Source organism: Eucyclogobius newberryi, unplaced genomic scaffold (genome assembly GCF_026437365.1).
Source record: "Eucyclogobius newberryi isolate DKJ021-1_F unplaced genomic scaffold, fEucNew1.0.hap1 SCAF_8, whole genome shotgun sequence".
In the NCBI taxonomy this organism is placed as follows: Eukaryota; Metazoa; Chordata; class Actinopteri; order Gobiiformes; family Gobiidae; genus Eucyclogobius; species Eucyclogobius newberryi.
Genome location: NW_027316500.1, coordinates 19445937 through 19518025, shown reverse-complemented (window position 1 = coordinate 19518025; position 72089 = coordinate 19445937).

Here is a 72089-nt window from a genome sequence, read left to right as displayed (position 1 = left end):
ATCTACAGAAATATTGACAGGAGCATAATCACGTAGGTCTATTCTGCCCATATCTGCTTCAGCAGTGATTTTAGATCTGTCTTTATTGAGAACAAAAAAGTAGTCTATTCTGGAATAAGTGGATTAGAAAATAGGGTATACTGACGTGCCCTAGGGTTCATTTCCCTATGTCAATCAATCCAATAGTTCAATAAGATACAGAAGTTCTCATTTATCGTTCCTCCAGCGCGTCCTGAGCTTGACACGTCCAATGCAGGCTGAATGTGAAGATTCCAATCGACGCCACAGATTGGGTTCCCAGAGTGGTTCACAATCAGGTCCATGACATCAGCATAAAAAGAAATGTCCCTCCCTGGTGGAGCATACACATTTAAAAGAGTGAAAACCTTTCCATTAAGATTTTCCTTAACCAGTACATATCTGCCGTCTTTATCCTTCATTCAAAACTCTGTTCAAAATCTATTCGGGTTGAAATCAAAATTCCAACTCTCCTTCTATGTTTGCCTTTGTATGGTGAATAATATTCAGTGTCATTCAAATGTGTCTCTTGTAAATATACAATGTCTATTCTTTCTTTTTTCATTTTTGTTTACATTTTTGTTTGTTTGATTGAGTTCAGTATGGCAAGGTAAGTTTATTTGTAGAGCACATTTCATACACAAGGCAATTCAAAGTGCTTCACACAGCAGGAAAGAAAATCATTCAAATCACAAAGAAATGACAGAAACAGAAATACAATAAAATTAACTAAATTAAAAATTACTTTTACACGTCTAACGTGTTTTGGAGTCCAACTCCCTTTTAAATCAATCCAACTGATTGTCTAAACTAATGAAATCACAAACAAAAGAGAAGAGTGCAAAGGAAAAATCCTTTCAGTCATATGCGCAGCTAAACAAAACTGTTTTAGCTTAGATTTGAACATTGTCAGAGTAGAAGCCTGTCTCACATCTTCAGGAAGATTTTAGCTTCATGAAACTGAAACGCAGATTCACCATGTTTAGTCCTGACTCTGGCACCAGCAGGAGGCCGGTCCATGTTTAGTCCTGACTCTGGCACCAGCATGAGGCCGATCCATGTTTAGTCCTGACTCTGGCACCAGCAGGAGGCCGGTCCATGTTTAGTCCTGACTCTGGCACCAGCAGGAGGCCGGTCCCTGTTTAGTCCTGACTCTGGCACCAGCAGGAGGCCGGTCCATGTTTAGTCCTGACTCTGGCACCAGCAGGAGGCCGGTCCCTGAGGTCCTCAGAGTACGAGATGGTTCATATGGCACTAACATATCCAAGATGTACTTTGGTGCTAGGCCATGGAGAGACTTGTACACAAGCAGAGCTGCTTTAAAGTCTATTCTCTGAGCCACAGGAGCCAGTGCAGAGACCTGAGAACGTGATGGTACTTCCTGGTTCTAGTCAGGACTCGAGCAGCAGCGTTCTGGATGTACTGCAGCTGTTTTACAGCTCGTTTGGAGAGACCAGTGAGCAGGCCGTTACAGTCTAATCTACTGGAGACAAACGCATGGATAAGTCTCTCTAAATCTGGTTTAGACACTCTATTTTTGATTTTGGCAATGTGTTTTAGATGGTAAAAAGCTGCTGATGTTATTGATTTGATGTGGCTGTTAAAGTTCAAGTCTGAGTCCATTATTGCCCCCAGATTTCTAACTTGGTTTGTAGGTTTTAGAGCGAGACTCTGGAGGTGACGCTAACACTTTCTCTTTGTTTCTGTGGCCAAAGACAGTGATTTCAGTCTTGTCTGAGTTCAGCTGGAGAATGTTGTTTTGCATCCATAAACTGATCTGTTGGATGCAGTGACAGAGGGAATCCACTGGTCCATATTCACCTGACAGTGAAACATAGATCGGAGTGTCGTCTGCATAATTGTGATAGGACACATTTTCACTGCGTATCAACTGACCTAACGGCAGCATGTAGAGGTTGAACAGAAGGGGAACCAGGACCCAATATGCCATTCCCGTTGATGGATTTTACTTGTGACACTCCTGATGCCATTGGGTTGATCGTACCATTGATTCATCTTGAACGTTTTTAATCTCTCTGGTCGAAGACAACATACACAAGAACCATAGGAACACAAAACCACTGAATGGGCAAAAAAGAAAACAAAAGGTTCATGCAGGAAACGGGCATTGAAACCAAAACCTGAATAAAAAAAGCTCGTGAAGGGGAGGGAAGTCCAATCCTAATGAAGGCCCCGGCCAAATCCTTGGAAAGAACTGGATATTTAACCTCCTTAGCTCACCACATCCCCCGCTGTACATCTGCATGTATTCTCCAATTGTCCACAAATCCAATCTCCCCCATTTGGCACAACGATGAGTTGATGTATTTTGTCGCAGAGTTTATGTACTAAAGCAGACAGCCAACATGGGGCATGAAGTCTGATATTAAAAACAAATAAATCATACCACTATAATCAGTCTCTTCAAATGAACAGAAATATATCACCTTGAACCATGAACACTTGTTTTTTACCTTCAAAAGTGAACAGAAGTGTCGCGGGGAAAGAGAACCCATGTCTCAGTTTTCTCTTCCTGAGCTTCTCACAGATGTGGTGGAACTTGCTGTTGTTGACGAACCTCGTATGAAATTTCGGGAGCAAAGAAGACGCGCTTGCCTTTGTACTGGACCTGCTCTAAGAGACTCCATGGCACGCTGCCTCTTTAGCTTCGTTAGCTTGTGATGCGGGCTGTTTTCCAATGGGACCTTGGGCCGTCAGCTTTGCTTTGGTCCTGTAGTGTTACCGGATTTGTGTTTTCCTTATTTACTCATCTTTTTGGGATTAGGTGGGTCAAATGATGATTTTAAATCTATGTTTTGCAGCAGCTGGGTAAGGTATGTCTACTCAAACGCCGCCATAACCGGAATTCCCACTCTTGCTGTTTTTAGAAAAGATTAAAACAAGTAAAGTGAAAACAAACAGAGCTCAACAGCTTGCCATGGTTCTGAAAATAAATTTCTCATTAACTTTTGCCATATGGTTTTATAGAAATTTAGGCACGATGGAGACTTATCGCATGGTTGATTAGCCTTGAACAAGCTTTAAAAAAAAAATGTTTTTCTGGAATCCTATGTGAGAAATGGATAGAAAATGAACTTCCAGAGGAAAAAAGAAAAAAAGAAAGAAAAGAAATGCATGCGGATTAAATTCTGTATGAGCTGGATGTGAGGAGTCTGTTGTACACTTAACGTGAAGCGGGTGCAGTTCGGGTCCCGCAAGACCTGCACAGTGTTTAAAATCAATGCGTGCAGTTACACTGATCTCCGAGCACTGCGGGTGCGAGTCAGGAGAAGATGTATTTCTGTGGGAGGAATCCGCAAGGAGTCCATTTTTCCTAGACACCGCAGCATTCTGGAGTGGTTTTCAGGTCAGTAGACAAGTTTTATTGGTCAAATGTGTACCGCAGTATTTACACAGTCTACAAGTGACCCACCACATGTTGAGCATAAATCCAGCGTTACGGTTATGGTCGCAGAGAATCCTTGGTGGTGAAAAATAAATAAATAAAAATAACAGATAGGCATGAGAAACAGTGTGGATTTCTGCAGTACCAATCATCAATTCCATAAATTCAATACATTTGAGGTAAAAGAAGCTATAGATTATTTTTCTGAAAGATGTGTGAATATTCTGCATTTGAGAGACAAATTAAGACGACAAGAGCAGAACATGCTGGATCACTGTTACACAACAGTCAACGCCTTCCGCGCCGTGGCCCGAGCCGCGCTGGGCTCGTTCTCCCCACCTCAAGTCCTTCACCTCCCCCCTGCTGGACCCCCTGCAGTTCCCATACAGAGCCAAAAGCTCTGTGGACAACACCATCAACCTGGCACTCCACTTCATCCTGCAGCATCTGGACTCCCCGGAAACCTACACCAGGATCCTGTTTGTGGACTTCAGCTCTGCATTCAACTCCATCCTCCCTGCTCTGCTCCAGGACCAGCTCTCCCAGCTCAAGGTGCCTGACTCCACCTGCAGGTGGATCACTGACTTCACCTCCCCTCACTATCACAGACTCCCCCCATCACCATCGTAGACTCTCTCCGCTTTCTCGGCACCACCATCACCCGGGACCTCAAGTGGGAGCTCACCATCAGCTCCCTCATCAAGGCCCGCCAGAGGATGAACTTCTTGCAGCAGCTGTGGAAAGCCAATCTGACAGTGGAGATGATCTTTGGCCGTGTAGAACTCCTACCTTTGAGTCCATCCTCACCTCCTCCATCACCGTGTGGTACGCTGGAGCCACAGCCAGGGGCAAACAGAGACTACAGCGCATTGTGTGCTCTGCTGAGAAGGCTACAGACTTCCATCCCTGCAGGACCTGTACGACTCCAGGGCTCTGGGACGTGCAGGTGGGATTAGAGCCGACTCTTCTCACCCTGGACTATGTCCTCCCCTCAGGCAGGAGGCTAAGGTCCATCCGGACCAGAACCTCCCGCCACCTAGCCTCCCGCCACAAGAACAGTTTCTCTCCCTCTGCCGCTGGCCTAATGAACACTTCTGCACTGATCACTTTCTGCACTACATAGGTAAATCTGTACAACTGGAAATTTGTGTACATATTCAGCCTATTTTTTTTTTGTATTCTTATATTATTTATCTGATATCTTATTGTTATGACTTGTTCATTGCTTTATTGTTTTGTGTTGCATCGATCACTAAGACAAGTTCCTATGTATGTGAATGTTGTTAATTGACAATGGCAATAAACCTATTCTGATCCTGATTCTGAGACTCACCGTGGGAAGCTGCATTTTACCCCGGCCCCTAAACCTCCCGGGCAGAGGAGTATGAAAAAGCAGATCACTACCTCCTCTGGGTCCACTGCACGAAAGTGAGTTTCCACTGCTGCACCCACCACTACCACCACCTCCACCTGCTGCTCCAGCTCCATCCCGAGGCTCTGTGACTGCCCCTGTTGTACAACTCAGACAAAATCCCTCAGAACTCATTCTTGGATCTTCTATGGTGAGAGACGTGCATGTGGGAAAGGGCTACACCTTGTCATTCAGGTGCCCCCGTGCAGGACATTAACAACTCCGCCCCACGTATCCTGTGTGATCATCCGACTGTGTCTATTGTTCATGTAGGCCCAAACAATTTAAAGCTACAGCAGTCTGAGAAACGTTTATATCGCTGATCACCACTGTTCAAAGTAAAGTTCAGCCGCCTCAGATAGTTGCATATGTTGCTTAAATCCAGGGCCGGCCCAGCCTATAAGCGAACTAAGCAGCCGCGTAGGGCCCCGAGGCGTTAAAACGGCCCCCAATCTGGCAACCCGTCTTATGCGAAGTGCAAGCGCAGCGTGCGCCACTAGTGTAGTAGCGCTGCTGGCGCGGCAGCGCACACAGCGGTAACATATAAGGCACAAACCGCATTTATTTGTAATGACAATCTGGCAACCAAGACACCAAACCTGCGCTGATTGGTCAACTTCATTGTGCGCGAGCAGAACGAGAGCAAAACATAAACACAACAGAACGTGGTCATCATGTCCAGAGGAATATATCTCCTGGTGCCGAAAAACGAAAGAAGAAACTTCTTGACGATGTAAAGAAACTGCAGACTCTCCAGGTATTGAACTTCTCTTACAAAGAGACGGTTAATGCTGCTGTTTGAAACAACACGATTCTGTCACGTTAGTTCGCTCAGGCTGGAGGCGACGTGAGCTCTGCCCCGCGCACAATAATATGTGTCTGAATGAAAGATAATAAACTTAACATTTACACCAGCCCGGTAGTGTTAGCTGCAGGTGAGGCCGGTGAGGGGCTTCTATGGCCCGGGTCACTAAGAGGCGGAGATCCGGTCCGGACGAGCGCCGTCTCGTCCAGAACCTCTGATGTGAGACTTTGGAGTGAACAGTGTGCGGCCCCTGTCCCGGGCCCCTGTCCCGGGCCCCTGTGCAGCCTCAGTCAGAGATGAGCGGTTTGAGTTTGCGTCCCTCTCTCTCACATCACCATGTGTGAGATCAATCGTGACTCGTGATGTCTGTTTTACTTTGACTTCTTAAAGTGCAATAAGAGGAACGTAAAGGTTTATGCACGTAAGGTCCATCAGCCAATCACATCGCAGCATTGTTTCATGCAGGAGTCCAGTGTGTGATGTTCTGATCAGAACAAACATTTATATTGTAATTCACTTTTAATAGAGCAATAAAACATTTCAATTTATTTAAAAAGCATCATTAGACTATTTGTTATAAATTATAATAAATTGATAGTGAAACATAATCAGACACATTAAAATTACATCTGTTATAGAATAATACTATATATTTTTATATAAAAGTGGCAAAGTTGCAGAAACGCAATCGCTTCACAATAGCGAGGTTTGGACCTTCACTTCTCGTTCTGTTCATTCTCTGGGAATAACATGTTTGTACTGTGTAGCTTTATGAGTGTTATCAAGCAATGCTTATGCCATTTGTTTAATTTAATATAACTTGTTTTGTCACTTTGGCAAGAAGGAACAGTTGGGAGCTGTAAAAGATAAATTAGTAAGGATAACTATTAATTTTACATTTTCAGTTAAAATGAATCAATTTGACCATAATTATTTTTCATAGCCATTATTGTATTGAGTAATTAAGTACCATAATGTATTAATAACTGGCTTTAATCATTTTCTCCTGGCACAGTTTCATCACATCATCATTTTATAGCATCACAACCTTAACATTTTACTCTTACTTTAGCCGGCTGGACCACATTAAAATGCACCAGAATACACGAAAAAGGTCTGAAAATCTCTGGCCCCCAGACCCCCCTGTTTATTAATTTAAACTAATGTGCTAATGTGGCTGTAGACCCTTAACGCCCACAAATACACCCAAAAACATCTGGGACGTGTGTTATTTGTACAGGGAGTAGAGGTGATGTCAGCGGAATACCAAGTTGCATTGTGGGATTTAAGTTATCAATATTTGAGCTTGTGAGGTGTTGAGAATAAACTAACTGGCAAACAGATGCCCTGGAGTTTTGGTGCTTTGTTTGCGTTGAAGAAAGTTCCCATATGTGAATTGTTCACTGACAATGGCAATAAAACTGATTCTGATGACGTGGTGAGGGGCCCCCAAATATGTTTTTGCTTAGGGCCCCCTAAAGGCTTGGGCCGGCCCTGCTTAAATCCCACATGTGGAATATCTAGATCACAATCTAGATATTCTGTGTTTATGTGTTTTGTATTCAACAGGGTAGTCATTAAAAAGAGTTTCTCTCATTGTACTTTTTCCTGTCTATTTGGTGCATTCAGTAGTCGCGCTCTCACATCACCACATGCACAGTCTCTTTGTTGTAGCACACCTACACATGAGGGTTTGCTTCTCACAGACAGAGCTTCAGTCTGTCTTTACAGCACAGTTTCTGCAGACTACACTATATGACTGTGCTGTTGGCAGACTGCTCCAACTTTAGAGAAGAGCACAGAAAACATGTAATTCCTGAACTTGAAGGGTTGTACGTGTCACTGTGCAGAACAAGAAAACAAAACTTTATACAGAACCATACTTAGAATATTCTATTTCCTTCTGTGGGATGATTTTACCTTCATGGAAATCTTGAGCAGCATGTACATATGTTGAACATGTAGTTGTAATAGCTGTCGATCTGAAATGAGTGCAGTTGTCCGGTTGGAATTGTTGTATTGTAAACTGTCATTGTTTTTATTTTCTTTAAAAGCAAATTGATGATAAGGTATCAGTGGTTTTAGCAGTTAAACGGTGAGTTATTACTTTGTTTTGTTTGTATGTTTACAGTGACATTGATGCGTCCTCTTGTTGTGACGTGTGGGCTGTTTCTCCAGCGCTGGTCAGCTCAGATTTTCCAGCAGACTGCATGATGTGTGAAAAGCGTCTCAGTGGTGTGTGTGTACAGATAATGTGTGAAAATGTAGTGTTTTCTTTGGCCGAGGGCCCCTGCTGATTGGGGCACACACTGCTGTCCCTCAGCGGGGCCCCGATCTCTTCATTCATTATCTTCTCCTTCATGGTGACTGCGTCACTCACACTCAACATATCTACATATCACTGAGGACTAAGTCTTCTTCCTCTTGACTTTGACTTGTTTTAAAAATTACACATTTGTCACAACAATACAAAACAAATAAAAAGTACCAACAACTCATACATGATATGATTACATATTTTAATCATATTTAAAATACAATCATTCAGCTTGTATCTAATTATACAGAGGATAAAAGTGGCTTGAATTCATATTGCGCTTGACTAGATTCTCAAAGTGTTATGGTATTTTAATGTATTTATTATTTGTTTATTTGGGACAGTGCGCATTAATCAACATTTCTGTAAATGTGCCAGTATGGCTTTAGTGTTACAGCCCTGTGACCAGCTGGGTTAGATGTTACATTATCATTGCATTGAAAATAATTTTGGCAACTTCTTGGTTTGGACTGTGGCTAATATACTGTACCTAAAGTTTGCTAAATTTAGCTTTACAGTTTGTTCCTTAAAAGCAAGATTAGAATTTAGAATAATTCCTGAATATCCATTTTGAGTCACTATATTGATCTTGTCACCTACCAGGTATACATGAGGATTTGGTGAATTTGAGGTTTGTCTGTTTTTAACATTTAAATACAGACAGGAATTAAAAAGCCATTTAGAAATATGTACCATAATTTCAGAGAAGTGTTTTTGCTGCTTCTTCCTTCTTTTTCCCTATGTATGTCGACAACAGTGTCATCTGCGTTCATTTGTATATCACATTCAGAACACACAGACAGCAAGTTATTGATGTACAGGCTGAATAAGAGAGGCCCCATGAGTGAGCCTTGGGGCACACCAGCATTATATGCCAGATGGGATGACAGCATATTTTTTACTCTGACTGCTTGTGTTCAGTGTTCTAAATATGATTGCATCCAGTTTACAGCATTGTGTGAAAAGTTGAATAGAGACAAGAATTTGAGATTAGAACTTTTTTAAGACCAGGAAAACAGCACCAACTACACCCCCTTTGTCCAGTTTAGAGTTAACACATTCAAGAAAGAAACAGGGGTGCATGGGGTGTAGTCCGTATGGCCAGTTGGTCTGCTACACACCTCAGCAATTTTTGACACCACCGGCAAAATGCTGGTTTGTGACTTTGATCGCATTCCCAAACTTAAAGATGATGTCTGACTTCCACATCTTACGGCAAAAAGATGGTCTAAAGATGGATTTATCATTTTAGTGATGGGACCTGTAAGTGTCTCATTGTGTGACTTTAACAATATTGAGTCCAGCCCAAATGTGTCCTTAGATTTGGAGTTTTTTTAAGTGAGCTTATTATTTTGTTTACTGTTGGTTGGGGGACTTGATTTAAAGTTATGAATTAATGGCACAACATTTAATGATTCTATGCGTGGACTATGTGTTAACACGTCAACAGACTCAACAAAATGTTTATTAAAAGCAGATGCAATTTGTAATGGGTCTTCTGTTAAACATGCTTACTTAGTTGGAGTTTGCTATTTGCCGATTTATGATCTATTCCTGTTTTTTTAACTGAAAAATGACTTTACAATTACTTTTTCCTTCTATAAGTTTCTCTTATTTCTTTTACTACTCTATTTCTGAGAGGTGTAAACCTTTGTTTGTCATTTGTGTATTTGGATTTTATTGCTAATTTTAAGGCAAAATCTTTCTCTTTCATTGATTTTAATATGTCTTTGTTAATCCACGGAAGGACACATCTTTTACAGTGCCTTGGTTGTATTTATATTTGAAAATTGTTCATTATTAATTGTATTCTAGAGATAAATATTTGACAATCAACATCTGTTCCAGAGAGTAATTCACGCCAGTTGATTTAATTAATTGTAGTATTAAAATTCGATAGTTCAGTTTTGGGGAATTTAATATACCCACCATTAGTTTCAGTTCGGATGTGTCCTCCTTTTGGGAGCTTTCTGGAAACAGGTGTTAGATTGTGATCAGATAACCCGGTGATCATGTTGTACGATTTAAGAATTCGCTTGTTTATTCGCTAGTTTATTACCAAACATCGATTCAATTTGGATCTGGGTCGTAGAGATTATCCATGTTGTTACCAACCTAAATAAGATCATATTTGTCATTATGGACTTGAGGTGCTTTCTAGTGTTCTTGTCTTCATAATGGATATTGAAGTCACCCATCAGGAGTATTTCTTTATTGAAGTTACATCAAGTTGTTCACAGAAGGCAGTTTTTGAGGGTTTTGATGTACTGAATAATCCCTGGAGGGTGAATTACATTTCAGATGACAGTTCAATGCTCAGGCCAATACATTCCATATCTGAAGACCACTGAATTTGGGTACAGTGTATGGTGTTATTCTCATAGAATAAAAGCCCATGTCTCTGATAGACATAGGAAGTCCAAGTGTTTTATTTGGTCACTTTTGAGAGTGACACTGGGAATGTTTAGATGGCCTCCCAGTACACCCTTAGGTTTAGCCAAGGTGTTCCACAGATATTGTGCACTGTTCACTGTAAAATGGGTAAAATGTCTGTAAAATGGGTAGTCAGTTTAACTCGCTAATGACAGGATTTAATGTTGCTCTTCTAGCTTCCATGACCTGTTCAGTTTTATTGTGGAAACTCCAGCAAGATGTAGTTCTGATAGATTTCCCATACTCTGTTGCTATTGTGTTGTTTAACTCTCTGGTAGACTATTGTTTTCTTTTTTCTACATTATGAATTTATGAATGCCCTTTTTGCTATATTTTCTACAATTATTTTCCATTGTTGTATGTTGCACCTTAACGCCAAAGCTAGTTCCTAGTTTGTGAATTCTGTTCACAGACAATGGCAATAAACTCCTTTCTGATTCTGTTACTTCTGTAGCCAAAGCTGCTCTGATTAACCATGGTTTCCAATCTTCACCAACAGCTTCTGAGACGACAACAAATCACTGATTCTATGTAGAAAGTATCATAATCTCCAAAAATCCAAGCCTTTAATGACAAGGGTGGCAGCTTCACAAAAAACAGTATGCTATACAGAGTCATGGAAGCTGATCATTTATGATCTGATGATGGAGATGGATTCATGACTTTAATCTAGAGCAGCTAACAGCATGACTCCTCCAGTGCAGGGTGAGTCAGTTCACAGAACAGCATAAGGCCATAACCAGAAGCACATACAAGTTGAGAACAGCTGAGGAGGAGCCACACTCACTGTCATTTCTGTTATAATTTGCCAAATGCATAATTCATTGGGTGAAAGTTATCCAATCACTCAGCCAATTCCAGCTGCATGCCGGGGAAGATTGGAGGATTAAAATTTCATATGAGAACAGAACTGTGTCAGTCCTCAAGAACGGAAACACTACTAAAAGAACAAAAGGGTCATAACACCTCAAAGTTATGTACATTAGAGCGAAAATGCAGAAAAAGCCAAACTTTTTTAAATCTGGAAACTTAAAACACAACGCAATGGCACTGAACAAAAACTCAATCAATAGTTAATTCCATATAAGCGTTTTTTTAAGGGGCTTTCACACCTCCACTATGTAAAGGCTGGATCATAGATCCAAGCAGTGTTCAGCTGAGCGCTGGGATTCTGATGCAGACCTGTGGCCTCATTTATAAAAGAGGGCGTGAAATTGTGCTTGAAAGAGTGTGAACCGGAAATAAAAAAATTCAGGGCAGAAAAAGAGGCAATTTATTCAAACCTGTGCAGCACACCTCTCTTCCAAATTGGCGAAGCAATTCCTCATGAGTTTCCGGCCTGAGCCCGCTCTGAGACCATATATGGCTATGCAAATCACCATATTAACATATTTAGCATATTCATAAGAGTGAGACGTGTTGCTGCAGATGGACGTGATAAGGCGCTAAAAGAGGAAATTCTCCGAGATGGAGGCTAGTCCACGAGTCTAGAAACGTTCACAAGGCGCTGCTTATCTGAGGGCGTGGCATGTAGCGGCTTATTAAAAACAATAAACAAACCTCTATCAGTAATCTGTCATTATATGAGCCCGATTGTGCCGAATGTGCGTGTATCAGACTGTAGTCTACACTCTGTAGTAATCCCCTCAATCTAAGGCCTCAATCGTAATAATGTAACAGTAAACTGTTAGACTGAACAAAAGCCCTCAGGGACACTTAATTAAGTCCTTGTTTGACATGAGATGTTAGACCAAGAGCGTGCACCTTCAGAGACCCGTACGTCAGGTAAGTGAGCGGGGAGAGGCTCAGAGAAGGATCTGTGACACTGAGGAGGGCATCTGAACAGAGGAGCAATGATGGAAAACTTTTAAATACGATTACGTGACTGATCTGCATCAAGTGAGTGCGTGATGGTGCACGTGTATGCATCTGTACGTGAAGTGTCTGTCGCCCATTTGACTGTCGTAAAGCACATTTTACTGTTTTTTTTCTGAATGTATATAATATGCATGCATTATGCATATATATATATATATATATATATATATATATATATATATATACACACATATATATATATATATATATATATATATATATATGTATGTATGTATATATATATATATATATATATATATATTATTAGTAAATATTCTTCTCCGCTAGTGTCCAGCTGGATAAAGCTCCTCCATTTAGAATACACTAAACAGGATAGAGAATCTGACCAACATTCGAATTTACAATTTGCTTTGATGGTTGGGCTCAATAGACAGCTTACTTTAAATGTATACCATTGAAACACAGAAAGGAGAAAACCATGTATTGCCCAATTACCCTCACTGTGGAGACAAAAAAAATGAACTGTGTAGCAATATTTCAAAACACAGTAGTCCTTCAGCCTCGTTCACGTTCCTTCAGCCTCGTGTACATTCTTTTAACATGTTCCTTCTGTGGTTGGAGCAGTCCCTTTGGGTGATAATTAGCTCACAACAAGAGCTTGTATTCCAGTCTCTGGGGACAATTAGCGAGCACCACTTAGTAATTTGTCATGTTTGTAACACAGTAGCACAACACAAAGCACCCACTTTGGAATCTGTGAGTTATGGGACTGCCACGGCGCCCCCCCCAGCACGCTTTACTGTAGTTACACATGCAGCGCAGCAAAGGGAGGGGCTCATTCATTTACATCACTGACAGTCAGTCAAATAACAACATGGGTCCAATTATATCAATACAGTGTTACAGACATGGAACAGCACATCCTTTTAAAACACGAGGTGACGTCCACCTCTAGAGCACCGATACTTTCATCACTGACATTGAGAGACAAAAGAAATACAACCTACAAATATTGTATCATTCATTTATAACATAGAATAAATCACTTCAGATATATGCTGCTAGTTTCACCATAAAACACCAGAATTATGCTTAAAGGTTGAATGGACGATTTTTTTGGCCCAAATCTGAGTCTTATTTCCTCGTGTCGTGGACTGCCAATTTGTCCTGCCGCGTATCAATCATAGAACGCACCTACCGCTCACCTGCAGCCTCGTGCGGTTTGTCCCCATGAGAGCAGCACTTTCCACGCGTCTAAGCGCATTGATCTATCATAATATAGTTCCCTCAGTGTACGGGACAAAATGAAGACGGAGAAAGACAGTTCGAGCTGACTCAGAAGAAGAGGGAAATCTACGGGAGACGAGAGATGTGATGCGATCCGTCGCGCTAATAAACAAACGCACGTGTGTGTTGTATCAGTAACTTCCGCCTGAGTTCTCAAATCGCCTTTAATTATCAAATAATTATGCTAATGACATGTCAAAACCGGTCTGACAGATACCAGACACTTCAGAAACGTTAGCTTGCCACGCCCATATTTGGAATTGTATCAAAAATCTAAAGAATTACCTCTAATTGCGCATAGGTGTAGTTCATTTTAACACATTTTCAAGCCTTTGAAAATGTAGAAAAAATAAAGTACGAGGTCCTTGTTTACTGCTTAATATTTGCGATTTTCCAGCCACCCGATACAATCCCTCGCTGGGATGATTCGGATCCTTCTTGGCCGATGGTGCCAAGATGGTTGTTAAATGCTTGGCCACATTGTATGTGATTATGATGGCACTTGGATCATCATGTAGAAAACACACATATGTGGACAAAGTGAAGCATCTCCAAATGGACCCAGATGACCTCATGGTTTCATATGATGTCTCTTTTCACCTGCATCCTGACCTTTGAGCAGTGTTGTGCCTGAACGCGTTCATTGAATGAAAGTTCATGAACGCGTTCATAATTTTGGTGAACGTGAACTGAACGAACGGTTTTACTGCTGACGAACGATAATATGAACGTGTTCATTCTGGTGTCTGTGAACAGCAAAAATTTGTTCTTTTTATTTTCGTTCAATAAAGTGTCAGATTTCACTGTTAAGTTGCCCAAAAATGTCTTGCCAGCCCTCTGTCTGGCAAGTGTGAGCGCTCCAGAGTTGTAGTGGCCCATAGATCGCGCAGACAGAGATTTTAAGTGTCGCACCGCACTGCCCATGCGCATCAAAACAAAAAGCAGCATGGACGCGACAGCAGCGTGTAGTCAACAGAGCAGCAACGATTCACCCTGGTACGACCAGTTACGTGAGTTTTATGCTAAGGTCGGTGAGGATGGAACAATCTAAAATTTCTGTGCAAACTTTGCCCAGCAAGTTTTCCCTCATGTTTTTGAGAATATACTGTGGGGCTGAAAGCTGCTGCTGCTGCTACTAGTAGTAGTAGTAGTAGTAGTAGTAGTAGTAGTAGTAGTAGTAGTAGTAGTAGTTAGTAGTAGCTAGTGTGGACTGAGTGGACAGCAACACATGAGGGAAGTCTGTCCCTTCAATGTGAATGTAAATCCTGGTTGTGTAAGGATTCAAAATTGGATATGAAGATGAAATCTGACACATATTTTCAGCATTAAACTAATAAAATAATTGCTGCCTGTGGTTGTATTTGGGCTGTGGAATAATTTAGAACAATTATTACATAATATTGAAAAAAAGAACTGAACTAGTTAATTTTTTGGAGCTGTGAACTTAGTTCAAAATTTTAAATTATGAACTATGAACTGAACTAGTTGAATTTTAAAATGTATGAACTATGAACTAAACTAGTTCATGTAGAAAGTGAACTTTCCCAACACTGCCTTTGAGGCAATAGCAGCGGTTAGGACCAGACTGCAGGAAGACACCACCTTACAGGACAGGACCAAACTGACACCTGAACATGTCTGCAAACTACTAGACATCTGTCTTAACACCATATACTTTCCGGGGAAAATTTTACAGCCAGATACACGGCTGCGCCATGGGTGTCTCTCCCATAGTAGCTAACTTTGTACATGGAGCACTTTGAGAAGAAGGCACTGGCCTCCTTTTCAGGCATTGCCCCAAAACTTTGGTATCGCTACGTGGATGATACATTTGTTACAATCAAGAAACAGGAGCTAAGCCTTCTCAGAGCACATCAATGCTGTGGACCCACATATCAGGTTTACAAGAGAAGACTCTAAGGAGAACCGTTTGGCCTTTCTCAATTGTTCCACGATCAGAGGAGAGGACGGAAAAGTCCAAAAAGAAGTATAGAAACCTACACACACAGACCAGTATGTGCCCTTTGACTCTAACCACACAATGTGATCATTTAAGGTGTTTGTACATTTCATCTGTAGCAAGTTGGGCACTTTTTTTTTTGTAAAAAAAAATGCGTCACATGGGGTATGAAAATGTCTGGTTTGGTCAAATATAATAGAACATTGCCTAAAATATATTGGGCCAATGGTTACAAGTACAAAAAAGGTTGGGTCTGTGGGTGAGTCAGGTGACCATTGATTTTAATTCTTGATGTTGGAGCATCGTAAACAGCCTCATTTACAATTTGATTACATTTTATTTAGTAATTTTAAATTTCTTTCGCGCTTTAAATAAATAAGGCCAGTGAACTCAGCGTCCAAACTAATGATTACAACTTTGTTCTGCTGATTTTGTATATTGTTCATTATGTGTTTGCATATGGTTTATGTTATCTTGCGTTTGTCGTCTATTCATATTTGGACATAACTATATCTGGACAAACTAGGGCTTTATGCCACTTTGTCTCTTAATTGCACCTTGTATTTCCAACAAACTTTTAACTTTGTTATTTTATTATAACATGCATAATATTGTCCAAAAAAGTGTTTATTTCATCTTCTTTATCTCCTGCGATTTTGGAAACAAGTTTTATGTATAAGGATTCAAATGATGATTGAACTTGGTCTTGTTTGGATAAGATTGCATTACTCTGCCTGTCTCGTGCTTTTTGGTTTGTAAGTTTCATAGTTAATCATTTAGAAAATTTAGATACACTGTCATAATATCTTTATTTGATAAAGAGCATTTTCTTTCTTTCTTGTGAGGTCAGATCATACATTTATCTGTAGCACATTTGAGGATTCCCCTTCTTTGCCTTTTTTCACCGAGCACACACGTGTCCAGCCGTGCATAACGGTGTAGGGCTGAGCTGCACCGGACTCATGCAGTTCTGGTGCCACACGGTTACGCACAAGAAGTCCATGCACACATCTGACTGTAAACATTCCATCACCGAGGGCTCTGAGGCCTGGCACTGAGACTGAGCAGTAATGCGGGTCATCGCTGCAATCTGGGGTGTGCTTTGGAATCATCCTCTCCTGGGGCTATGCTGCTGCCTGCCCTCGTTTATGGATCACAAGTCGAGTATTCTGTGCTCAGCATCTCCAGGTTTTGGACCTGGCTTAGTCTTGGTTTAGTCTGGGTTTAGTTTGGTAAACCTGGAGATGAAGACGAGCTGTCAAACACAAATAAAGGTGAATTTAAAAAAGATACAACACTACGAAGCTGCATTGCAATATTTTATTTATTTGGAAATAAAAAACGGAAAATCCAACAATGTTATTGCTTCTTTCATTGCCTGTATATGACTGTGGAATTCAAAAGCACCACCTGTGTGGGAGATGCTTGCAGTCATGTCTCATACATGACTGCAAGCATCTCCCACACAGGTGGTGCTTTTGAATTCCACAGTTATCAGTTATTGGATTAAACACTGTCACCTTGTACAGGCACCATCCCACTCCAGCCTACAGCGGCCAAGTACAGCCTCTTCACACCAGCGTTAAAGGTGGTATGGCCGATTTTTTTCAGCAATTTTTTTTATCATATTTCCTCGTGGCGTGGATAAATCATTAGTCCTGCCACGTATCAATCATAAAACGCACCTATCGCTCACCTGCAGCCGCGTCAGGCTCGTGCCCACGTTTCCGCGTGCCTAAGCGCATGGATCTATCATTATATAGTTCCCTCAGTGTACGGGGCAAAATGAAGACGGAGAAAGACAGTTCGAGCTGACGCAGAAGTGGACAGAAATCTACGGGAGACGAGCGATGTGATGCGATCCGTTGCGCTAATAAACAAACGCACGTGTGTGTTGTATCGGTCCACACGGGGGAGTGCGCATGCGCACTTCCGCCTGCGTTCTCAAATAGCCGAAAATTGTCCATACCGCCTTTAAGGTCGGGAAGGTAGCAAAATGAAATTTGATTCATTTTTGACGTTCTATATGTCTTAAATGTGTTTCTTTTTATCCTTTGATTGACTCATAATTTTCTGGTGCCATTAGGTTGATTGTATTGATTTTCTAATGTTATAAAACTCTCTGGTTGAACACATAAACACACATTATGTGGTTGACAGAGCAGTGTTTTGGATGAAGCGGGGCTCGATGGCCTGCCATGAACATCGGCGATGCTGACGCAAAGCAGCACAGAAAAGCACAGAGCAGCGCAGAGCGTTGTGTTGCTCCGCGGATGCGTAGTCTAAGAGCTGCAGTACATCCAGAACGCTGCTGCTCGAGTCCTGACTAGAACCAGGAAGTACAATCACATTAGTCCTGTTCTCAGGTCTCTGCACTGGCTCCTGTGGCTCAGAGAATAGACTTTAAAGCAGCTCTGCTTGTGTACAAGTCTCTCCATGGCCTAGCACCAAAGTACATCTCAGACATGTTAGTGCCATATGAACCATCTCGGACTCTGAGGACCTCAGGGACCGGCCTCCTGCTGGTGCCAGAGTCAGGACTAAACATGGGCAGGCCTCCTGCTGGTGCCAGAGTCAGGACTAAACATGAACTAGGACCGGCCTCCTGCTGGTGCCAGAGTCAGGACTAAACATGAACTAGGACCGGCCTCCTGCTGGTGCCAGAGTCAGGACTAAACATGGACCAGCCTCCTGCTGGTGCCAGAGTCAGGACTAAACATGGACCGGCCTCCTGCTGGTGCCTGAGTCAGGACTAAACAAGGACCGGCCTCCTGCTGGTGCCAGAGTCAGGACTAAACATGGACCAGCCTCCTGCTGGTGCCAGAGTCAGGACTAAACATGGACCGGCCTCCTGCTGGTGCCAGAGTCAGGACTAAACATGGACCGGCCTCCTGCTGGTGCCAGAGTCAGGACTAAACATGGACCGGCCTCCTGCTGGTGCCAGAGTCAGGACTAAACAGGGACCGGCCTCCTGCTGGTGCCAGAGTCAGGACTAAACAGGGACCGGCCTCCTGCTGGTGCCAGAGTCAAAACTAAACATGAAGCGCCATTTTAACGACCGTCAACACAACCTCTGTACACTCCGCATTTGCGGCATTGAACATGTTCCTCCGCCCCTAAGAGGAGGGGACCATGACTTACTTTTAAAACAAGTTCAATCTCAAGGTTTTCCTGTAAATGATTCACAGTACACATGCAGTTTTGAATATCACTCACAAGGTTTTCCCATTGACCTGTTTGTTTTATTCAACACATTTATGTATACTTTTATTCATCATTTCTGTACTGCATTTATCATTATTTCTCACGTTTGTGTTATTCATCATGAGTGTCAATATTAGTTTTTCGTGTTTGGATATTGTTTATGTGTATTTTTGTGTTAGTTTTGACATGTCTCTAAAAACATTTGTTATTGACCACTCCCATTTTTTGAGGCCACTCCTATTAAAACCTCTGTCTCATCCTCAGTTACCCATTTGCCTGACGAAGGCCTAGACGCCGAAACGTTGCCTCTTCACCATTAAACGTTTATTTTGCAAGTTTGACAGTGTGCGGGATTTCTTTCCCTTTACAGTTCAGCGTCAGTACGCACCTGGCACAGAACCTGATGTGCGGAGCACCGTCTTGATTTCCAGTTTTATGCAGCTAAAATCTGGAATAGTCTTCCTGAAGATGTGAGACAGGCTTTTACTCTGACAATGTTCAAATCTAAGCTAAAAACAGATTTGTTTAGCTGTGTATATGACTGAAAGGATTTGCTTTGCACTCTTCCCTTTGCTTTTGTGATTTCTGTCATGTCTTTGAGATTTTAATGCATTTTTTCCTGTTTGAATTGCCTTTTATATGAATTGTGCTCTACAAATGAACTTGCCTTGCCTAGTGTGGAGATTTTTTTTATAAAATAAATAAATACACTGATGTGGTTCATGGACAGTACAACAATGAATGTGCTTTTGACAGTAGGCGCTTGATCTGCAGATCGACAGTTAGACTGGCTCTTTTAATGCACAGTACTGATTAGCATTCCTCTCCCTCGTCTGCCTCGGATGTGAGAAAATGTCAGACAGACAGCTACAGCTAAAATGCCAGGATTATATCGATGTCAAATGGAAAATTGAATCAAAAGTTTTTTGTTATTTTCAAGCCTCAAGATGAGTGGGGGATCCACAGAAAATGTGGACTGCCAAAGTGACACAGTTGAATGGAAACACCACTGGACCAGTCTGGCAGCATAATCTGAATTTATGTTTATCTATATTTATTTTATTTAATATGGGACGGTGAACATGAATGAAAAATGTTAATGTGTCAGAGTTAGCCATGCAGGCTAATTTGACAGAAAACACTCACACATAAAATGCACACGGTACACACACAACATAAATTGAAAAGAGAGAGCTGACAATAGACAAATCATCATCACAATCTCCCCATCTGTAAGAGATGTTAAAAATAAAACCCAAAGGTTATTTCACGTTATGTTCACATGTCCAAGATCCACTGTTTAAAACTTCTACTAAAGCTTTGAAATGATGTCATGTTCCTCAGTTTTGTAGAGACCAGATTCCAAGTCTGTGGCACGGACTGAAAAAGGAAACTGTCCAAATTAAGTTTTCTAAAAGCTTTTGCAGTCTCCTCTGCTTGACACAAGTATTTGTATTTAAGTTTAATTGTATGAAGTCTTTAATGGGGGTGGGGCCAGACTATGAAAGATTTTGTAGACCAGCATTATGTCTGAATAGATAATTAGGTTATCCCAATTTAAGAAATTATATTTGTTCAAAATGTTACAATGATGATATGAATTAGATTTGTATTTGTCCTGTGTTTTCATGGTCTGCTTGTAGAGACTTCCTATGGGCAGCAGTGTGGTCTTGTTTTCCTGGATCCAACTCAGACAGTTGACAATAAACATTGACAATATCAAAGGCTTTTCTTAGGTTAAGGTTGATGGCCCCAACCACACTGGAGGAAGGCCATGGAGGGCACAACCAAGTTATCAATAGAACAACTTAGAATCAAGAAGTAAGGTTTCTTATTGAAGCACAGAAGTCAACACAGACAAAATGTAAACCTACATTTTTGCTTTTTAAACATATTCCGGCATGTGCACTACAGAACAGCACTGTACAGGGACAGACATGATTGAGAGGACTAGTTTAAGGCTGAGCTGCCCTGGCCTTAGCCTGTGTCTCTAGTCTTTGTGCTCGGGGCCACTTGCTCATGTGGCTGGATTAGCCCAGTGTACATTCATCTGTCCTGGATAACCATCATCATGGAGCTATTTGAGCAGCTCAGAGCACTTGAAGATCATATCTCTGTGCAGAGCCTATAGAATCTAGTGGCCCTCATAGCACTGCAGCACTCGCCTCAATCTGATCACACAACTTTAAATTCCATCCACAGCGCGCCTTCATGCTTCTCCGCACCCGTGACTTATGGTATGTTTGGAAATGCATTATTTATCCGCGGAGTTCTGCACAAAGTTCATTCTCAATTTGGTATCCCAATATTGCATTTGTATTGGCACAGAAAACTAATATTGTCGTCCTCTTTGGAGTGTTCCATCACTCTGAAGGCGGGAGCCACAGAGACAGCCTCATGTTTGAAACTAAGAAAAAGATGTCTATGGCACTAGGATTTACAGATTTTTACTCTGACATTGTCTCATTATGTCAAGCAATTATCAATCATAATGAAAAAGGATTTATTTAAAATATTTTGATGAATACGTTTTCTAATTCCTGAAAAATATAATACATTTAAACAAATGTATTTAACCCCAAAAAAGACTAACATAATAAAATAACCACATAAAGTTAGGCCTAAACGTCTGCATTTCACATAATCTTCTTGATATCACCAAACAAGCAGTGCATAGTTTGAGAGGAGAGCTTCAGATGTTACAACACTGCCCACCTGGGTCTGGATGGTCATAGTGGAGAAAGAAGTTAGAAATTGTGTTGGGCAGAAGAAATGGACAGACAAATGGGCAGAGCGTGGACATGGCCATTGAGGTTTGGAGACTACATTTGTGACTCGCCAGCCTAAAATCCGCCTCGACGAAACGGAAAAAAGGACAAATTAAGGTTTTTTTTCACGAATGTGTGATTTTTGTTTCATTGTGCAAGTTGGAGTCATGAAGTAACCACTCTCACTGCAGCAGCAGGCTGTGTTATTGTAGTCAGCCAATGGGCTGCGAGCAGATGGCTACTTATGCAGGGCAGGCACGCCCTGGTTGTTTGCAGCGTGAAGCATTGAAGATGGACATATCGAGGCAAACAGACGTACTTCAGAGATTGACTTTTACAAAAAAGCCCCAAACAAAGCGAAAGTCTGCCAGGACCACCTATATCATCGGAGGGAATGAAGTCTTTAAGCTTTGAATCTACACTTTCAGAATCTGTGAATAACTCAAAATGTCTCTGGGAGACTTGTTCCTGGTTTATCCACAGCTGGTAACATTTGTGCAATGGAGAGATCACAAATGGATTTCTTTACTGTGTTGTCAGGTCTGGCCAGGTTCAGATCCAGGGTGATCCAGATGAGAGAGATGTGATCATGTCCTGAAAGAAGCAAGGAAGAAAGATAATGTGGCTCGGCAGGTAGAAGACTAAAGACATTAACGCATGAAGCCCTATCAGGTAGGCTTATTCTGTCAATAAACGTAAACATTTAATTTATTTAGGGTAAACCCGGTTCTTTGTGTGGACGAGTCTGGCCTGGACATGCTGGGAATGATTTGGGTCCAGGCTGGGTTATGAGCTGGGTATGATGCAAGTTGAACGCAGTGGCTGGAGGAAAAGCCTGCCTTACATTGGAAGAGTTATGCATTTGATAATAGTAGATGGCCGGATTTGTTAAGAGCGATTTGCGCTGGTATTGTGTTCTGTGGCCAAGAGACGAGTTACAGTGACCTGTGCATGAAGTGAGAGACAGAGACTGGACTTGGGAGAGCTCCATAATGTGAGCTAATGTGAGCTCCATAATGTGAGCTAAACGTGAGCTCCATGATGTGAGCTAATAGCAACAGCAGGGCGTGAAGCCCTGATTTGCCAGCAAGTTTTAAGATTTTAAAAATTACCAATGCTTCTCCTCATTGGCCCCCCAGAAATTGATGTATAATTTCGAATGCAATTGAATGCACAACATGGTTATATATTTTGTCATTCATCTGTTATTGTTTTACCCATTGCTTGCATTTATTTTGTGTTTAATCACGCTTTCAGTGTTTGTGTTGAGGTTGCCTGTAAAATGACCTTGCATTTATAACAGTAACATGTGGTCTTGGTCATACCTGGTCCATACTCCTTTATTGTGATTGTACAATACAGTATTAAGATGCTCCTTCTCATTTTAAATGTTATACTTTGTTAAGAGACTTACTGATAGCTTTGCTTTAAGCTAATGAGGAGCCACATACATCACATTGCAGGCCAATGTCAAATCTTTATTTTTCAAAGTCAAACATATTGCTACCCTTCAACTGCAGCACTTAGTCATAAAGGACATTTTGGAGCGCCCACACAAAGTGGTGCCAATTCCCTGAGCTGGTTCTGCTGGGGGTAAGTAACAAAAAAAAAAATCACCTGCTCGCCATGAGCAAAACCTGGCCCGTTACAGAATTACTGCCGTTACAGCGAGACGTTTGTTCAAGGTGAGTTTTAGAACACAGAAATCATTGTCCTAGAGGGTTTCTAAAGGGATTTAGAGTCAAGGAGAATGGGAGTCTAAGTGAAAGCGCCAGATTTTCACATCAGCGAGGTGGGGGAGGGGTGTGGAGAGATGGGTGGGGGCTTTCAAATGTCAAGTCCGCAGAGATTAACAGGCCGTAGAACAGGAACTTTCTGCCACAGACTCCTCTCCCAGCTCTACTCGGGCCCTTTTTCTAATTGGTTGAAAACCGCACTGTTCTGGAATCTTAATAAAAAGTCCAAGATTTGGGCACAATTTTCCAAAAGTACATCAACACTTTACTCTTTTTACTTTACAAAGACATTTCAAACATACTGCAATCTGAACAAGTTATAAGTGTCAAGTGTCTTAAGGAAAACACATTATGTTTTGTATGCCATCTATGACACCAGAGGATCATTGATTGACTAAAATAACTTATTGAGAGAAACAAGTTTATACACTTCCAGTTAAAACCTGCAGTGCTGATTTCCCTCCGGTCCCTTTACGGTACAACACCATAAACGTCATCGCCTCAAAGTTCGGTGCTGCAACACCATGCTGATGGCCCCGCATATGGAGAGCCACAGTTCACAACAGGTTCAGGAACATTACTTTTGGTTCATATGTGCCCACATGGCTATGCAATGCTGCTGATTCCTGCGTATATCACAAATCAAGAAAAAAAGAGCACAAAGGAAGAAAAGAGCAGTGGGAATGTACTCGGGGTTCGGTGAAAACTGGGATTCCTGAAGCCTCAATGTCTTGATACTAGAATTACGTTCACTCAAATATGCATTTATCATTCTAAATATAACTTCAAGTTATTACATGAGAAGGGAAAACTGTTCTAATGGTCAAAAGCGTTTTATGTCCTCTTTAATTGACTATTTAAATCCATGGTTGAGCACGGCCAAGCATGGCCAAGGTGACCCCTGGAAGCCCACTTAAGAAGCAGGACTCACAAGATTCTGCAGCAGAAGTTAAAGCAGGTTGGAAACCCACACCACATGGAAAATGTTTTACAGAAAGATTACGTTTAAACGGTGTCTCAGCAGCCATGCCTCCCTACTGTTTCCTCATTCCCCTCATTCCACTCCTAGCACACTTTTGTCTCCTAAGCTTATGCACTTTCTCCTACGCACTTCCTTGTTGAAGTCCTTAGCTTGGAGCTGCACATATTTGAATATCCGTACAGTGAATGAGCCAGAGGGAAGTGCAAGGGGTGTGTGTACGTGGGGGGGGACAAAGCGCTCATTGTTATGCATGAAAAGTCTGGCGCTGAAGCCGCAGAGTGGAAATCAGAGTGTGAGATGGAGGGACACCAGTGGATTATCCAGACATAAATACACTTAACACTGAGAGAGAAGAAGGTAGCTTGAGCCATTTTGTGTGGACACATTAGTCAATAGGTGAACAGGTTGCAATCCAGTAAAGTGCTTACAATGCATACTGTAATAGACAAGGTTATTAATACTGTACAATAATAATACTGGCCTACATTTATATGTACGCCAGGAAAACTGGATAACTGGCTTGGTCTAAATTAATCCGATTTTTCAAAGCATGCACACCCAAGAACTATGAATAAGGTGTCTTGACTAGAAGCAAACTAGGAGCGGCATTCAACTGCAGGCGGTAAGAAACAAGTATTAAACTTGTGTTTGGATGTGTCCACCAGGGTCTAGCATTCAAAGGAAAGAAAATATTACCGAAACGTCCATGCATTTAGATGAGTTGAAGAGAGCAAATAACATGTGAGTAACAAGTTCCTAGCATGTCTGAAAATAAAATTCTCAATGTATAGATAATAATGAGTTCTTGTTTATCTATAGTTACTAAAAGTGCTGTTTTTATTAGCTATTCTAGCTACAAAGTACAATAGGCTCCTCCCCTTAAAAAGAGATGCTACATCTCAGTGGGACTTTTGCCTGACCAGCCGTTCCCAACACGTTATGACAGACTACTTTACAAAACTGTGAGGGTTTGGGATCCAAACCAGTCGCTCCAATTTCCAAAGGGAGTGATTGACAGGCATTGTCGGGAAACTCTGTTTCTATCCCTTATGTGTCTGGCCTGTCGGAAAAACTGCAGAGAATTTTTAGACAACACGAAGTCCCTGTTTATTTTAAACCAGGAAACACTTTAAGACAAAAACTGGTTCACCCAAAGGACAAGTTGCCGACTCAAAAACAGAGCAATGTAGTTTATTCGATCCAATGCAGTGAAGAAAGCTGTAAAGAACGGTACATAGGTGAGACGAAAGAGCCTCTACACAAGAGGCTTTATCAGCACAGAAGAAATACAAGTTCAGGACCTCAGAGTGCCGTGCATCTCCATCTTGAAGCCTCTAATCACTCGTTTGAAGACGGTGAGGTGAAGGTTTTAAGCAGGGAGAAAAGATGGTTTGAAAGAGGAGTCAAGGAAGCTATTTTTGTTAAAAAAGAAAGACCTTCTTTAAACAGAAATGGAGGGCTAAGGTTTAATCTTCCTGTTATTTATAATGGGTTACTGAACCCCTGGAAAGGTAGAGGACCAGGACCAGGACATTTAGATGCTAATCAGGTACTCAGGGTGGTTGAGCCAGGGTCTCACAAAGACAAAGAGGATTCTAATAGGCCATTAAAATTCTGAATAGGCTCGGTAGATACAAGGGGGGAGTTTCTGTTGAAACAAACAACTCCTTCTACTTTAGGAAGGTTCCTCCCAATGGGTGGGTCTTACCACAGAACAGTATTAATATCGGAGTTCTCGATCTAAATTCTTTTATTGACAATGACTCTTGGATGAGAGTCGAAACGTCTATTTTTTCAAACTGAGTCCAGATGACTACAACTGAAGCTTTTTCTACTATGGAACACGCCTGGACGAATGAGGGATTACACCGACATAGCTTAACCATGTCACATTTGTTGGTTAGAAATTCATTGTGCAACTGGTTCATGAAGGTAATCTAAAAAAACAATCATATGCTGAGATATATGGATAATAACTGACGAGAGCAAAGCACCAGTAAGAATCTGTCTCTGTAGCAGTAACATTAACCGTACAATAAGCTCAACACACTCTGCCCTCATATAATCAGAGCAATTAGTTTATTATTCATAACTGCACATTGAAGGCATAAAGAGAACAACTCCCGTGTCAGGGCGTGTGTTCTGTTCTCTCATTCACAGCTCTCTCCACGTCTCACATTTTCTATTCCATTTGCAGTTTTCTATTTTAGTCTTTTATGGAACATTCACAAAGGTTTTGTCAACCTTCCTCATATATGTGCATAGCTCCAGCTCAGAACCTGAGCTGATATTGTGTCCCAATCAAGCAGACAAAGGTGATTCAGTATTCCATATAATTATGTGTTATTGGCTCTTTAGACTCAATATAAGACAGAGCTGAATTATCTTTATTACTGACAAGGTAATTGCTCACTTCATTCTTCCCCGGACACTGGAGTACTATATATACATTGTGTTGTATGTATTGAATAGATGTTCCTTTGTTTAATCTTGATATACTTGACTTCTTTCAGACACTACCAAAAAGCAGAGAGCAAAGCCTTGTGTGTCCCCTTAGTTAGAGGGAGCTCAACTGCAGCAGTCAGGAGCATCTGTGCAATGTTGTGTCCTTTGTTACTGAAACTATATAAACTGTCCTTTAGTCCTTAAACACACACAAACCCACACATAATGTTGTTAGGGCTGCAAGCGTTATTTGGAATAATTGTAACTAGCGGACTTAGTTGTGTGTGCGTGGCCTCAGCAGGACTGTGGGGCCATGCTCCCAGATGGAGTCTGGGAGGTCCCAAGGAGCCTGCACAGATGGGACCATGGCTTTGAAGTGAACTCTCATAAGAACCTCTGCCATTCACCTCTGTAACCTTGGAAACACTAATGTGAATCTCTCAACTTTAGTGCACAACAGTTTTTGTAGGTGTATGTTTCTCTTTGTTTAGTCTTACACATTACGGTAAAGCAAGACACATTTGTTGCCAGATGCACCTTTATTTTGGAGCCTATGTGAACTTTAGGTAGATGATTGCTGGCTTCTCTGGACAGTTACCGACAGAACAAGGCCATTTTGGGAAATGATTGGACTGCAGGGAGACTTAAAGGTGAGAGAAAACTCAGGAGGTAGAGCGTATCGGCCATAACCAGAGGGTTCGTCCTAACTGCTGGTGTGTCCTTGTGCAAGACATTAGGTCCTATTGCCTCCGGTGTCTGTAGCACTGTATTACGGTATCAAGTTTCGGGAGGACAACAATATCCATTATAATGATGAATTGTCATTCTGGTTTATTTTTTCTGTATTGTCTGTATTAAAATCAAAGGTTCTGTGGTGTCAGAGAAAATGTTCAATGGAACAAATGTGTTAAAGGTAAAATGTGTTTTATTACTGACTTTCAAAACAGCACATTAATGATAATTTGTCAACATTAGTTTATGTCTACATTTTAACTATATAACCTCAAAACGGTTTGGGCTCAATTTCCATATTTTGTACCACGGGTTTAATATTCTGTCTACATAATATGTATTTACTTACTTACATAATTACAGTTTAATATCCAAGGCAAGATAAACGTATTTACTATTATACATAATATTTGTCATAGTAGGGTATTGTTCCTCAGATGGTGCAGGTCATAGATAAAGTTATGCACAGTGTAGCTGCTAGACATCTCTCATACATTTGTAATATTCAGTTTAAAAACATCCCTTGGTGTAAGATTAAAAGTAGCAAAAGGTATTAAATATGTAATTATTTGTTAAATTCGCTAAGAGGGGGAACCTTTTATTTGGTTCCTTTAATGTTGCTTGTGGGAAAGTTTTTATTGTACACAGTAATTGGAAGAGCCACATGTCGTGGCATCTGACGACTTAAAGGAATAATGGAGAATTTTTTGGCGCCAAATCTGAGTCTCATTTCCTCGTGGCGTTGACAGCCGAGTAGTTCATTCACATGTCAATCATAGGACGCACCTACTGCACAGCTGCAGCCGCGTTGGCTCATCCCCAGGAGAGCAGCACATTTCCCTAGCGGCGCATGCGTGGTTGATATGGCGGTGTGTGTTTAGCGAGTTCCTTCATTGTACAGTACAAAATGAGCTGGCTCTGAAGAGACGGGAATTTGCGGAGACAAGAGATGCGATGTGATCCGTCACGCTAATAAACAAAGGCACGTGTAGCAGTGGGGCTGTTCTGTGCTCCCGCATGGGGGTGAGTGTGCGCATGAGCACTTTTCAGAAAGGGGCAAACAGTCGCTTGAGTTCTCAAATTGGCGAAAAATCCTCTATTATTCCTTTAAGAGTTTATTTCCCTTGAGTGAATGAGGCCAATGAGGTCATTTTCGTTGTTTTGTCATGTTTAAAAGACTTATTAATTTAATTTTGTATCTTTTTAGGTCTGACAGCATTTGTCGACAATTGTGAGGCATAGTTTGTAAGACATGTTAAAGACTTGAGGGGAGTAACACACAGAGAAATCTCACAGACTAGAGGTGTCCTTGGTTTGGCTTTGCAGGCGAGCAAACATTCCCCAGTCCTGGTGTTACTACCTGGCCAGTGTAACAACGCGCTGACCCAAGATCGACTGCACACTCCATTTGTGTCCTCCATGATGATCCATTTCCCCAGCCTTATCCCAGGGACTCGACACGGCCCATAAATCCTGCTTAAAGTTGGCCTTCTCTTTTCGGAAGCAGACAGGACCATGATGGAGGCCCCCACTGCTCACAGCCCATCTCCAGGGCACTGTGCCTTTCTTGTCCATTCACAGGCCCTCATTCATCTGTCTGTGGTGTGCCAACAACTGCATAAAAGTAGACGTATCTTTGCCAAACAATTGTTATTCTATTTTTTTTTTAAATCTAATTAATGAGGGGTCAAAACCCTAAATCAGGGGTTAAATCTTTTCCCCCAAGGGCCAAATTTGTTAAATAACAAAACATGTATGTGTAAATAAATGAAGAAAAAAAAAAAAAAAAAATATATATATATATATATATATATATATATATATATATATATATATATATATATATATATATATGATCGGATGGTGACTAAGAGAGGTAGTCCACACAGAGGGGATCTCACTCCCAGAAGGAACGATAGCAGACGTGGAGGACAGTTACAAGTACCTGGGAGCCCCACAGCTCCAGGTAACAAGGAGAGCGGCTGCGGCCAAATACCTACGAGTGAGGCAAGTCCTCAGAAGCAGCTCAATGGCAAGAACAAGTCCCGGGCAATAAACAGCCAGTGATCCGATGCCCTGCAGGAATAATCAGTTGGCCAAAGGAGGAGATACATCATGGGAGGACAAGCTCTTACATGGGATGTACCACCGGAACATAACTGAAATGGCTGATATAACAAAATCCTACCAATGGCTAGAAAGAACTAGTCTGAAGGACAAGCACAGAGGCCCTGATCATGGCAGCACAGGAGCAGGCCCTGAACACCAGATCAATAGAGGCCCTCAAGCTCCCAAGCCTCTGGCAGAGGACCTGGCCTTGAAGGGGGATAAATAGAGACCACCCGCGGAGGTTGAGAAAGAGTTTTTAAAAAATACATATATATTCGCCTTTCCTAGTTTGCGTCTAGTCAAGACACCTTATTCATAGTTCCTGGGTTTCCTTGCATTGAAAAATCTGTTTGATTTAGGGTTAGGGGTTGAGACCAAGCCAATTATCCAGTTTTCCTGGCGTACCGTGAAAAGTGTAATGAATAATAATTAAGATGAGTGCATTTAACATAACTCAAACACAGCTAATGTAAGCATGGCCGTACCAACTTGTCAATACCCGAATGTTGTCAGATCTCGGAAACTAAGGGATCATCTCAAAATGGGTTGAAGCTGAAAAGACTTCTCTCTCTGGACCCCCTCCCCCCAAAAGACTTTGTCTGGCTTCACATAAAATGTTACGCTTTATTAAAACAATAGTAGCTTGATAGACCTGCTCACCTCTAGTGAACATCCCTGAACTTCCTTTGGTAAGTTTATATTTAGAAGTTATGAACTCTCCAAATAATGTCACCTGTTGCGCATGTTTGTTTACTCAATCCACATGGTCACGGGCCTTAGGGGCCCTAAGGCACATCCCATTCAACCCAAACTGTGAGATGACCACATTGAGATAGTCTCAAGAGGATGAGAGAGTGAGAAACTAATGTTTCTTGTCAAAACCTGTAATTGCCAATTGCGTAAGTTTAGACCTTAGACGTGTCAGAATGACAGAAGCAGAACACGCGCTTTCGTCTCAGTGAGAATCTCACGTCTTCTGTGATTGGCCGAAACCTCATGCGGGTTTGTTTTGGTCCTTCTTCCGGGCAGTGCGTAGCACGTTACTAGAGCCAAATCTCTTGATCATTTGCTGCGCCGTGTCTTACCGCAAAAAAGCTTTTCCAATTTTTCTGCACCAGCCGCGTTGGCGGACTCCCCGCACGCGCCGTGAGCACAGCGCTCGCCGTGCTCCGCGCACGCACTCACCGCCTAATGTTGGCCTAATGCTCGTTGCTGATAAGAGTTTTTTAGCATTTCAAAACCATTACTGCCACAACGATGTATTGAAGCTTCAAAGCAAGCAGACGAAAAATATTACGTCTTTTCAGCTTCAACCCATTTTGAGATGGTCCCTAAGTAGCGATGGGCCTGGTTAGTACTGGGATGGGAAACGGCTGGAATGGCAGGTGCCACATGGGGTATTAGTGCATATAGTCATTACGTCCTTGGGCAAGACACTTGTCTCCAGTGTCCATATACGCTGCTATATGAATGAGAGTGTATTTGTGAGAGTTAAAGGCGGTACGGACGATTTTTCGGTGATTTGAGAACGCAGGCGGAAGTGCGCATGCGCACTCCCCCGTGTGGACCGATACAACACACACGTGCGTTTGTTTATTAGCGCAACGGGTCGCATCGCATCTCTCGTCTCCCGTAGATTTCTGTCCACTTCTGCGTCAGCTCGAACTGTCTTTCTCCGTCTTCATTTTGCCCCGTACACTGAGGGAACTATATTATGATAGATCCATGCGCTTAGGCACGCGGAAACGTGGGGACGAGCCTGACGCAGCTGCAGGTGAGCGATAGGTGCGTTTTATGATTAATACGTGGCAGGACAAATGATTTATCCACGCCACGAGGAAATATGATACAAAATTTGCTGAAAAAAATCGTCCATAGCACCTTTAATGCGGGACAATGGATCAAAATCCGCCCATGGCTACAATCTCCTTTTTTACTACATGAGTATCACGTTCATTAACATGCACTGTTTAGATCTGTAAAACAAGGCTATGTTATTGAGATTATAGTGGTAGAATTATTTAAATCTGTAAATTCAGGAGGAGGCCTGAAGGCCAAGAAAAAATGTGGGCAATAGTTTGGACACCTCTGCCCTAAATAAAAGAAAGTGCAAAGAAAATGTGGTTTAACCTTCACCCCCTCACTCACAGGTGAGGCAGGCATTCCATATCATTAAAAGAGTTCAGATTGCATGTGATCGTGCCAGCAGAAGTGCCATGGTGCTCCGGATACTTTCTGTTAAATTGAATTTTTGACAGATGCCGGAACCCAAGCCTTTTCCCCCAGTAATGATTCATTACCGCATGAGCATGTGGTCTCGTGAGAGCGTGATCCAAACCTGTGAGAGCAAGGTCACCGCAGAGCTCTGATCTTCATGTGAGTAAGACCACCGCTCCAACACAGCAGCCACAGCTGCGTCAGGCACAGTGTGAGCACGGCAACAGAGGGCTGGACCTATCATTGTTTCATATAAAATAGTCTCTGCTCTTAGTTTTGTGTTTTCATCCCGGTCATTATGAATTTGGATGGAATAAAAATGAAGAGAGACCTTCAAATTGTCACATAGAGTTTGTGCTCACAGACGTAAAAAAGGTTGTCCATGTCCATGCTGTACCTGCTCACTTCCTGTTAAGCCCTGGGAACATGGAGGTTTGCTCACACTCCTGAACACAATCACGCGGGTGGGACCTGATTGTGTCTGGTTACATAACAGGCCCCAATGCCTGGGCCAATGAGAATCACTGTCATTACTCAGCCTTCCAATAGAGCCCTTTCCATGTTTAGATTAGATCCGTGTTGTGCTGCTCCAGTGACAGTGTCTGAGGCGGTAGCACACATGCTCCATGTGCTGTCGGTCGCAGTGTTGTGAGTTCAAATCCCGGCTCTGACAGTTTACTGCATGGCCTCCTTTCTCTCTCATCCCCATTTCACGCTAAGCTGTCCTGTCTCATAAAGCCTTTGGTCCCAAAAACTTTAAAAATAAATAAAAAAAACAATAAGTTAATAAACAAGTTTTCGCATGCCTGTCGGTTTTCCCTGTGTCTCTCCCTCTGTGTTCTGCCTCCGCCTCTTCTCTCTCAGAGCAGCAGTGATCACCCTGTACAGAGCTGTCCAGGGTCTTACACTGACCCATAGGAATATCTATCTTCCAGTGGTCCGATTTTGAATTTCCCATTTCAAAACAAAAATCCAATGGCCAGCAGATATATGTCATGCTCTGTTTAGATTTGTTTCTGGGAATGTGCGTCTGTTTACAAAGCAGGGCATCCCCACACACAAGCGTTATTATGCCCTCATGCTGGGCTGGGACAGATGCACACAAAGAGAGTGCATGTTGATGTGGGAATGTGCATGGACTCTTGATCTGGACACGTCTGAGCAGCTGAGCCAAGGCACATCTCCATTAAACCAGCGCTTTTACAAACGCCCCGAGACACAATTGGGTCACACTTGTATCTGCTCAGGTTTGGATCAGGTCAAACAATTTGCACTTAGAATACATCACCTCCCGTGGTTTATTCTATCAGAGGTGTCTCTGTCTCTATGATGTTTGCTTCTGCAACTCATCACACAAGCACATTTCATGTTCTTGTGCCTGATTTGTTACTGTGTGTATGGTTTACTTTACACCTGAGGTTCTGAGCTGTGCAGATGTGGAGTGACTGAGAAGAAAGGTGAAGCTGCTGATGTGACACTGCTCATGGGCACGTTGGCCATCACAGGTCTGCAATAGTAAAGACATACTTGATAGTCATCCACTTAAGACTTCTCAACAACCAGATATATGGAGGTTTACTCACTATACATGGCATGAAGACAGACATTGAGTTTGATTCTGTGCCCCATCAGAAAGCACAGACCTCATGAAAAACTTCAATGATAATAAGATAAATATCATTCCATTACATTTTTAGTGAGCTAAAAGTGCCACTATGCGCAGCGATCCAATGTTTGTTTCTGAATACAGTCTTGGTCTCAGAGTGTTGGATGACACTTAGTCACCTCTAATTGTTGTCCTAACCCAGGGGTCGTCAAATATATTTTCAGATTAATAGGCGGGCTGTGGTCCAATGCCCGGACTACACTGCAACACCACAATTTTATGTTTTATTGCTGTAATATCCACAAACAACGCACAATAGCACAATTCCACTTTCAAAATATACAATTACTTCCAGTGAAATAAAATACATCAGTCACGCCAATAAAACAGGACTAAAGCAGGACTAAGCCAAAACAGACCAAGTCTCAATCAATACCCAGACTGAACTGTGCAGATTATAGCAGATCTAGGGCAAGACCAGGTTTATAACCAAGAATGAACAAACCATAGGCTATCTACCAGGACCAGGACTAAAGCTATTAAGTATTGTAGGACTAAAGTGGGTCTTGGATCAGGATCAGGAGTAGGTCTCAATTAGAATTGCATCAGGCCAAATTAAACCACATCTTAAACAACACATCTAGGCACCAAAGAAGGACTTAAACCTAACTTGACGAGTCAGATGAATTCTTGGATATTTGTTTCACAAACTCTTGAGAATCCATCTGGTCGGGCTCTGTTCAGTTTAAGCTCGGCCGTTGTGAGCCTGACCAATCAAAGTTTAGGGCGAAAGTCAAAAGGACCAACCTACCAACCTGAAACTTGAAAAATGTGCTGTCCAAACTTAAGTCCCCTAGTGCCTCTGCACGTAAAGTTTTGTGAGCGAGCAGACTTCACAACACGTACGGGGAACACCGCCCATGTACACGTTACATTCACACCAAATCATCAATTAAGCTTTTCTTTAGGGGAGGGGCCGCACTGAGGATGCAACACAAAAAAATAATAATACATAATTTAGTTATAATAAAACGGTCCACTAGATGACATTCACTATTCAATGCCACACACATTTGCAGTTACAAAATCCAGCTCAAACTCTCTTTGAAGCTAATAATAATATTGAGGCTATATTAAGTTAGATGATTTAAATATGAATGCCACTTTTGCCTGAAAGGAAGTTTAAGCTCCGCATATTTAAGGCATCTTCTTTGGCTGCTCTTTACCAAACAGACAATATCCGTCTCCTGTCTTTCTATAATGGACAGACAAAGGTGCACAGCCTCAGATCACACTGTGGGAGCATCACAAAAAATTAACCAGAAACATGACAAATTATTTCCCACATACCCAACAATGAATATACAGTACAATAAGCAGAAGTCCAAGATCAGCTCAAAGTTTCCGTGGCAGTGGTAATTATACAGAATTAATTTGACCCTGCTCACAGCAAAAGAAACATGTTTATTCTAGTTTATTTAGTTTATAGTTTTTGCAATAAAAACACCTGCAATTGAATAAACACATGAGTTGAAGCATTCCAGACAAAGCAATATCATACTGTGGTCATGAGGGAAGCAGGTGCTGTTGTAGTCACGTCTTGGGCGCTGTTTGTTGCATAAATCGTTTACAGACTCATTGAACCTTTCTGCCATCAAATCGCAATACAGTAAATTAGTATGTATGATAAACGAGTGGAGGACTGGGCCAAACTGCTGTTGACGTGACGAGCACTGGGGGGTGTTGAAGCATTTAACCTGTGTCAGACCTGAGCAGTAGGAGACCAAACATACTCAAACGCACTAAACCAGCAACATTTGGATAAGAGCAGCTCCTGTGCTCTCTGAAGATGGTTCCAAAAATAAACTCACGTCATCTTAAAAAATGAGATAGGGGACTTAGTACAAATTAGAAAGTGAAGTTGCAGTAAGTACTGGGCTAGTTCTGCAATCTTGCACTTTCTTTACAGTCCAGGCACCTGCACAGGAAGACATATGGATTTGAGAAGAAGCAAACATTTTAGCAGGACTAGAGGAAGGTGGGCGGGTACGAGGTGGTGATTTTGTCTCACTGTAGAATAATATGTGCTGCCCGGTGGTCGAGTGGTTATGTGATGGTCGTGAGTTGAAATCCCGACTTTGACAAGTTAGTGCATGTCCTCCCTTCTCTCTCATCCCCATTTCCCTTTTCCTGTCTAATAAAGCCTATGGCAAAAAATAATAATATGCAGCTAACTACAAACTCCAGATGATTGAGGTTAAAGTACACTTAAAGGAATAATGGAGGATTTTTTGCCGATCTGAGAACTCAAGCGGAAGTGCCGATGCGCACTCCCCCGTGCAGAAACGCACAACAGCCTCGTTACTACATGTGCGTTTGTTTATTAGCGCGACGGATCGCATCTCTCGTCTCCGTAGATTTCCGTCTCTTCTGAGCCACCTCGAACTGTCTTTCTATGTCTTAATTTTGTCCTGTACACTGAGGGAACTATATTATGATAGATCCATGCGCTTAGACACACGAAACGGCAAACGTGCTGCTCTCCTGGGGACGAGCCAGAACGAGGCTGCAGGTGTGCAGTAGGTGCATCCTATGATTGACATGTGAATGAACTACTCGGCTGTCCACGAGGCGTCCATAATTAGGTGGCAAAGGCGGTTAGCGCTCTTGCCTCCCAAGAAGGAGATCACGAGTTCGATTCCCAGACCAGACCAACATCACATGATCTCTCTGGGTGGAGTCTGCATGTTCTCCCCGTGTTACCGTGGGTTCTCTCCGGGTTCTCCGGCTTCCTCCCACCGTCCAAAGACATGCATGTGTTAGGCAAAAATTGGCAACTCTAAATTGGCCCTATGGACAGGTGTTGTAAATTAGCATATTCTGCTATAACACTTAAAACATTGCATCTGGTTCGTCCAATGTAGATGCTATGTCTTTAAATAAATAAATACAAATTTCTTTAATTGTTGACGTAGGAAAATCTGACCTCTGCGTTTGACCCATCCTTCAATGCCACTGGGGCATCTCCTCAGGAGCAGGGGTCGCTGCAGTGCAGCCCGGAAACCCACCTCATAATCTTTGTTCTAGGCTTGGTCAGGACTACTGTAGCTGCAGCATTTTTACCTCTGGTGCATGGTTGATGGGTGGAACCAGAGTACCCAGAGGAAACCCGCCCAGACACAGGAAGAAACACCCAGTGTCGGTGAGAGTGCTAGCCACTCTGCCACCGTGCCGCCTTCCATCCAATTATTTATTTATTTGTTTACTTACTTATGTGTTTATTCATTATGTATGTTAAAAGTGCACCATGTCATCTGCTTTCTTCATGGATGTACACAGTATTATTGCTTTGCCTAGAAGGTTCCACAACATGCCAATAAACATATCTCCCTGAAGACAAGCAAGTGACATCACAAGGCCAAGATATATGTATAATCTGTGGAGAACAACCCTGTTCACAGCAATAAAATATGTTTGTTCTCATTTATCTATTTTTTTGCAATTTGTTATTGTTTAATGCGATACAGTTGAACATTCCAGACAAAGCAATAACATATCCATGGGGCAAGCCAGTGGTGGACTTTCCACAAGACAACTTACACATTGCATCTTTAAAGCAAAGAAATCCAAATGCATGAGTACTAAGAAATAATAATTCGTGGAGGACAAATGAACATTTTTCATTTGTCCTCTGCTCAATGTACATACCTATTTTGTGCACGTGATAATAACTGCTTTTACTACGAACCAGGGGTGCTCAATATTAGAAAATATATCAATATGGTTGTTAAGTACTGCTTTGATATTATTGCAAGATTTTAATGTACTTTTTAACACATTAATTTCAGTTATATTAAAACAAAAATAAACTCCTCAAAAAAATTTACGTGCAAAATAAAAGAGAAACCATGAATAAATCTACAGGCTAATTTTGGACTTAAAGCTGGGGTAAATTATATTATAGTATTCTGGGCTTTTTGCCAAAGCATGGAAAGACCACTGTGCACTGTCTGCATTCTAATATCACAGAAGTAAGAGCTGAAAGTATACTGTTTGTACGTGAGGGCGATCCACTACAGTTTCACTTCAAAGTCTGGAAAAAGCTGTTCTAAAGACAGTTTAAAGTGGTGTGTGTGTCTGAAAGTTTGTGCACGTGATTTACCAATGTGGTAAATGGTTTGTGAGAACTGGGGACAAGTTACACAGATTATTGCGTTAGCCATGTATGTGATATTGATACAAGTGATACATTGTGCAGCACTAATGACTACTGCAGATATTCTCTTTGACAAAAATGTGTTTTCTTGTGGCGCAAGTTTGTTAAGTAAGCTAAGTATTGTAATAGCCTTTTGTGACAGTAAAAAAAAAGAATAGTTTTAAGCGTATTGGAAAATGACAAATTCTGTGAGCCTCAATGGAGACTGGTCTTCTCTTTCCACCTCTCTGCGTGGTTTCTTTAGTTTTCTGTGAGTGCCATTAGCTCCATAGCCTCTACCATTACACCTGAGCATCTCTGACAGGCTGTGAACGCTCCCAGAAAAAACGCTCCGTCAATAATGGATTAAACAACATGCAAAAAGCAACATCACGGCTCACTGCAGGACCCATTTGAGAAACAGAAGCCTATCTTGCCCTACCTCACTGCAGGCTTCGAGCAGAGCCGGCAGAAAAAACTCATCCCCAAAAGTCTAATGAAAAAGCTGTCAGCAGAGTGTCCGTTGAGACGGCCCTATTTGTCTGGAATCAGAGGTGCGCTGCGTATGGGGCGCGTGAGAATGAGCGTGTATGACAGGCAGACAGATGGATGGACACTCTAGGAGACGGACCTCGCAATTGGTTGGTGGGAGGTAAAATTGACTCCGCTACAGTCACGCGGCAGCGCTGAACGTCACGAGAGGAATTCACACGTTTGATTCAGACTAGTTTCACCGCAGACGAGGCCTGTTTTATCATCACTGTGTTGACTGTGACACTTCAAATATAACTCCAAATTCAAGTCCATTTTGTGAGGCGTTGTGATGGAAGCTGTATTTTTTTTATGTTTTCCATCTTTAATCAAAACTTGGCCAGACGGCTTTCACTATAGTTTGAGTGTGACTAATACGTTTTTCTACATGGCACTGCTTCCAAATCTTTAAGGTTATGCAAACACCATAAAAGGTGCGCTATGACCAAACTTTCCCTTTCAGAGCTTTCACCAAAATCCGTGTATCTTAGCTGGAACGCCCAAATTCTCAACAGCAATTGCCTCGAAAGTGTCCATCCAAAGCTTGTATGGACCTTGCTTTTTAAACGACTTAGGACCTGCAGTGACACGCGCCACCGCTCACGACTGCACAACTGCCCACGAAAAACGAAGCACGAAGACGCAAATCGAGTTACAGCTCCGTACGCATGTGCTGCCAAATCCCAATCTGACAGAAACGCCCTCCAAAGGCCATGCACGAGGCACCGCCAGAGCCACTTCTTCTTTAAATAACTCACAGTCCAGAATTTGGTGCAAGGGCACAGACATAACATTTAGACCAATTCCACGTACCGGAACATGTTTGTTTTTCTTTAATGCATGCCCTTTTGATTTAATTTAGGCTGTTTTATCATTGTTCATTGTTCAATTCAATTCAGTTTATTTTTGTAACACAATAGTAGTTGCCTCGGGGGGCATCACATCACCATCACCACCTATGTTTCTGTTCATTGACAGTGATTGTGAATCAGACGTTCCTGTGTCCCTAAGAATCTGAACGGGAACTTTACTGCCACTGCCTAACATTGACACAAACCCAGACCTTATGAAGGTCTCACTGGTTCAGAAGAATCGCCTGGCTTTGACCACATCCTACATATTTGCTGATAAGCAACCTCATATGCCTGAAGGGCAGCGGATTTGACTTCATCATATTCCTTGCTATCAGACATAGAGAGTGCAAGAACCAAGAACACCAGAGGAACACGTACCACTTCCTTGCGACTCAACACAAACAGATAGATGACACCGCTAAACGTAACAGGGCAACGGTCAAAATGCTCCACATTTCTAAATCAACAAAGATGCTCTCAATGAACCCAAAACGTTCCTCCACAGGAGAGAATCCACCAAAAAACAACAAAACATTAGAATAATTGCATTCACAAATCCCAGAAAGAACACAGCTAACTTTGACCCTTTGTCCCAAAACGGCCTTCAACTTCAAAAGAGCCCCCAATTTTCACAACCTGGCTCTGGGCCGCAATGATAACTAAAACTCTGGAGAACATAACAGACAGAAAACTAACCAGTTTCCAGGATGTCAGGATGGACTCAGGAACCTACGATGAAAGAAGATTATGAGAGATTATGACATATTAACAACATGAATTTCATTCAAAATGATCATGTGTGCAACACTGCCCTCATTTTAGCCACAGTTTCAGATGTTTGATAAAGATGTTCAGGTCAGGCACTTTTAAGGTAGCGGGAAGAGAGCTTCATAGGCTGAAATGTTCAAAATATGTTCTCAACACATACTCCACTGACAGAGGCGCTGGTGGGAGCCAGTCCAGAAAATAGTGCTGACACATCATTTGTCAAACATTTAAAAAACAGTTTTAATGTGCTGAAATGTTCAAAAGTGAAAAGAGTATGTTTTGAATGATATCACAATGAATCCCCCTCATTGCTGCTTCTACATGTTTAGGGGGACAAGGTCTGTGACCATGAGATGAGACAGATGTGAGAATATGAGACAGCCGATAGAGCAGCTTGATGAGACAGCCCCAGTCAGATAAAATGGAAACAGCCCAAGATTGGTTTAACCTTTTCGCAAATACCTTTGACCTGGCTTTTGAAACCTTCATAATTTATGCATACATTAAAAGAGCTCTTCTGATAGAAAAACAAAAACAGTTTTCTTAACATTTAGCGCTAAGTGGGATCGCTCAAGCCAGGCAGAAACGTTGAGCAGAGCCTGTGTCACCTGCTGCCCAGCCAGAGTGGAGGTTTTACCAAAGATATGGATGACTGTATCATCCGCATAGAGCTGACACCCTGACACATGGAATCTTGCGGCACCCCATTAGGGCAGTGACCACATTTACCTTAACGCATTGCTGTCCACCCTCAAGATACGTTTTGAACCAGAGTAATGCATTAGAGGACATTTTTAAAGGGCTGGAGTTTGGTCATTGAAACGCTGTGGTTCACAGTATCACAGGCCATTTTGAGGTCTAAAAAAACCCTGCCCCAACAAGTGCCTTTGTCAAGACAGCTTTTCCAACAAAAAAACAGTTTCTGTGCCGTACTTTTGTCTAAACCCAAACTGCTGAGGATGTACCAGTTGTTTTGACTCTAGGTGTTCCATAAGATTGCCTTCTCTAACAGCCTTCTCTAGGACTTTAGATACTGCAATTGGCCTGTAGTTAGGTGTGTCCATTTCACCTACTTAGGTCTACTAGACGTGCGCTGGGTGGTGGTGATGGTGTATTTAATCAAGGCTGCGTTAAAGTCTATAAGATTGCTTAGAAAACACATTTTACTATAACATAGTGAACACAATTATATTTCAGATTAAAACATATAAACATTTTGCCTATTTGTCCCCAGTTTGACCATTTTGTAAAGTTTATAATTGTACTTCCTGGTTGGACATGGGCAGAAAATATGACATAGCTAGAGCTAATTGCACAATTTACCTAGCAACCATATTATAACAAGAGCCATAATCCATAAAAATTACACAAGCGTTATGATTTGACAAACAATAAACCATATAACACCTTTATTTAGCTGAATGATTGTTAAGAGTTACTGTCAAGTGTAGAATGTCTTTGTGTTTTCAATGGCGCGTTGCATATTGATGGCATAGGTAGAGGGATTCCATTTTACTTTATTTTATTTATTTATTTTACTTTAGTTACTGAGTTGCTCATGTTTGTGATGTTTCACTTTGTCACAAGAACTTCTTAAAGGTCAATGTTTATCAAAATGTCTTCTGGACATGGTAAAATGTGTTTTAATTTGTTCGCTAGTCCGTGCACTCATGAGTCAACAAATAAAAGCATCTGCCATTGACTCATTGTTATTGATATTCACCAGCTTCACCAACTGTTTCTGAGGATTTTTGGCATAAAATTGATTTACATTACAGTACTATGTCAAGGGAAAGCAAGCTTTAGTTTATTTTCCCATGGCGATTGCCTCTGCTGAGAGTAGACGGAGTGCTAACACAAATGTTGACGAGGCAGTGGCATGTGATCAGGACAATCAGGACAATCAAGACAGTGATTGACCAATAAAATCTAATATTACACAACTATATACAAATTGTTTCATACAGATATCCAAATAAGCCAATTTTCCCCTCATTCCTGCTGCTGAAGCTTGGCTGGAAGTCGGTGTCTTTAAGTGGCCTCTACAGGCCATTGAGCAATACTGTGGGAAGCTTGGTTCTTCTTCTCTTTCCTCTTCTTCTCCTTGCCATGTTCAGAGGCTCCGTTCCCCAACATGTGCTTTTACAACTTGAGCAGCTTGTTTTAGAGGTCTGAACATGTGTGGGAATCTTGGATGTTTGCAGGTTGTGCCTAACTGAGCATGTGCAGAGGAGAAGGGAAGCAACAGGTGCGCCAAGTTTCAACACATGACTTAAAAACAAGTTTTTAGAGTCAAGTCTTTGTTTGTAGCTAAGGCTCTGTTCATGTTTCCAATGATGGTTAGTTTGAAATACAGACATTATTTTAAACACTTAGAGCATTAATTTGTGTAATTAATTTGTGATGAAGTCAGACTAGGGTTTGAGACTGACCTTTGCCAGTACTTTTTTACTTTTATTTTTACTTTTGAGTGCAAGTGTTATTTGCTAAATATTGATGAACACCCATAAAAGTCAGCGCACGCTACTGTGATGAGGGATTGCCTCACAGAGTGCTTTCAGTTAACACATGCATTTTTATTGTTGTATTAACATCTATATAATAAAGAGCTTTTACAGAGATGTGCAAACCTGGCAGAGCAAGGGCCTCACCACAGCACTAAAGCATGAAATGTTACACACGTAAATTACAAATCTTTCTAAAAACTAAATATAGCCTTGTACCTGGACATTGCTTAACATGAGGAGTACAACAAGGTGACGTTACGGAATTGCTTTTATTAAGTGACAGCAAAAATGCCAATTAGAATTTGTCTTATATGTCTTATATTGCCACATAAACATTACTGTAGTAAGATTTCATTTGAAACAATAACCAGGTGTTAAAGGATGAGAGGAATATTAATCAGAAACATGAAATGCATTTTTGTCTGTGGCTTCATTCTTCTGTTCTTTGAGTGTAATAATATTTTTCAGTTTATGAATATTCAAGCAGCGACAAATCAATTATTCAGTTAGTTGATAATTATTGTAATCAGTTATAATCTGCAATCAGTTAATGTGATTAATGTTGCATGGAGCTCTTAAATAAGCATGTGAACAAGCGGGAAAGAGAGCTAAGAGAGCTCTTAGCTGGATCTGCTGAGTCCAGGTTTGAGCTTTCGACCACAGTCTTCAGCTTCACCTGTCCTGCTCAGATAGCAGTGTGCAGCTAACACAGTGGAGCCATGGCTCTAGTGCAAACTGTTGTTGTGTAGGCAAGACACTTCACCCAGATTGCCTAGTATGTGGTGTGTGTGTGTGTGTGTAAATGGTTGATGGTGGTCGGAGGGGCCGATGGCGCATGTGTGTGTGTGTGCGTGTGTGTGTGTGTCCTCTGCGTGTGTATGTGTGTGTGTGTGTGCATGTGTGTGTGTGTATGTGTGTGTGTGTGTGTGTGTGTGTTAGTGTGTGTGTGTGTGCATGTGTGTGTGCATGTGTGTATGTGTGTGTGTGTGTGTGTGTATGTGTGTGTGTGTGTGTATGTGCGTGTGTGTATGTGTGTGTGTGTGTATGTGTGTGTGTGTGTATGTGTGTGTGTGTGTGTGTGTATGTGTGTGTGTATGTGTGTGTGTGTGTGTGCATGTGTGTGCGCCTGTGTGTATGTGCGCCTGTGTGTGTGTGTCTGTTTGTGTGTGTGCATGTGTGTGTGTTTATGTGTGTGTGTGTGCATGTGTTTGTGCATGTGTGTGTGTGTGTGCATGTGTGTGTGCATGTGTGTGTGTGTGTGTGCATGTGTGTGCGCCTGTGTGTATGTGCGCCTGTGTGTGTGTGTCTGTTTGTGTGTGTGTGTGTGTGTCTGTTTGTGTGTGTGTGTCTGTGTGTGTGTGTGTCTGTTTGGGTGTGTGTGTCTGTGTGTGTCTGTTTGTGTGCGTGTGTGTGTGTGTGCGCCTGTGTGTGTGTGTAATAAAAAAAAAATAAAAAAAAATCACTACTGTTGAAAAAGTACTACATACATTTAGATTTCTATAACACAACAACACAAACTACTTTGTTTGAGACATTAAAGTACTCTTGAGTCTTGAGTCTCAAAACTCTTAATGTCATAATCAAAGAATATATTACGATAAGTTGTTACAGTTGTGCAGCAGCTCATTATCCATGTGTTGTTGCGTGTACACTGATAGAATTGGCTCAGGACTGAGGCACAAACACTAACACTCAATAAGAAAGAAGCACGTAAACAAGCTGCCCGTGTGTGGTCTGCTCAGTTCAACCAGCCTTCTCAATCCTCTGACTCTGGCTCCGTGCAGGGTGAGGTTCTAGCAGCTCTTAACGGGTGACATGTCAACGCTTGATGAAAGAGGTGCATAAAAAGACTTAAAGTAGCTTGGGTGTAGTGTGGTAGAAACATTGATAGTGGATTGGAATTGACAGGCATAAATGAGAGAGTCTGGAGTCTCTGTGTGTACGCTCTTATCAGATTACCATTGAGACATCCAATAAATCGACTACATTGTAAATTGTGTGTATATATTCTGTCAAAGTCTATTTCCTAGTTTGTGATTTTTTTATTTTGTTCTCTGACAATGGCAACAAACCTTTTTTTCTGCTTCCTAATGGTGGGTGCTGATGTTGTGTATCGCTGTGACCTGCTGTGAGATGGCATGACCACATGTGGAGGCTGAGTAGCGGTCAAGTGCTGTGGCTCTGCTGTGCCCCTTAGAGCTGGGAGCTGTTGTCAGATACTCTCTACTCTTTGGGACGGCTGCGCTCATGGGCTATGTGCATGATAACTAGCCTCATCGTCCAGGGTGTCAACAGCTCTGTCAACATTAGCTTTATGGTTCTCTGCTGCCAAGATACAAATGTGTTTTTACTGCGGGCCATGGTAGATGAGGGAGTTAGTTGTTTAATTTTTAAAGTGGCATTCAGGTAAAAGGAAGATGAGATGTGGTTTTATTCCTTGTGGTAAAGAATCAATATGCAATTTGTGAGCTAAATGTTGAATGACCTCATCAGCACTGCATATACAGACAGAAGGAAGGATTCAGCCACATTTCAATGCCATGTTCTTAATCCCTGTGTGACAAAACCGCAAAGCAGTGTGCTGCTCAGGTTAGTTGTGTCATCAGTAACACCAATAATGGGCTCCAAGATGCATCCCTTAATGGTCTGTTGGCTCTGTAGTTTTGACTTCTGTTGTCTGATTTGTTTTGTTAAATATTTTAAAAAGCAAAGCTGCTTTGGACTGACAGACAGTAGATTGAGCATTTGTTGGGTTTTGACAGTTGCTAATTTCACTCAAAAAATCACTAAAAGTAAAAAATAGAATTAGGCAGAGACAAGTACAAACTGATTATTCCCAGAATGGTTGATCTGACTGAAAACAGGTGGGTTATAGCTTTATATTTTACCTTACCAGGAGCTTGATAGTAATTAGTTGAAGGCACAAAACACATAATACATTAAATCCTCTGTCTGACTATTGTGTGGCTGTCCCAATGCCAGTCCTGCCTCACTCTGGTACACTTCTCTTCTGCTCCAGACTTCCTCATACAATAGCACCGTCAACACAAAGCAGCTTTAACTGACCCTCTCTGTTTCTCTCCTTCAGCATCCTAGTAAGTAAGTAAATTCTATTTATATAGCACCTTTCACAGACAGAGGTCACAAAGTGCTTCACAAAACACAGAATAAAACAATAAAAACACAAACAACTTACAGTGAACAATACATATACAACAATATACAGTAAAATCAGTCCGTAAAACAAGTGCATTTAAAAGGCTTGACTAAATAAAAAGGTTTTAAGCTGACCCTTAAAAGCAGTAACTGAGTCCAGTGACCGTAGGGAGAACGGAAGATCGTTCCAGAGTCTGGGGGCAACTGCCTGGAAGGATCGGTCTCCTCTGGTCCGAAAACGGGTGCGAGGAACCAACAACAGTTTCTGATCCAAGGAACTTAGTGAGCGAGAGGGAGCGTATGGTTTAATCAGATCGCTGATGTACGATGGGACCTGACCATTTAAAGTTAAAACAATAATTTTAAACTGTATCCGGTAGGAGACCGGCAGCCAGTGAAGGGCTTTAAGAATGGGTGAAATGTGGGCCCTTCTATTTGTGCGGGTCAAGATCCTCGCTGCAGAGTTCTGGACCAGCTGCAGACGAGAGAGTTCCTTCTCTTCTTCCTGAAAGTAAATGCTCACTTAGGCCCTCAGCTAAGCTTCCATTTCCTCATGACGCCATGGCTCATCAGGTCAGCACTTGGAAGTGACAGACATGCCTCCGTGTTCAGAACAGAGTCAAAATCTGTTGTTTATTTCCCAATATGTTAGAAAGTTGACAGGATGAACGCTGTTTATTGTTGCTTTAAACGAAAGCATAGCAGTAATGGCGTTTGGCGTTGATGGCTGTGGATTATGATTACGATGAGTCATGATTCGTATTGAGCCCGTCACACATGACTGCTGGCTCTTATCTCACACAACAAGGCCTTATCCATCCGTGAGCTCCTCTGCGCCTCCGTCTGAGCCCCGTGCTGCATCTTAATAAGTGGCCTTAATCATAACTGTCCCTGTGACTGTGGCCCATTCTCCACACTCTAGTGCTCCACTGCCTGCTGCGCTCTCTGGTTTCACAATTAGCTTCTTTTATCTTGAAGCAGCAGTCCTATATCCTATTTTCTTGTTGCGAACACTGTCTTCGTGGCCCCTCTAATCTTATTGCTTGTTCTTATCGCATCCCTCTTGTTGCCACTTGGACTATTTTCTTTCAGAGCTATTTGTTATGACTGGAAGATAAAAATGCTGACTTATTCTTCTGTCCGCTCCTATTCTAAAGTGATTTGGTTTCTACCATTTTAGAGGCTGTTAAAGTGCTTCGAACAAAATGTTGTGTACAAAGCACTGACTGGATAATTGCAAGAAAACCTGTGTGGAATCTTAAACAGTCTTGGTCCAGTGTATCATTACAAATGTAGCAGTGCAAGCCTGTGTCTTCCAGCCACTAGGTGTCTCCAATAAAAAGTGCACTACCTTTCCGATCCTCATGCTGGAACCTATACAATCCCCAACCTTTACCGTCAACTCATATATGTTTGTATTTGATTTTCAGACATGCGAAGAACAGCAGTATTCACAAGATATTTTCTCTCAGCAACAGAAATAAACACAGTGAAGCTCCGGGGAAGTTTTTACGTTAATTTTAATGCTGTGGATCAAAGGTTTTCGTGTGTGTGTGTTTTTTTTTATTAGACAGGGACATTACACCAGAGATAGCTATTGTCGTCCCGGAGCAGAGGCAAAGTGACAGCAGGTTCAGAGTGTGCAGGTAATCCATAAAATGGCCCATGTAATATTTAAAATATAGTTTCAAAAAGACACACACCAACAACCAATCACATGTGCTAGTCTGTGGTGGAGAGTCTGTAAACTTTGTCATCTTTGCTGACTTATAACAAGTGAGTACACGAGTAAACACTTGTGTGAGTCTCTTACTGTGTGTAACTGAACGCCTCTCCTATGGTGATTGTACGTGTTCTCCAGAACTTCTCCAGATGTGTTATTGGGATTTTTGAGATTCAAATTATGGCACGGGTCCGCTCCTCCCGAGAAGGAGATCGTAGGTTCGATTCCCGGGCCAGACCAACATCTCATGATCTCCGTGGGTTACCGTTTCGGCAAATATAGAATGACTCTCGGACAGGTGTCGAAACATTTAGTTTTTCCTAAAAATAGAGTCCAGATGACTGCAACTGAATCTTTTTCTACAATGGAACACGGGAACACTCCTGGATGAATGAGGGATTACACCGATTTGTTTATTTTGTGTAACAATGATGCATTTGCACATAGATTGATTTAACTCTTGTTAATATAACAACAATGAAAATGGCCTTCCTTCCTATGCTTTGAATGAAATGATTGCAGACACATTGCAGTGAACTTCCTGATTGGTATGATCCTGGGGTGTTGTGCATCCCTCTGATGCTTCCTCACAAGTCATATTAGAGGAGAACATTTGTGACTGTACTTTTGTCCCTGTGTTGTTCTTTTATGGTCCAATATGAATAAGAGGGAAAAGAGGCTGTTTAGACCTGGTGTCTGAATGATCACAGATGCTGAGTCAGAGGCAGAATGCACTCAGAGATGTTCCTTGTGGGAGTATTGTATTTGGTGTCGAGCCGAACCCATTCAGAGCTGTATAATGGACCAGAGCCCCTCCCCTTAGGCCCTCTCTCTCTCTCTCTCTCTCTCTCTCTCTACATATATGTATAACTCTACATGACTCTTCTCTGCACTGAGTCTTGATGATCCAGCACAGTAAAATCTCCCATTGTAAATTTGAAGTCTCCTATCACCCCCTGTTTACTCGGGTGCCACACAATTGTCAGAGCTAACAATGTCTCAACCCCCATAAACCTACTTTTACAACCGAGCTTATGAGAATATGTGGCTTGCAACTGTCCCTTGTCCCTCTGGGAAGTGGAACAAAAGTGCAGTGTAGTGACACAGTGGAGACACTCACCCCTATGTCTTATGCCGTTATTCTGATTTCCTCTGGGTTGGAGGATAACACACTGTTGTTGTATTATTGGGCAAGACACTTCACCCATCATGTGTTAGTGTGACTAGCTCAGGTATGCCTGCCTGACCAGCCAGTCCCTTCTACATTCTGTTCAAACGCAGAAGGGTCTGGAATTGGACCATAAGGGGGCCCCAAAAAAACTCTCCTTACTTGGGACGGTCCAACCACAGCAGCTAGTTTGTCGTTTCCTTTCAATGATCACATTCATCTCAAACATTCAGAACAACATATTATATAAAGTTATATATTATAACTTAATTTACCTCAGATTTATAGAGTTTAGGGCTTTGTTGTTGACAGAAATCTGAGCTCTTTCTCAGTCTTCCATGTTATTTTAGATTCCTTTTTTCCCCATAAGCTATTTTTTAAGACATGAACAGACCATGAGCTTCTCTCATTGGTTAATCCTCCTGTTAATCACGCCCATTAGAAATTGGGGGGACAGGATATGATTCCACACTAAAACGTCTTTGTAAAATATTGCTAAAACGTGTGGTTTTGGCGAGTCAGGCAAGTTTGCAGACACCTTTCCATCACAGAGGACTTTGCTTTTTCTCTTTGTTGTTGGGGCTTTCCACAGCAGAAGCAGCATGGCGTTTTGTTGGATTTGTACATGTTCCTGATGCAACAAGTCTGGAGTTTACAGCATCAGTATGGACTTGAACTGTGAATATGAGACAAATGCCATGGCAGTACAGTCTCTGATGCCTCTCGGTAGTCGAGTTGCTCTGTGTGGTGGGCCTCAGCAGTGTGAAGCGTATTCCTGGCTTTGGAAATATGCTGAATGTCCTCTATACTTTACTCATTTTCAATGTTCATGTTAAGCCTAAGGGCCAAACAATCCTTAAAATATAATATGTTTTTTACAATATCTCTGAGGTGCTCAATACTGCCAAAAGTAGTGGTGGTGGCCCATTTGGTAATCTATTTATTTATCTTTTATTTAACATAACCCATGGTTCTGTCACTGATGGACTTTTCTTCCAGAAAACATGGATTCTTTCAGGACCATTTGTCTGGGTTAAAACAGCCTGCATAATGATCTGGTCTCATCTCTTTTAAATAGCCGGAAACCATTTTTTTCACCAAGCCACTGACAATATTTACTAAGTCTTGTCCTCTTAAGTACTCCTAATACCCCCGGTGTGTATTAGATCACTTGAGTGTGCACAGTTCCACTCTAAATGCCTGTGGGGCCCGTGGGGTCTAACCAGCCGTGTAATGTGACAATCTCTACCAGAGGAATATTCACTTCTCCATCCGTCTCTGCTTATCTTCCTCCATCTGTCTCCTCATCTCACAGTTTCAGATGGAAGTGCCCTTATCTTCCTCCTGCCCTTCCAGCCCTATAACCTATGGTGTTCCTCAAATACAAATATGGGGCTCCACTCTTTAATGGACTGAAGGGCCCCCGCATGTCCAGAGGGAGAAGCACTCACCCTGGCTTCCAATTGCTTTGTATGAAATATGGATGAAGGGATATGATCCAAAGCACAACTTTTATCTGTGCTCTTGTAAATTAATGATTGTGTTTCAGAGTACTCAGGTCAGACGGTGGTTGCACGGGTTTTAAGAGCACTCAAGCTTGTGGATAAAAAATGCTTAGTTTTGAAATGTTGTTGTTGATGTGAGCTTTTGGAGGTCATGTGAACAATATTTGCAAAAACAATGACAAAGGAGCTAAGTTGACATTTAGTGATGTTAAAGTTGGTGAAAGAGTCTCTGGAGCTCTGCCTTCAAACTACTTTTTAAGTCCTGCTCTTCAGTTCAACTCAACAAGGCTCTTTCTTGAGTGTTTTTGAATATATCTTTGCTGTTTGACTTGTTTGAGCCAGTATTGGTACATTTACATATACCAAAGCTAGTTGTGAAAGTAGCTGAGTTCTGAGTTATTTTTCTGTATTTTAAAGAAGCTTTGAGTATCCAAAAAAGCGCTATATAAGTTTGTTGTATTATAATCACTATTGCTTTCCATTTAAACATAGTTTTGCCTTAGCTGCTGTTTTGTAATGTTAATATTTGACAAAGTTATGATCTTTTTGGGACACAAACTACAGAACAAAGACGCTTATGGATAATCTCCTGACCACACAGTCGGACCCCCTGAGTAAACCAGATAACACACCTGTCTGATGGAGTGTGTGGACAACACGCAGCTTCAGTTTGTCACAGTTTGGGGCTATTCTTCAGTATCTGCATGAGTTTTTGATTTTTGTAATGACTCATGCTCAATTTTCAAAGCTGTAGTTACTGAGGCACTGGTGCCATGAGTCGGGGCACAGAACAGAGCAGTTGCTGAAACACCATTAACACCATTATAATCTCTCAGAGAACTGCATTTCCCAATCCTGGCTCTGAAATGTGTAGCACTCTGAATTGAGTTCTACTCATGTATCAATCTGGAAGGGCTCTCACAGAAAGTGATCGGGACTTACTTTACGCTGACAGGTTAAAGCGTCGCAGCAGCAGAAGAAGCAAAGAAATCAAACTTTTATTACATCCATTATGTATCCAAGAAAAAAGCACAGACATCTTTCCCATCCACAAATGCACAGTGCTCCCTCTGCTCACTTAAAATCAAACTAGTTTGTATTTCTGCTAAAATAGGCCAAAGTACATCCGTCCGTGTTTGTTTTGGTTATGGCTTTTGCCAAAACCACGGCGTAGCCTTGTGATTGGTCCAGCACCACTGGTGGTTCAGTCTTTGGAAACAGACCAAGATGGATTTATCATACATTTGTGAAGCCACAAAATCCAGATAATGCATCTTGGCAGTATGTTTTTAGGGGTGAGAAGTTGCATATTTGTCTAAATTATTTATTTAATACTTTATTATATTTCTCAAAAAGGTGCTGTACTTAATACTGTGAGTTGGTGCTTTATTCTCTGGTTGTAAGTGTTGCCTGTTAAAGTTACCCAAGGTGTTTTGATGAAAAAACTAAATATCAAGCACACTCCTGCTGTTGCCATGGAAACGTGGTTACGGCACAGCAAAAAAATTGTATTTTACTAAAGTCAAACGGTTGGGAATCCGTGGGGCTAAGTGCATTGTTGTCTAAACTAATTCAAACCTGCGCCTGAGTGTATCTGCAGTTATCCAGCAAATGTCCAGGTGATTTTTTGTCTGTGCTTCTGCTGGATCTTGATGACACACTGACGCTGCTGTTCACAATGGTGTGATCTGACCCATAAACTCCCTCCACCCCGAAACCACCAGACATTCACTGTGAAGATTAATTTCATAAATGTGTCCAATCAGTGTCCCATTCATGCTCTAATGCGCTGTAATCTGCAATCACACTGCAGGCATGTATCACAAATACTCCGTACAGGCCCTGATTATGAAGATGCTCTTGAGCTTTAGGGGTATTAGGTAATACCCCGAAGTTTCAATATCCCTATTTCTAAGCTTGTTGTGTCTGACTCACTGTCTCACTATCCACATTATTTTCTAAAAGTGTTATGTGAATCTGGGGCTGGGGACATGTCAAGAAGATGTTTTAAATAAATGAGGGTTAGGGCATTGCTGGTCTTTATTTTATAAATTATATAAAAAATGTATAAAATATTGCGTTACTGTTTTTAAGTTTTGCTCTCTGGATCATGAAGAGTTTCACTGCAGCTGAGTACAGTGGACTTCCGGCTCTCTGAGATTGTACATGCTGTTGTTGAGGCAATAAATAAGCACTAATGAATAATTGAGGAGTCAGTGAAGAGGCTAAAGCACGGATACACTGATACCAGCATCCCGCTCACAACTCTTTCTCTTCAGGAATCTGCATCAGCTGATCTTCATTTTCAGCTGCGGCCGACACGTTTTAAGGCATCCTGGAACGAACCGAGCCAATGAGACCACACTGCATCTGGGGCAGTGGTGGAAGAAGTTTGGTGAGCCTAATCTTAACACATTCTCAGTTTGATAAAATGCATTCACGCTATATGAGTTTTAGATGATTTGAAATGATCCAATGTAGGTCACAGACATATTGCGATTTGTGGACTGATGTCTCTTGATGTGCAGATCATAGTCTGATCATAATCTGGGAATAACCAGCACCTGCTCCACTTCTGGGAGGAAATATCTATGTATTTGTGTTACATATGTTTGACTGACAGTAAGTATTATCCTGACTTTACCCGTGAGAAAAGAGCAGTGGAATGTGTTCAGACTTATGTTTTATATTTGTTAGTATTGTTTAGAAATCATTTTTCATTCAATGATTTTCATGTTTTTCCATCATACAAAGCTATGAACATGAGTATCATCAAAAAAATCCTGTTTAATCGTATACTGTATGTGATAGCAGCCTCATGTTTACAGGTTTCAGGTTTGTACATGATATGAGTTTGTATGTAGTGAAAACATGAGTCACCGATCATGTGAAAATATAGCAATCAGTAAAGGGCAGAATCGATCAATATGAAAATACAATGTTTTATTGATTTTTTTTTTAGCAATTTTGTAGTATTGTTTAATTTTGAGCTCTCACCCTTGACCACAGCTGACCTGAGAGGCTGTTACAGTGTTGGCCTTTGGGGTAAAGTGTGTCCATAAACCTACCTGTGTGTTGTGTTTGTCTGAACATGTTCTGTTGATAGTAAAATGAACCCTAGAGTGTCCCGGAAATGAGCGGTTACGCCAGACATGGGCTAAAGCCACACGGCGCTATCTTTAAAACGATGTCTGGATCTGAAATATCATCATCACCTTTCAGATTCTGCCAATGGAAATGGAAGATTTACTCTATAGATTTCTTCATCAAAGCCTACAGTTCAAAGCCCAGGTCTGTACCGTGTAAGAGATAGGCCATATCCCTCTGTCCTCTAACAGCCTTCAATAGGATGTTCTTTTGTTGTGTTTTACTCAACTCACAATCAGCTATTGGAGTTTTTGTTTGTCATCTGATTCTTCTGATGCCCTCACCATTGCTTAGTCCTCTGAATAATTCTTATTCATCTTATAGTCTGTATATTAGCTACAAGCCTGTAGAATGGAGTAATTTAATTATCAGACCCAATTACACATACCAACGTCTTTCTTCTAGTCATTGCACAACTTTTTACGTAGCCTATAGACAAATATAGAAAACTATTCAGTTGTAGTCATCAGGAAACATTTCGACACTCATCCAAGAATCATTCATTGAGTGAGACCTCCTGATAAAGGGTGTTTTTTGTTTCACTAGAAACTACCCTCTTTGTTTGCTATCAAACTAGCCTCTTTGTTTGCTATCAAACTAGCCTCTTTGTTTGCTATCAAACTAGCCTCTTTGTTTAATATCAGTCCTTTAATGGGCTATCAGCCTCCTATTGTACCTGGCTCACTCTCTCTCTCCTCCTTAAGTGATTAGCATCAGAATGCCCTGGGCGTCTACCTCTCCAGGAATTCAAAATCCCATTATAAACAACCGGAAGGTTGAATCTTAAACCACCGTTTCTATTTAAGGAAGTTTTTTCTTTTTCAACAAAGATTGCCTCTAACTCCTCTTTCAAACCATCTTTTCTCCCTGCTTAGAATCTTCTCCTCACTGTCTTCAATAGAGTGATTGGAGGCTTTAAGATGAAGATGAACGGCGCTCTGTGGTCTTCTGTGCTGATAAAGCCTCTAGTGAAGAGGCTGTTTAGTTTAGTTTGGAACACTCCTGGACGAATGAGGGATTACACTGACATGTTCCTATAGACAAATATTTTGGTATAGGCAATTCTTATCAATAAAGGCAAGGCAAGGCAAGGCAAGTTTATTTGTAGAGCACATTTCATACACAAGGCAATTCAAAGTGCTTCACACAGCAGGAAAAATGCATTCAAATCACAAAGAAATTACAGAAATACAATAAAATTAACTAAATTAAAAATTATCAATCCAACTGATTTTCTAAACTAATAAAATCACAAACAAAAGAGAAGAGTGCAAAGATAAAAATTAACTACAATAAAATTAACTAAATTAAAAATGATCAATCCAACTGATTGTCTAAACTAATAAAATCACAAACAAAAGAGAAGAGTGCAAAGAAAATATCCTTTCAGTCATATGCGCAGCTAAACAAAACTGTTTTTAGCTTAGATTTGAACATTGTCAGAGTAGAAGCCTGTCTCACATCTTCAGGAAGACTGTTCCAGATTTTAGCTGCATAAAACTGAAACGCAGATTCCCCATGTTTTGTCCTGACTCTGGGCACCAGCAGGAGGCCGGTCATTTGGTTGATTAAGTATTTTGCCATTGTTTTTGTCAATGTCTTAGGTCAACAAAATAAAAACAAATTTAAAACAGTAATCATAATGACCACATTTCAATTACATACATTTTCTTTGATTGAAAATAGTAACAAAAAGTAGGCATTTTCGTCGACTAAAAGTACTGATTGAGGGAAGTGAGTGAAGTTCCCCTTTTCAATTACAGAGCCCCAAACCAGATCATACACAAACTCAACCTCCAATGCTATTATGGATGTATTCCCGCTGCTGTGATAAAGGTTTCTGTGGCAGGAGGACATCAAAAGCAAACGTGAAGCACTCTTGTTCTGATGATTGTCACTCCTCCCTGTCATCTGTGTTTGTGCCTGTGCTCAATCTCATTTACACTCTCACTGTGCTGACACATTCTATTAGTTGGAAACATTTTCACACATCATGCAATAATTTATCGCAGAACAACACTTGTTTGATGCAATTAATCATATGAGCTCAATACAATCCTACGCGGAAACATTTTGCCAAAACACAATCTCTACTTGGCCTCAGACGGATAGATTAAGCTTTTTTATTTTTATTTTCTTTTTTTTAGAAAGCGTCAGCGCGCTCCTGTCCATCTGTTCCTTTCATTTCAGTGCAGCTATACAGACAGTTGGCTCTTGGGGCTTTGCAGGCTGTGCACGACCACAGCGCTCTCCTCTTCGCTTCTATCAGGTCTAGCAACACGGCCAGAAAACCTCTGTGATTAGCTCTCGGCGAAAACTAGTTATTATGGCGGCTTTTTTTGTGAACAGGCTAAATATGCAGGTGTTCAGGAAGCAGAGGTGAACGCGATGATGTGTCTCTCAATCAGGATATGTCTTGTGAGTGGAACACAGGTCAGGGGAATAAGTGAGGACTTCATCCGGCCCACGAGTTGACGTAAAACCCACCTCTGCGCTGCTGGCCCCTTGAGGCTGCTTCAGCACGATGGAGATGGATGAAATATATTATTTCTCTTCCCTTACTGCGACAGACCGATCCACTGTACACTGCAGGCTGCTCAGAACACACTGTTGTTATAATGCTACATTTGAATCCACCGCACAGGCCTGCAGAACAGCTTGAGACGAATGGTGTAATTTAAGGCGCACACCTACATAATTCACAGCTTTACACCCAGTAATCTGCAGTCTGAGAATACACCGGCACAGCGATGGCGAGCGCGGCTAAATACAGTTCAGAGAAAAGATTGCTAAGAGGAATATCATTCTCAGTTTCAGGATGGATTCGGAAAGACAGAATCTTTTGAACAAAATGTGTCGCCCGTTGTCTCCTTTTGGCTCACTACAGTACTTAAAATTGTCTCTGATTGTTGTATTGTAAATATTTCAGTTATTATTTCATTTATTTATTTCAAGGAATTCAATAAATACCAATGAGAAAGTAAAATAATAAATAAATAAAATAAATAAAATAAATAAAATAAATAAAATAAATAAAATAAATAAAATAAATAAAATAAATAAAATAAATAAATAAAATAAATAAAATAAATGTGCCATCTTTTTCCTCCAATTATTTTATATTGAATCAAAGGCCATATGACATATTATCATGTTTTTCTAGTATTACTTAATTTGGTGGATAGTCCTTGTAGTAAAAATCTATCATAGTTTTACATCAGTCAAGTTGCAGTTTGTGTAGAATAAATTCCCAAAAGATGAGTTCTAAAACAGAATACCCCTGTGATGTCATCAATAAACAAGATTCCATCCAAACTGCAGCGACACGCAGCTAACACTTTCTTTTTGACAGTTCAAACAATCATCACAATCCCTTATTTGCAATACGGTTGCTAGGTAACAATTGAAGACGACCCTGTCCTTCTACTCGCACTTGCGCGTTCACAATATGAAGGTGAAGTGAACAGCGCCCCAGTTTTTTAGAATATTTTTGATCTGCACTTCAGCTCGCATTTCTCGCAGACTTAGAGTAAGTAGATTTCCCACAATGCATTTCAATGTCATTTTTTCAGTTGGCGCAACACTTTTGGCATGCAAGCAGCTAACTAGTACAAAGGAAAGCCAAACTGATCATATTTTAATAACTTCAGCAAATGATCGAAACTAAACTGAGCTGTGGCTTTGTGTAAATGAACAACACCGCTGACGGCTGTTTTAAGCTATTGTTTTTCTCATTCACAACGGTCTAAAGTGCAGACTGTCCCGACGGCCATGTTTAACTTCCCTGCACCCTTGTACACCTACACACTTCATGCAGTAAAGTCTGTAGTGCGACGTTCATAATGCGAGTGAAATGTGTAGTGTAACCTTTCATACAATATATGTGTAGAAACATTCATTTTCTGAGTGAATCAGTGTAAATTCAAATATATCCTAGTAACACTTTGCTTTCGGAACAGATCTGAGAGAGAGAGCAGAGCCTTTCCTTAGATTTCCCTCATATTCCTGACTTATTGATGCTATAATGTACATTTTGGCCTGTGTTTAAATGGCAGATCTGGAGGTACATCCGCTACTCTTCCCTTGGCCAGGGCCTCCGCTCCGTGCGGCGTATGAATGTTTAATGAGCTCCGTGGAAGGACCGTTCAGGATGTGTAATCTGCATGTTTTAATAATGGCTAGTCCCAACATACACACTCTCGGTCAAAGTGGACATCATTTATTCACAATGCTGTTAGTCATTGGTGAAAAAACACAAAAGTCACATCAAGAAGCAACACTACAATAATTACAGAGCTGTCCAACATGCACCAATGTGGAATCAGACATTTTTTGTTTCAGCTCAGATTTGTGTCAGTCGTTTGAAATCTTCTGCTTTTACCATAGTCACCCATAGTCCACTCCTTAGCCTGCAATAGTGTCACATTTTACATCAAATTCTGCATCAGACTTGAGTATTGTAGCTCGGAATAATGACATATTTTGAAGACAATTACGCCCAATCCTGAAGCCAATGGGGCATGGGAGAGCGCTAATCTGCTGTATTTTCTTCCCTCCGCTTCGGCGTAAAGATGGAGACTCTTCATTACATCTCACCCAAATCCCTGCTATAGTGTCTGCAACAAAAGACTGCAGCAGCGAGCAAATAGAAATAATGATAGAAATTATTATCCCAGCGGTCATCACCTAATCCGTCCTTGCGCTTTCTCCTTGGTCTGAGCCTTTACTGGCACAGACCGATCCCCGCCTGCAGGATGTGTAAAGATGTGAGTGCGCCCCCTGCCACAGTGGACTGCCCTCTATCGCTCTGCTCTCAGCGGGAGACAAGACACATCAATGCTCTGCTGGGTCTGAATCCCACCCCTCACACACATCCAATCACCTCACTGCTTCAAGATCGAAAAGTGATTTTATTTTAACTAGCAAACGGCAAGGTCACATATTTTATTACAATTTGACCTGCACTTATTGCAAAATTCTTGCAATTTTGGTTTATAATTTCACTTCCTGCTTGTAATTGATGACATCACACTAGGAAATTACCCAGCAAACACTGGGCAAAAACTTATCTAATGTCACAATTTATTTTATTTGACAAATAAAAATGAACGAGAGCACCTTTATTTGTTGACTTAATGTCTAGAGCAGGGGTCGGCTATTGTTTCTGCAGGAGGACCAACATGACGCAAACATTCTTAATGTTTTCCAACGCTGTATTCAATTTCAACATTTGTCAACACTGCCCACGTGGGCGGCGCTGCTTTTGTAAACAAACAGGAACAAAAGAAAGCTGATGAAAACAGAGGATTCAATGAAGAATGGACCAAATCATTTGCTTTCATTGCCAATGCGGAAGGATGACCTGCATGTTTGCTTTGTAATGAGAAGTTGTCAAATAACAAAAAGAGTCATTTGGAAAGACGATTCCAGGATGACATGAAGTATTCTCCACAAAGACAGTGAAGGAAAGGACCATTAAAATGGCAGACAACATCAGCATTCGTCAAAAGAAGGACATTAATACCACTCCAACATACTCACAGCGCTGTTATGCAGGTATGTAATGTATAATTGCAGACTGTGTTTAATTTCACTGTTGCCCAGATATGGGGGAAAAGAAGAGGTTATTTTTGGTACTTCATTTTCAGCCATTGGGCCATCACAGTTCATCCTTTATCCATATGCAAAGTAAAGTGAGTCTTGTTCATGAAATTATTTCACATTGAGGGCATTTAGTGCTGGTAATCGAAGGCAAGACGGCACAAACACCACGGGGACATCACAGTGGCACCTGAAGTATGACGTTACGCAGCTCAGACTGGAACACATGGCTCTGGTGCACCACGGAGCCTGTCCACCCGACACAGCCACAAACATCCCGGAGCTTGCAATACACGCGGGCTCCTTGTAGCCCCCTGGAGAGCACGATGGGGGACAGCAACACAGGGGACCGGAAACGGGTGAGGACAGGTGAGGACAGAGGGCCAATGATGCGAGTGACGCGCATCATATTGACTGAAAGCTGACACAAACAGCCAATTGAAATAAACGATTGAAGTTGCAATTTAGTATGGAATAATATTAAATGTTTTTCATGAATAAACTATTGATCACCACAAACTCAAACGTTCACGCTTGAAGGTTTTTTGTTTGTTTAAAGAATTGTACTGATCGTCTTAATGCCTTTAAGCCCTCCCCCCGCCCCAGTGTGGAAATCTGCAGCATTTATCGCACTTTGATACGTCATTTCTATGCCGTGTAGGACACTATTTTGCTGTTCTCGAGAATTGATTAGAGTGAGCTGATGCAGAGTAAAGCCTTCGAGCCCTGATAACAAGTGTTGGACCGTGGGTGAGGGTCCTTGAGACAAACCCATTTAAAACAGTCACACGGTGTAAAAGCAGCTCTGGAGGTGATCCGCGCCAATTTTGTCGCCACTTTTCTCCAGCCGTGTCACTCCTCTGCCCTCATCAGGAACCCAGCATGAACTCCCCAAAATGCCATCTGCAGGCGTCGCATCTCCTCTGAACGATAAACCTGACCAAAACCATCGCCACTGCCGTCATCTTTGTTAATCCTTCACATCGCGGAGAAGCTGAACCTACGCAAGTACGGACTAGATATTTAACGTGATGCTGTCGTGAACGCGTAACATTTATTTGAGACGCTTTAATGTAAAGGATGACATTGAGTAAGCTGTACGTGTACTTAAACGGAGTAATTGCTGTGCACCAGGTCTTGGCTGTAATCCATTGGTACACACAGCTGCACCTGCCCCACTCAGAGCATCTGTTCTGCATGACGCCCAAAACCTGAAGACCGCATGAAAGCAGACACCACCAGAGCGTGCCAAGGACTAACTACCTGTGACAGCTCTGTAACAGTGTGAGGCTGAAACCTTGGAAAAAAGAAAAGAAAAATCAGGTGCATGACATTGGTTACATTGGTCTAGCTGTGTATAAATGTATTAAGTAAAAAAAATGGCTTTACAAATGATGAAGCGATTTTGTTCTAAATCCAAATTCGTGACGGTTCGAATCAAACCAAACATTTATTTACATGTATTGATGAATAAAAGTGCTCATATTGTGTATTGATTGCCCTCTTCAGCATATACTCTCTAACTTATTTAAGGCATATTCGGCCGTTCAGAGGGTAAAACATTGGACATGTCAAGATCCATTTTAAGAAAATCAATTCAGCAATGTGAGCTTTACAATTTATTTTTTATATGTTTTGCCCCTTTTTAATTAATTTTCCTCCTTTTCATGCATTTAGCCTTTCTCTTATTATATAAAGCAAATGCCACATAGAGTAACCTTTAAAATGTGGGTCCATCTGTAGCGTCCAGTCGAATTGAGAAGGCCAAAACTGATGGTTAAATGTCTTTTAATGATCCTTTCCGTGTCATTCAACCAACGTAAGAGCTAGACAGAATAAAATAAAAAGACAATTACATTTTGGACGTAAATCCCCGTATTTCTAACTCATTACATTGGTACTATATTTTCACAACATATACATCCATTAAACATTTCAAATATCTCATAAATACAATCAATTTCCACTACAGACCTTGTTCCCCTGTCGACTGTAGCGATCCTTGAGTTTGTCCGTGTTTTGTCCGTTTTCCGTTGTTCAATTTACTTTTCGTCTTTTCCAGTGTGTGAAGTAGACTTCCGTTTTACCATCACTTCCGGTTACACAGGAAGTTACCAAAATAAAGCAAAACCTTACCATAAAACATAAATGTGTCAAATTGACCTTTACACCATCTATCCCCCCTCTGCACGCCTGCTCGGAGCACTGCTGAGGGACGGCACAGAGGCTATTGAGGCCATCGCGGCGTTAGTGTTGGTGAGATGATCAGCATTCAGCAATAGCAGCAGAGCATCGCCACACGTGGCTCAAGTGCGACTGAGATTGTTGCTGTAAAAAAGAAGAAACAACAACGAGTGGAACAAAGTAAGAGCTGGTGAAATAATACAATTAGATTACCGGCACAGTAAAATAAATGTATCAGAAGATGATTTTGTGAAGTTTTGTGAGTTGTGCTTTTGGTCAGAGAGTACGATTCTGCTTTTTCACATTTTAAATATAACAAGTAAAATCCACAGCCCTCACCTCCTTGTCCACCACTTTATCTTAATGAGTCAGTGTAATCCATGTTCCGTCCAGGAGTGTTCTGATAGATAAAGATTCAGTTGTAGTCATCTGGACACTGTTTTTGAAAAACAAGAGACGTTTCAACTTTCATCCAAGTCATTCTGACAATAAAAACTATCCAACCATCTTCTTCTTCTTCTGTTTATAAACTAAACACATACAAATGTATGTGATTCAGTGAGTGAGTGACAAGTGTGAACTGGCGTACGGGGATTTTCCCGGTGGGCTGATGGGTAAATGGGCCGGTGTGGGCCGAGCTGTAGAGGCGGCGAGCAGCACCTATGGATCTATTATGTCAGCGCCTCCGGCCCCCGTCGGACCCGGTCTTAGCTGTGACCAAAGACCTGTGGCGGACGGGATTTCCGTCCTGTTGCAGGATCCAGTGGATTTACATGGCCTCATGTGAGAGCGTCCCTGTCCCAGAGAGCAGCGGGACGCGCAGACATGAGCCCCCGCTGCAGAGTGGTGATACGGGGCAGTACACGCAGTGTAGCTCTAAATGAGCTTGTTGGTGTCATATATTTCTCCCTCTGAACAGTTTCAGTGGGATTAGTTCAGTGAGTACAGGTCCACAGAACATCGGCTTCTCAGGTGAAATGAAGCAGTTTGTTGTTGAAAGGTGCTGTATTTAAGTTTTCTCATTAAATTGTTCTTGCTTTGTCTGGAAGGTTCCACAGTGTGACATAAACTCTATCTTTAAAATAAAATCTATTTTTCATTTATCTTGTTGGGAGTTTTGATTTAATTGACTTAATTAAAGTAATCAAACAGAAATTACTGCTGCAATTTGATTACAAAGTATGTAACTTACTGGCGTGACCACAGTGTGTACGTCAGATGTTGCTCACAGTGGGATCGCCCAGGATGTTTGTGTGTTTGCTCAGACACATGAAGAATTAGAGCGAACATTGGTAGAAACGTAGATTGAACGGTAAATAAACAATAAAAACAAATCAATCTAATTTACCCTAATCTGTTATCAGCCTGTGAACAGACTACAGGACAACTCAAATATCAAATATTGTTGTCAGGGAAAGTAAGAGGAAGAGGATCGTGCTCAAGCTGCCAAACGTCCCCCAACATTCAGTTTTGATTTCTGTTCCTTCTGGCATGACCATAAGCTATAGGAGGAAAGTTTAAGCCTGGTTTTAAATGAAGACCTCTGGACAAGAGTTGATTCCATAACACAGGAGCTTGGAAGCTAAACGCTCTACCTCCTACTATGCTTTTAGAGACTTTTGGAACCACCAGAAGTCAAGGATTTTGAGAGCGAAGTGCTCAATAGTGTAGTCACAAGCCTGAAATCTATTGAATTGGTTGTATTATTTATGATATATGTTTTATTGTATTATTTCCATTATTGTTTCCTTTGTTGTGATCATCTTGAATTACAGGCCTACGTATATACAATGCAACTGCCATAGTGTCTACTTTTCTAGTGAGCGGAAAAGAAGACAAAATAATAAACAAATCTGTGAGCATTTGGCCAATAAGTGTTAATGTCAAGCCCTGATTACAAAAAAAACATTGGAAAACAACAGGAATTGTTTTGTTCAGTTGCGACAGTATATGCATGTATAATGTGCATGTATAATGTAGATAGAATACACGGTGTGAAACATTGATATGTCATGTACATGTCTAATATAGAGATTGGATGTGAGTGACGGGCGCTTGGCTTCGGCACACAGATCCAGACTGACATAGCAGATGGAAAAGCTTCTGTTTGTGGATGTGCTCAGAATGTGGACGTGTAGACACAGCGAGTGACAGCTGCCTCTTAGCTACATCATGCCACTACAGACATCAGTGATATTTCTGTTATGATAATAATAAATCATGAAATGTGTTTATCTTTGGTAATCTTCCTGTTGGCGGGCACAGCAGACCTCAGAACCAGAAACAAAGTAATATGAGCAAATTCCAAATCCAAAAGAAGCAGCATGTCGCAATGATGTGGCCATAGGTCACAGATGGAGAAGAGGACACTTTATCTGAGGATGCTGCTACTTTCATTTACACCATATATATATATATATATATATATATATATATATATATATATATATAAACTCTCATACGTCTTTGTAGTAGTGCTATATTGTTCTGTTGTTATGTTGCAGCCTTTCTAACTAACATCTAATCATTGTAAACATAAACAGCCTTAGCTACAAAGACTTGTCTCTAAAAGATAGTTTTGTTGAAACTTGGCGCTGCTGTTCACTTCTCCTCGCACATGTGCAGTTAGGGCAAAACCTGCAAACATCCTTGATTCCCACACAGGTTTATTCAGTGTGGATCGAGCACAGATCCATGGGTTTGAGGCTGTGCGGTCCTCAGATGGTCCATGCACAGGCCTTTAAAAGAAGCTGCAGTTCTAAAAGCTCTTGTTGGAGACACTGATCTATAGGCTAGAGTTTTGATCATAAACTTGCTCTGACCGTGTGTGCTGGCAGGTTTTTGGCTCGTTGCTGTAATCTGTAATGCAGTATATTGTTTCGGGCACAAGTTTACAGTTTATGTAAACATTGTGAGCCTGTATTTGTCATGGATGCATATTGAGTTATGTCCACAGTTCCTAAACACTGACACAAGTTGGACATGCAAGTGTTTTGTATGTGGCTCAGATGCTGTGGTCACTGAGTGGTGCCAGGGCCCTAGAGCACTCAGAGAACACTGTGGCAGACTGAGCCAAAGGCATCAGGCTCTAACTTTGGCTCAAGTACAGCAGAGAGTGGCAGAGCCCCACAGGTCTGTTTGTCATCTACAAATCCTTTCCATTAGTGCAGAGTCCAGGCGCTACTGATTCAACAAAGGAAGAAGGTGAGAGTATTTAAACATAGGATTAGGGTCACAAGCATAGATTATTATTACCCATTCACGGTCACAAGTGAAATGTTGGCTCCACGCCAAACCAGCAGCCGTCTCATCACTGCTAAAACTTACTCCTTATGAAGGAGCTTTGTGCTTTGTATACCTCATGTTTCATTTGACGCACTTGGAGGAATATGGAGGCACAGGAGTGTGTTGGACGGGAGTCGCTCTGAGCAGCTGGAGGCACTACACCGAGGCCATAAAACACTATTGTCCATTCCAGCAAAATGGTTCTATAAAGCATTATTGGCCTAGCACATTTCGCTTTATGATATTGTTTCATATTCATATGCGTGGGTCTCTTGACTTTTACAGGGTTAAAAACAAACTCTGTTTTGCAAGTTATGAGGCTTTAGAAGCAATTGTAGAAACACTCCAATACAACAAGCCACATGAGTTTAAAGAGGATCCTGGCTCTTATGTGTAGGTGTGAACAGAGGCACTTAGCTGAGCTTTCACAAGGCACCATTTCACATCACTCTCATGGCTTTAGGAGGTGGATCATTCAACTGTAGGACTTGTTACAGTTCTTTTCAGTCACTTTGACACCTGACATTTGCACAACACATACACACGAACACACAGAAAAAAATCACTAAAAGGGTTTAATTATTCTCAAAATAAGAGCTGAACATCAAAATTATCAAACTTGATTTAGGATTTTGTTCATTCTTTCATCATCCTTCTCACTTGCCCTCATCAGGCCTAAATTATAGGAAAATTAATTAAAGTGAGTTTAATGAAAATGTATGTTTCCGTATGTGTGTAGCTTTCTGCCAATTAAAGATGAAAAAGGCCTCATGAACCTGGCCTCAAGGCGGTTGTGTTTGTGGCTGTCTTGCCTGTCAGACACATTCAAATGAGCTGTAAAGATTTTTTCAAGTGTGAATATATTTCTCTTTTTCACAATTAGTTTGATTAATTTTGCATTTAATAAATAATGATTAATGTAAATAGAATAGATGAGCCATAAACCAGAAATTCCTAATGCTTTTTTATTATTGTCAAATAGAGGCAAAATATCCCAAATCAAGAAAATTCAGCTGGTAAAATGTTACACACAAATTTGTATTATCCTAAAATTACACTTTTCAATTAGGTAGTGGTAACAGTTATTCTGATCTGATCCTGGGGTCTTTTTTCCCCAGACTCAGATCTCATTGTAATGCAAACCAAAGAAATCCAAGACGAGGTTACAGCCAGAGGCCGGCTCACACACACATTCCATTTGAAACAGTTGACTTTGGAGATGTTCAGGGCAGACCTGACTTTTTGGTTTCAACATAAAAACAAACGCAGAATGTGAGCACACCCACAGAAGTCTGAGGAGGATTCATGTAAACAGCTGGCCAATGCCGTATCAGGGTAAAAGCTATATCTCATCTCCTCCATTGGGCCACAAATGTTGGGTTTTGTAGTGAAATTGCCATAGAAACATTTACATTTTATTATACACAAATGTTGGTTTACCTAAACAAGTCTCTGATTATTTGTTATGCCCTCAAAATCAATAAGATGTGGTGAAATGCCTCTTTTACAGGAGCTTACTGTTTGAAAGTGGGAATCCTAATGCTAATCCTTTGCTGACACTGTGGAGTCTCTAATCACTTGGCCTTCCCTTCACTAAAAGCTTTTTAAGGGCCCTTTGGAGATGAACAGCAGCAGACAACAGGCTTAATGACACTGCTCTAATGAGGTATGGAGGGAGAGCCGGGCTGTATTTGTTTAGCCAGTCGCTTTTAAGAGCAGTGTTGGGTAGTATTAGTTTTAAAATAACTCGTAAAGTTAAGTTAACTGCTTCACTTTATCAAAAAACTAGCGCGTTAGAGTACTCATGTGTTACCATTCATTATTTACGGCCCATATAGCTAAGTGTAAGCTAAGTAAGATAAATTATAATTAAAATTGCTATTTTTTCATTACCTTTTGAGAATCCTACTTCTTTTCAATCCGCACCAGAGGTTTAACGGGTCAATCACATGGCAAAAAGTTGCGTATGAAACAATCAAATCAAAGATGGTAATGTACGTGTTGCAGCTGCAATTGGTTCTGTTTCAGCTGAAATACAGACTATTTCTTAAACAAGAGCAGCGGGAAGCGCCTTGTTCATTTTTGGACAGGAAAGATGTGTGTGCTTTTCTACCCACTGGATTTGGTAAGAGCTCGATTTATTAACTTTCTCCTCTTGAGGTTAGAGCACTTCAGTGGCTGCAGAATGCTCTCGTTATTGTTGTGTCTCTATTGGTGGCTCTTATGGATGACCAAGTTGCAAAGCTGGGGATTTCTGCTGCGAAGCTGAGTAATAATGATAGCCACATCCTCAATGGTAAATGCCATCTAGTCTTCGGTAGCCCAGAGTCTTGGACACTGAATATGTGGAGGAACATGCTTGTGTCTAAAGTGTATCAGGAAAACCTTCTTGGAGTTGCCTTGGAAGAAGTACACTCAATATTACATTATAATATAAGTAGTAAGTCACCGATTAGTGTTACAAAATGGCCGACATGTACAGCCCATACAATCCAATGTGAACAGTACATGGAGCAGTAGTGACACTTTTGCAGCCAACGCTCGTATCATTATGATTCATTGCTGTAATTGGTTGAGCACAAATACACTAGTGGGCACTAAATAACGCTTCGCCCAATCAGCTTGATTTATTTCACTTATCGTCCCACCTTTTCCCGAGGTCTTTCAGTGAAAGATTTCCCAGATCAATTCATGTGTAGAACTCAGAATACCAAACGCAGTGTGAGCCAGGTTCCCATAATACAACTGTGACACTGAAGGTTGAGCCAAACCAGGGGAGCCATGATGTGTTTTGATTTAGTCTGTGCAAGGCTTCTTAAGAAAGACTTAATTTTGCTGTAGTTGTAACACTGCTTTTTACAAGTGCTCAAGAGATGTTAATTGCCAACACTTAACTTTGAACCCTTTTTTCCCTGAGCCTAATGTAACAATAAAATAAATCTCACATTTTTCACAAGCGTGCACAGTCTTGATGCAATTTGTGTCAATTGAATTGTAGTTATTTTTTATCTTGTTCCAACCCTGGCTTTTGTCCAGATGACGCAGGTGCTCTTGTCCCTGTCATTGTCTCCGCTATGGAGACGGGAGCAAGACAGCTTTGATAATGAATCTGTGACTGATTTGAATATTAGCATATCTGAAAAAAAAAAAGTATCCTTAGTAATGGAATATTACCAGCTAATACTGTTTAAGAGTGCCCCACTGAGCAACGGTAATGCTATCAGACAAGAGCACGGCTGATGCCATTATTTGCATGGCAGTATGAGGTGCGGTGCAGAGAGGGACAGGAGAGGCAGACTGACAGTGACAGCAGGTCATTAGGGTTAGACATGGTGCCACATATATATAATAACATGGTGCAACACATATAACTAGCCTTTTAGCATGATGTGGAGCTGCAGCAGTGATGGAGGTAATGGATGCTTGTCATGTGTGCTATGGCAGAGAAGACATGCTGTTAGACCCAGATACAGAGTACACACTTACAAATATACTGTCTGCCTGGGCCCGGGATGTTTACACTTACATGCCCAAACTTATGTTAAGGGGTGGTCTGACCTGTTGGTTGGGTTGTTCCTTCTGTCTTACTTAGTACAACTCTGTTTATAAGGTCATCTGTAATCTTTTATCAATGAAAGAGATTCAGTTGGTGGTAATATGTGAACCCTCAAACCACCCTTAATACAAACAGGCATGTTGGGTGACATTTATTGCCTGGACACTCCATACAAGCCACATAGAATTATGTATCATTAAACTAATGAATGATATGTCCTAAGCAGCATGTCAAACGAGAGGGGTCATGGGGTCCTCCCCCGAAAATGTTTGAACAAATCATAAGTGAGTTTGTGTATTTTGGTGATACTGAGCATGAGGAGACTAAGGAGTTGGGAACCTTCCGCGTCTTGTCTCAGGCTTCGGTCCCTTGTCCAAACAAACTAGGTAAAGAAGGAACACTTCGACACATGCACCACACAGCGATGAACTAACCCCACAACAAGCACGGAGCAGCTTATTTTATTTATCAAACACACAAACTAATGAAATATAGCACAAAATGACAAGCCCACTGGTATTAATACTATAAAACTAAAATGTATTTGCTAATTTGCAGAATACTTCTGCTCCTTTTCAGTCCTTGTCAGCCTGGACCCTTAGAATCCCACACCCCTGCACTGGATGGACTGAACATCAGACAGTCAAAGGTTCGAGGAACACAAGGTTCCTTGTGAAGTCCCATCCATCCATCCATCTTCTGCCGCTTTATCCGGGGCCGGGTCGCGGGGCAGCAGTCTGAGCAGGGACTCCCAGACTTCCTCCTCCCCAGACACATCCTCTAACTCCTCCGGAGGGATCCCGAGGCGTTCCCAGGCCAGCCGAGAGACATAGTCTCTCCAGCGTGTCCTGGGTCTTCCCCGGGGCCTCTTCCCGGTGGGACATGCCTGAAACACCTCCCGAGGGAGGCGCCCAGGAGGCATCCGGAACAGATGCCCGAGCCACCTCAGCTGGCTCCTCTCAACGTGGAGGAGCAGCGGCTCTACTCCGAGCTCCCCCCGTGTGGCCGAGCTCCTCACCTTATCTCTAAGGGAGCGCCCAGCCACACGGCGGAGGAAACTCATTTTGACCACTTGTATCCGCGATCTTGTTCTTTCGGTCACTACCCAAAGCTCATGACCATAGGTGAGGGTAGGAACGTAGACCGACCGGTAAATAGAGAGCTTTGCCTTTCGGCTCAGCTCCCTCTTCACCACAACAGTCCGATGCAGCGACTGCATCACTGCAGCCGCTGCACCGATCCGCCTGTCGATCTCACGCTCCATCCTTCCCTCACTCGTGAACAAGATCCCGAGATACTTGAACTCCTCCACTTGGGGCAAGGACACCCCACCCACCTGAAGAGGGCAAGCCACCTTTTTCCGGTCGAGAACCATGGCCTCGGATTTGGAGGTGCTGATTCTCATCCCAGCCGCTTCACATTCGGCTGCAAACCGTCCCAGTGCATGTTGCAGGTCCGGGTTTGATGGAGCCATCAGGACAACATCGTCTGCAAATAGCAGAGATGAGATCCTGTGGTCCCCAAACCGGACACCCTCCGACCCCTGACTGCGCCTAGAAATTCTGTCCATAAAAATTATGAACAGAACCGGTGACAAAGGGCAGCCCTGGCGGAGTCCAACATGCACTGGGAACAGGTCTGACTTACTGCCGGCAATGCGAACACAGCTCCTGCTCCGGTCATACAGGGACCGGATAGCCCTGAGCAAAGGGCCCCGGACCCCGTACTCTCGGAGCACCCCCCAAAGGACACCCCGAGGGACACGGTCGAAAGCCTTCTCCAGATCCACAAAGCACATGTGGACTGGTTGGGCAAACTCCCATGAACCCTCGAGCACCCGATGGAGGGTATAGAGCTGGTCCAGTGTTCCACGACCGGGACGAAAACCACTCTGCTCCTCCTGAATCCGAGGTTCGACTATCGGTCGGATTCTCCTCTCCAGTACCTTGGAATAGACCTTACCTGGGAGGCTGAGGAGTGTGATCCCTCTGTAGTTGGAACACACCCTCCGGTCCCCCTTCTTGAATAGAGGGACCACCACCCCGGTCTGCCAGTCCAGAGGCACGGTCCCCGAACGCCACGCGATGTTGCAGAGACGTGTCAACCAAGACAGTCCTACAACATCCAGATACTTTAGGTACTCAGGGCGGATCTCATCCACCCCCGGAGCCCTGCCACCGAGGAGTTTGCGAACAAACTCAGTGACTTCAGCTTGGGTGATGGATGAGCCAGCCTCCGAGTCCCCGGTCTCTACTTCCTCTTCGGAAGACGTGACTGAGGGATTAAGGAGATCCTCAAAGTATTCCTTCCACCGTCCGACGACATCCCCAGTCGAGGTCAGCAGGCCTCCAACCGCACCGTAAACGGTGTTGGTGAGACACTGCTTCCCCCTCCTGAGGCGCCGGACGGTTTGCCAGAATTTCTTTGGTGCCGACCGATAGTCCTCCTCCATGGCCTCCCCGAACTCCTCCCAGGCCCGGGTTTTTGCCTCTGCGACAGCACGAGCCGCGGCTCGCTTGGCCTGCCGATACCCGTCGATGACCTCCGGAGACCTACAAGCCAGAGTGGCCTGATAGGCCTCCTTCTTCAGTCTGACGGCATCCCTTACTTCCGGTGTCCACCGCCGGGTTCGGGGGTTGCCGCCACGACAGGCACCGGAGACCTTGCGACCACAGCTCCGAGCAGCCGCATCAACAAAGGAGGCGGAGAACATGGTCCACTCGGACTCAATGTCCCCAGCCTCCCCCGGGACATGGGAGAAGCTCTCCCGGAGGTGCGAGTTGAATACCCTACTGACAGAGGGCTCCACTAGACGTTCCCAACAGACCCTCACAATGCGCTTGGGTCTGCCAAGTCTGTCCGGCTTCCTCCTCCGCCAGCGGATCCAACTCACCACCAGGTGGTGATCGGTTGACAACTCTGCCCCTCTCTTCACCAGAGTGTCCAAGACACGCGGCCGGAGGTCTGATGACACGACAACAAAGTCGATCATTGACCTCCGGCCTAGGGTGTCCTGGTGCCATGTGCACTGATGGACACCCTTGTGCTTGAACATGGTGTTCGTTATGGACAATCCGTGGCTAGCACAGAAGTCCAATAACTGAACACCGCTCGGGTTCAGATCGGGGAAGCCGTTCTTCCCGATCACCCCTCTCCAGGTGTCGCTGTCATTGCGCACGTGGGCGTTGAAGTCCCCCAGTAGAACAACGGAGTCCCCGGTCGGTGCACTGTCCAGTACCCCTCCCAAGGACTCCAAGAAGGCCGGGTACTCTGCACTGCTGTTCGGCCCGTAGGTCGCCACAACAGTGAGAGACCTATCCCCCACCCGAAGGCGGAGGGACGCGACCCTCTCGTTCACCGGGGTAAACTCCAACACGTGGCGGCTGAGCTGAGGGGCTATCAGCAAGCCCACCAGCCCGCCGCCTCTCCCCGCGGGCAACACCAGAGAAGTGGAGCGTCCAGCTCCTCTCGAGGAGATGGGTTCCAGAGCCCAAACTGTGCGTGGAGGTGAGGCCGACTATATCTAGTCGGTATCGCTCAACCTCCCGCAAAAGCTCAGGCTCTTTCCCCCCCAGCGAGGTGACATTCCATGTCCCCAGAGTTAGTCTCTGTGTCTAGAGATCTGGTCGCCGAGGCCCCTGCCGTCGACTGCCGCCCAGATCTCTCTGCACCGGCCCCTTATGGATCCTCCTGCGGGTGGTGGGCCCACGGGAGGGCGGCCCCACGTTGCTCTTTCGGGCTGTGCCCGGCCGGGCCCCGTGGGGTAAGACCCGGCCACCAGGCGCTTGCCATGGAGCACCCATCCCAGGCCTGGCTCCAGGATGGGGCCCCGGTGACGCCGATCCGGGCGACGTGAACTGCCTTGTTCGTGTTGTCATCATAGGGGGCTTCTGAACCGATCTTTGTCTGACCCGTCACCTAGGACCTGTTTGCCTTGGGAGACCCTACCAGGGGCATGAAGCCCCCGACAACATAGCTCCCGGGATCATTCTGGCACTCAAACCCCTCCACCACGTTAAGGTGTCGGTTCAAGGAGAGGCTTGTGAAGTCCCATCTTTGAAAAATGGTTGTAGTGCAAGTCCTCAGTCCTAGTTGCGATAGACCCAAGTAAACCTTTCTGATACAGCGATTACACTCCATTTCAGAGAACAGGCCACAATCACCATTACAGCGTCTGAAGGTAACACTGCTCTGGGTGAAGTGTTGGATGGGCCTGTCTGTAAGCGGCGCAGTAACCATCACTTTCAAAAACCAACAACTCCTGCCTTTTTAGACAGGCCCTGACTTTATAAAACAAGTCCAAACTGCCACAATGAGCTCCCAAACACAGGTTTCTCTGAACACTGTGCATGTATTCATTTATTTCTATACCGGCAATATTGGATTTGTTGTTTGGTTGTGACAAATTCTGTTTCCATTTTATTTGTGGTGTTTTTCTCTGTGTAGTATCACTAGGTCTATATTAATGGAAAAATATCATGAGATGGCTTTATTTTGAAATTTGTTTTTTTGTGTTTATCTTTTGAGTCACAAGAAATGTGCTAATGCCTTACTTGACACCATCGGACAGATAGAGTTACCAAAAATTGTATAAGTAAGAATACTGCTACTGCATACTAACATTAATAATAGTG